General features: G+C 45.2%; 1 protein-coding gene across 1 annotated transcript; it reads right to left on the reverse strand.

Moving 5' to 3' along the window:
- Nucleotides 1-7,028: 7,028 nt before the first annotated feature.
- Nucleotides 7,029-38,107, reverse strand: Cdrt4 (CMT1A duplicated region transcript 4). Its single transcript, XM_048366170.1, has 3 exons — nt 37,983-38,107; nt 9,165-9,239; nt 7,029-7,629 (listed from the first exon to the last, which is right to left on the reverse strand). Exons 2-3 carry the CDS (start codon nt 9,202-9,204, stop codon nt 7,172-7,174), a joined length of 498 nt encoding a protein of 165 aa, XP_048222127.1. The 5' UTR covers nt 9,205-9,239; nt 37,983-38,107; the 3' UTR covers nt 7,029-7,171.
- Between the last annotated feature and the right edge of the window lie 33,982 nt (nt 38,108-72,089).

Raw genomic sequence — 72,089 nt, forward strand, 5'->3', positions numbered from 1 at the left:
CTGCCCAAATAGAAGCCAGACTGTGCTTCCCGGCCACAGCGGGCCCTGGCGAGCTGCCTGGCCCGGGCAAGCTCCGCCGCACATGTTAAATGCCTGTCAACGTGTTGCTAACAGGGAAATGGGGGAACGTGCTCAGGCTGTGAAATTGTCCCTTCTGATAAAAGAAACAAAACAAAAGGGACCTGGATTGTACCCAATGGGTATGGAGTGGCCATTTACAAGAACAGATGAACTCAAATGGAGTGTCAGGACACTGTGCTTCATGTTCCTTCCACTCCTCTAATATTCTAAGGCACAGGAAGGGTGCCTCTTAGAAATCTTATATTTTTGTGCCCATGGTAGAGTTCGAATTCAGTACCTTGCACTCTTGCTTGGATTTTTTTTTCCTCTCAAGTTGGGTACTCTGAGTCATACATCCTCAATTCCAGCTTTTTATTAACTGGAAATAAGAGAGTCACAGGTTTACCTGCTAGGGCTGGCTTTGAAACACAATCCTCAGCTCTCAGCCTCCTGAGCCTCACAGGTATGAGCCACGGCACCTGAAGATTTTATTGGAATTATACTGGAAGAGTCACAGCAAGGCAGTGTACACAATGCCTCAAATGTCCTAAATAACATTATTTTCCAGCTGCAGGAGGTAGGAAGCTTCTCCATGTGCTTTTCACTTGGAAGGTTTTATATCGACTCAATAAACACTTGTGCCCCAGCCCTACACTAGGCCATGCTCTGGGAACATGGGTTCACATGGGTAGCCTCGAGGGCCACAGCATGTGCAGCCTCTTCATCTCCCCCCAGTGGGTTCAGGGGCACACCATCAACTGGCCACGTCAAGTGGGCCCTTTCATGAAGCTACTTCACGGCAGACCTCATTGTGGCTTAGCACCAGGTGCCAACACATCTGCCCCCCACAGGATACCAGCAGGACTGTCATGAAGTGTAGAGGGAGGAGGATTCAGTACAGGATATGTAAATTGACAGACTGGAATCAATCTCAAACCTCTCCCACCTCAGTTACAATCAACTGGTTGGCCTGACCGTCCATCACTGCATGGCATGGCACATTGGATATGAACAAGTTCCCCTACATAAAAGGGTGAGCAGAGCACCAGGCACACTCACACCAACTTCTCTACCACTGTAACTTGCTCTGGTATTGACTTCATTCTCCACAAAATTCTCCCAACTATCAGATGTGTGCAAATGGCCCCAGAAGCCAAGTTGCTGTTGTGAGATGCCATGGCTTCTCCTAGCCCTCTAGCCACCAAAATTAGTGGAACGTTCTGGGTGACTGAACAGTTCAATCTAGAGAGGAAATAATACATACCAAGAGTCTCACTGGACCCCCAGAAATGCAAGCTTCTTAGGAACTAAGGAAAATAGAGGTGGGGTGGGGTTGGGAGAGATGGGGGAGAATGATGAAAGGACTGATCAAGATGCTGATCTTGATCAAGATGCATTATGCTTATAAATTGACATGTGGAATGATAACCCCTTTGTATAACTAAAGGTAATAATTTAACAAAAAAAAGGCCACAGATGGGGTAGGAACTTTTATTGCTCTTAGAATACAAACCTAGGAGGAGAGATAGGGTCTACTAACCAAGTCCAAGGCCCTTCCATATCACATATCACCCCACATAGAATGCTGAAGGGTTCCATCTTTTTTGGGGGGGTGGGGGTATCAATATTCAGGCTTGAACTCAGGGCCCAGGCACTGTCTTTGAGTTTTTTCACTCTAGGCTGGTGCTCTACCACTTTGAGCCACAGCACCACTTCTGGTTTTCTAGTGGTTAATTGGAGATGAACGTTTCACAGACTTTCCTGCAGGAGATGGCTTTAAATTGTGATCCTCAGATCTCAACCTCCTGAGTAGCTAGGATCATGGGTGTGAGCCACTGGGGCCCAGCTTCCATCTTAATGTTTTGCCCCGCACTATGGAGAACTCATTATGGTTGGAGCAAGACAGTAATACAGAGACGCAGAGGTACTCTGAATTCTCTGCCCTCTGTCCAGCAGGCCCCAAGAGTCCCCCAAGTGTGCCCAGGCCCAGCCTTGCCAAGCCCTACAGATTCAGAATGCTGTCCTGTGATTTCCAAATATCAAGGTGACTGCCTAAGATGAGGCCTGTGATAAGAGACATGGGTTAGGGAGGGATCGGAAACAGGGATTCTTTGCTGGTTACTTGACAGAAACCTAGCTCCAAGCTTCAGTCCAGATCCTGACAATGTCAGATCACAGTAAATCTCAGCTGTTTACTTTCCTTCCCCCACCACTCCACACCCTCACCTCCCTACACCCTAGTCCCCATCCCTGCCCTGAGATTCTATCTTCCCTTATCTAGCACTGGTAAATTAGAAGGCTTCAAAAAAATGTGCCCTTTGGCCCTGAAGTGTGTGAGGACTCCAAAGATCTAGAAATGGCTCATAAAAAGGTATGCAAGCCCAGTACTGGCGGCTTATGCTTGTCATCCTACCTACTCATGAGGCTGAGATTTGAAGATCACGGTTCAAAGCCAGCCCAGGGCAAGAAAGTCTGTGAGACGTTTATCTCCAATGAACCATCAGAAAGGTGGAAGAGGCACTGTGACTCAAAGTGGTAGAGCTTTGAGCAAGAAGAGCTGAGGAACAGTGTCTAGGCCCTGAGTTCAAGTCTCATTACTGTCAAAAAGAAAAGAAGTACACATAGGCACATTGGCTAGGACACCACTTACAAGAACCTTTTACTTTTTCACAACCACTTAGGGGCTGGGGGTGTCTCTGCTGGGCCAGGGCTGGGGGATGGGACGCCTATACCAAGTTCAGCTCCACGGATGCACAGTACAAGAGAGCAGGACTCTGTCCTGCACTGTGTCCCCAGCTTCACATGGCTTCTCGGATAGCTACCCGGGGACCCCCAGCAGCCTTCATTAATGTACTACCTCAGAGAACTGAGTTTGTTCTCCTTGTATTAAAAAGAAGGCAGGTGACACTGAGCAAGATGCATTATACTCATAAATTGTTGGGTTGAATTAAAACCCCTTTGTACAATATAAGGATAAAAATAAATTTTAAATTTTTTAAAAAAGAAGTCGGGATTCGGGTGCCAGTAGCACGCTTGTAATTCTGGCTACTCAGGAGACTAAGATCTGAAGATCGCCGTCCAAAGCCAGTCTAGGCAGGAAAGCTCATGAGACTCATCTCCAATTAACCCAAAAAAATTAAGAAAGAAAAAGCTATGTGAGCAAATGGTCCCAGAAGCCAAGTTTTTAACTGTCCTGAGATGCCATGGTTTCTCATAACCCTCCAGCCACCAAAGTTAGTAAAATGTTCTGGGTAGCTGAACAATTCAATCTAGAGAGGAAATAACACATACCAGAAGTCTTGCTGGTATTCTGAGAGCTGTGGCTCTGTGGTACAGTGCTAGCCTTTAGCAAAAGAGCTCGAGAATAGCACTCAGGCCTTGAGTTCAAGCCCAGAACCAGCACCAAAGGGAAAAAAATAGTCAGGGAAAACCTACACAATACTAGGTGGCATTGTTTCCCTTTGGGCTGACAAAAAAAGAACAAGATTGGCTGATGGCGCTGTGATGGTCTCATTCTAGCATGACTTCTCTTTAGGTTCCAGCCAGCTACCTCACCCCCATCCCTAGAGAAAGACATCTACTTGTCCACATCTGCACCAGTGTGTTTGTTCTGGAAGTTACCTTGAAGATTGCTGTCGCCTCTTGTTTCTCAAGGGACCTAATCTCCATGAAGACTTGTTCCAGAGCCACAGATGGAGAAGTCGCAGAATGTGGGACTATTAGAGGTTCTCACTGTCTCCATCAAAAGTGCAAATGACCAGCAGGCTCAGTCATGTTGCTGAGCTTGGACATCAACTGTTCAAACACCAGCCATGGAGATTGCAAATGTGTAAAAATATCATACTTTGCACAGGGAGCCAAAGAATCTGTTCAAAACAGCTGCTTGGTATGTGTGTCGGGACCGGCCCTTAGTTACAGAGCAACACAGGCAGACACAAAACACACACTCTGTTGCTTCACAGACCTGAAGCAGCAGGGAGGCCCAAGGAACCAGCTCTCCTGCCAAGCAGTGCGCTCCACATATACAGATAAATAAGAGTGGGGAGGGCTGGCATGGGGATGGGAGTGAAGTGTGTTTAGAGTAACCTGAGATATCCCAGGCCTCTGTAGCTTGGACAGGCAGATGAGATTGCATATTCCACATTCTTCTCCACACGTGCCCTGCCAGCTCTGGATGGATGTCAGGCCCCCAGGAAGGGTACCAGGTCTATTCCCAGGAATACCAGGGATGTTTCTGGGAGGTTTTCATTAGCAAAACTGGTCTTGACAAGGATCTGCTGAGTTTGTTTCCTATCCACACCCAGGGCAGTGGGACTTATGAGGTAGTAGGTCTCCCCCTGCCACTTAGCTGTGGTGCTCCAGAGCCTTCCAGGATCTTGGGGGGAAGAGCCCTCTGAGAGAATGGCGTAACAGTCCCACCCCCTAGCACTCAGGAAGCACCCTAAGTCACTCAGATTCTCCTCCCAGATGACCTGCTTCAGGATGAATCCAGATAGACTGCCTCCCCCCCACACACCCCATCTTCCCTAGGAGACAACTTCCACTGTCTTCAGGTGAACAGCGCCATGGCTGATGAACTGTCAGCCCCAGCGCCGGCCAGACCCATGCACCCCAGCCTGGGGCTTCAGGCAAGGTTTCCCCACTTCAAACGAGATTAGATTTTGTCCCCCTTTTCATTAGTGCCTCAGGAGAAATATCTAGACTGCAGTCACAGAAGGCAGGTGAAGTCCCTCAGAACAGAAAGGGTGAGAGGTACCCTCAGCCCAAGCCTGTGCTGTTCTACCTCATTGGTAATTCATTTAAATAATGCTAAACATAAACAATCATTTCAATTTACAGCATATTATTTTTCTAATCTATTAGCCGGGTATGTGTGTCTCATGCCTATCATCCTAGCTACTCAGGAGGCTGAGATCTGAGGATCACAGTTGAAAGCCAGCTTAGAGAGGAAAGTCTGTGAGCTGCATCTCCAGTTAACCACCAAAAGGCTGGAAGTGGAGCTGTAGCTCAAGTGATAAAAAAAAAAAAAAAAGCAAAACCCCAATTTCAAGTCCCAGGACTGGCACAAAAATTAATCTGTTAAATACCTAAAATATAAAGAAAAAGACCTGTAGCCTTTGCCAAATTACCATACCATAGTTCATCTAAACAGATTGGAGAAATAATCCCAAATCCCTACTACGTTAATCTAAACCCTCAGTGGGGCTTATAATTCATATGGTCCTATGTATACCCTGGCCATAAACACCCCAAAAGGGTAAAAGAGATAAAACTTTCTGAAGGAATCTATCACCTGCCTTCATGATCCAAACTGCAGCTATTGAAATCTACTGGGTAATATTTATGAGGTGTTGATTTGTTTGCTTTTTTTCCTAAATATTCTGGCCAAGGATTAAGAACTATGGATGCGGGGCTGGGGATATGGCCTAGTGGCAAGAGTGCTTGCCTCGTATACATGAAGCCCTGGGTTCGATTCCCCAGCACCACATATACAGAAAACGGCCAGATGTAGCGCTGTGGCTCAAGTGGCAGAGTGCTAGCCTTGAGCAAAAAACAGAAGCCAGGAACAGTGCTCAGGCCCTGATTCCAGTCCCCAGGACTGGCAAAAAAAAAAAAAGAAAAAAGTACTATGGATGGAATCAGAAGCTAACTAATGTGAGTTTCCCAACTCAAATGCAAGGAATCCAGATATGAGTTCTCAAAAGCTGCATCTATCTAATGACTCATGGATGGAAAGAAATGCATTGCGGGGAGAACTCGCCTGTCCAAATGGCATTTAGGTCTCTTAGTGCATCAAATCCTCCACTCCTCCCCAGATGGGACTTAATTGCCTTGCAAATACAAACACAGAACACCAGTAAGGTCAGCCATACTCGGCAGATAACCACTCGCCCATTCTCAAGACCAGCTGGACCAGCCCTGTCCTAATGGGATCCTGCTTGTGTTTAAGACAAGGCTTGTCTGCTTGGAGACAAGGTTTAGCACCACTCTCTTCAGGGCCAATTCAGAGCATGGGTGGGCCACTTCCAGCTGTCCTCAGACAGATAACAGCTGGGTCCAGCTCAGAATTTCTCCTCATCAGCCCTGCTTCACAAGGCAAGCCTGAAGGACTTAGAGCAACACACACACCAGCCTCCACTGAATCTGTAAGCCCAAGAAGACACTTCCATATCATACTCAGTTATCAAAAGGAGCATCAGAATTACACAATGCAGGCTACTAAGCTAATTTTCTTTTGGCTTCCAAATTCCATCCTTCTGTAGTATGTATGCTTGGATCTAAATGCTGGCCTTGGGGAATCTACAAACCATAATCCTGCTTTGCATTCTGTCAGACTCTGCCGGCAGGGGCTGCTTGGCTGGAGCGGGGAGAAAGAACTTACTGGTTGCTTTCTGATTACTTCCGGTTTACCCTCTTTACACTTCCTGTCAGCTGCCCCTAGGCAACCCTTTCATTCACCCAGGCAATGCTGCCAACTCAGCCCAGAAGCATTTGAATCCTGATCTGGGGTTTTCCAACTCTCCCAGAACCAGCCCCCTCTTCCTCCCCCCCACCCCCAGAGGTGAGGTGGGATACCATCCCTCTGGGGCTGCACCCCACCCCAGGGTTTCTGCAGCACCAGCACAAGCTGAGCAGCACATCATCCCCAAGGCCCTACTCAGAAAGTCTGGGCTTCGGCCCAGAAGCCTTTTTTTCAAGCATCCTATTTATTAAGTCCAAGACCTTCCCTTTGTGGCTCCAGCCTTAGGGGCTGTAACTACTTCCCTAGAGGCCATCTCCATTATTACCTGTGGGTTTGCTTTCTGCCCTTTTTACTTACCTACTACATAATTCTACTAAATTGTCTCGAGTTAAGTAACTTTACTGTCTGCTGCCTGAACTTGAACTCAGACTAACACTCATAGTCAAGCTCAAACACCTATGCAGAAACTAACACTTAAAACAGCCAGACCCTGGCAATCAGCAGCTCAAATTAGTATGGGATTTCTCTCAGATGACCTCCTGGAGATCAGGAGCAAGTTCAAGTTTAAAGACCATAGTTCAGTTTGTGGCAAATGGAACTGAATTCCTGTATGTTCTCGGGGGCTGGCTGTAGACGACTGACTGCTGCCTAAACCTTGTCGTGCTTCTCCTTGCTGGCCTGAAGTGAGTTGTATGGAAGCTTCCTTGTCAGAGGTTTCTGGGTGAAGATAATCTTGTTGTATTTGATGCTAGGGTTTTCTCTGGACTCTACTTGTAAGTTCACGGGTTCTGAGGCAATGGTGGAGCCCATGGCTGACAGAGGGAAGGCACCCCATATGGTCATCATGGTCTCTGACAGTGCGTCCCGCAGCGTCATCTCCACAGAAGGCTCGGACAACTTTTCCCTCTTCAGCGGCCCACTGCTAGAAGACTTGTTTGACTTTGCTAGCTGCCGGCTCTCCTCTAAAATCCGTGCGTATTCCATTTCTCTAATTTTGCTCTTCTCGATGAGTTTTTTAACAATCGGGGAAGTGTATGTGACATAAGCTGGCCAAGGATCATGTTTCTCAAGCAATTTCAGAGGGAGTCCAATATTTTCTGTGAGTCCTGTAAGCAAAGGAGATAAGGGCAACTTAGACACTCACCTATATGGTAATTCGCTTCTTCGAAGAATGAAAGGGGACTGAAACCCACATTTTGAAGTCTTTCCGATTATGTCCACCCCAATCTTGCATTTAGCTAGAATAAAATTCCGGCTCTGCACTGAGCTGCATCAGAACTCTACCCTACACTTGCTTATGAGCTGTAAATCATGAACAAATTAAACTGTTGTCTCATCTATAAAATTGTGTGTATGTGCGTGTGTGTGTGTTCATACTGGGGCTTGAACTCAGGGCCTCATGCCCTCGTTTGGCTTTTTTGCTCAAGATTGGCTCTCTACCAATTGAGCCACACCTCCACTTCTGTGTTTTTGCTGGTTAATACGAGTCCCATGGACTTTCCTTACTAGACTGGCTTTGAGCCATGGTCCTCAGATCTCAATTTCCTGAGTAGCTAGGATTATGGGCCCTAGAGTTTTCATGTGGAATCATTTGGTGATCCTCTATGTAAAGCCTTTCGAATACAGTGTATGGCTTGTAATAAACCATAAGCAGTCACTGTTAACCTTTCGGCTGCACTCTTATAAGGTAGTTAACAGCCTCCTTTAATGAGATGAGTTGGGGCAGACTTAGCTCACACAACTGATTAGTGATATGCTTGAACTCAGGCACTAGGTTGGGAGAGGGGGTGCACTTTGCTAGAAATTCTGCCTATCAGTCACCTGTTCTTTTGCAGATATCAAGTCATGGGTCATCTCATACTTCCTCTTATTCACTGGCAACCTTCTCTAGGTACTGGAGATGCCTGCAAAGCCAGTCCTGTAGCTCCAGGACAAGCTTATCTCCAGGCTGCCTCTAGGACCTTCAAGGCCTGGATCTTGTCTGGGGAGAGATCTGTCAGTAAAGAATGCACTGGTAAGAGCCTCCAACCTCCAGACACGAGTCATGTGTTCTGCTCAAGGAAGACACAATGTGTGGCATTGCCTGTTACTGAAAAAGGAGCATGGGAGCTCTCATGCACAGACTTACCTGTTCTTCCTGGTCTCCTCAATGCAAAGGCAGAATGCAAGGATCTTGTGGGTTAGGGCATTCACATGGCTGGCAGAGGCAAAACTAAAACTGGGCCAGGTGCTGAAGGCCCATGCCCATAATCCTAGATACTCAGGGGGCTGAGATCTGAGGGTTTCAGTTTGAAGTTAGTCCAGGCAAGAAAACATATGAGACTCTCCAATTATTAACCACCCTAAAACCAGAAGTGGAGGTGTAACTCACATGGTGGAGTGCCAGCCTTGAGCAAAACAGATAAAAGCATGAGGTCCTGAGTTCAAACCCCATTACACACACACACACACACACACACACACACACACACACACACACACACACACAGTCAGTAACCCTCTTGCATCTCCCAACCATGCTGTGTTCTCTACCAGGACAAGTGTGAGTTTCCACGGAGTCTTGCCTTCTCTCATCTCCCACCCTCCAATGTTGGCCAGCCCCAACCAACCAAGTTTCCAAAGTTAACACCCTCATGCTCACCTTCTTTCTTCAACTTTCTTGCATCTATTTTGTCACTCATTTTTATAGGTTTTCCCAGGTCCTAGATCCAAACGCCTATGGGAGAAAAATATATACACACAAACTTGTTAAACCAAGTCCTCTTCAAACTGATCTGTGAAGAAAGCTATGCACAGCCTCTTTGAGGATCTGGAGTCCTTGATCTCTGCAAGAGGTGAAGCTGATCCCACTCTCAGAGAAGGGGGCATGCTTTCCCGGGTGCTGGAAGAGGCTGTGGAGCCCTGAGGCCTGCAGACTGCGGCCTCGCTCAAGCCACTCAGGTTGCCATGACTACCTGGCAGGTTTCCTCAACTCCTAACTTGAACTCCTAACTGAATACCACCAGGCAGTGTGGAGGTTGGTCCACAGAGGAAGACTGAGGGGGGAGGGGGACTATCACCATTTTAAAGCCATGCCATTTTCTCTAAAGTGTCTGCATATAATCATGTTCCCACACTGGTACTGGGGACCAGATGGGCAGAGACAGCTACCAGGCATCAACTACAGGATCCACAGGTTCAAGCTCAAGTGGCAGAACCTCACTGCTCCCCATAGCAAGGCAGGTGGGAATGTGGTTGGAACTGTTGTCAGTGGTTTTCCAGCTTGCATGTGCACTACCCTGGAAAGCCTGCTGCTGCCTGGTTCCCCCAGGGGATAGAGACTTCACAGACGAAGCTAAACCAAAGGGGAAGCAAGGCAACTCCCGGAGGCCTTGGGGCAGCCTTCAACTCCCTGGACACAGGAAACAGGACCAGATGTTTTCAGTTCTTTTTCCATAGAACATTTATGCTGTCACATACCAAAATCCAATGCAAAAGGGCTATCGATTGGAACTGGAGGTGTGGGTCAAGTGGTAGAGCATTAGCCTTGAGTAATTAAAAAGTCAGATCTTGAGGCCCTAAATTCAAGCCCCTGTACTGGCACAAAAGTAAAAGGGGGCGGGGAGAGGGGGAAGGCACAGAGTGTCTCTAAGTTCCCAGACACCCATGCCTTAAATGTTAGCAAGTGCTAAATGTAAAAGCAGATGTGTGAGTTCTACCTGTAGGAACTCAGATTCAGTAGGTTTCTTTTTTCATACTGGTACTAAGGTTTAAACTCAAGGCTTGTGTCTTGAACTCAGGGTTTGGGTGCTGTCCCTTAGCTTTTTCAAGGCTTGGTGCTCTACCACTTGAGCCACAGCTCTACTTGCAGCTTTTTGCGGATGATTGGAGATAAGCATCTCATTGACTTTTCTTCCCAAGCTGGCTTCAAATCTCCATGCTCAGACCTCAGCCCCCTGAGTAACTAGGATTACAGGCTTGAGTCACTAGCACCAGTCTCTTCTAACCCAGAAACAGTTTCATAGGATACGTGTGTGTATGTGTGTGTGCGTGCATGTGCGTGTGCCACTCCTGGGTCCTGAACTCTTGTGCTCAAGGGACAGCACCCAGGCCCTGAGTTCACTCTATGACTTGAGCAACAGCTCCACTTGTGGCTGTTGGGTATTAATTAGAGATAAGAATCTCATGGACTTTCCTGCATGGGCTAGCTTTAAACCCTGATCCTCAGGTCGACTGAGTAACTAGGATTACACACGTGCGCCACCAGCTCTGGGCTCATGGGACACTTTCAAAATGGAATTTGAGATACCCTATTTCTCTTTTTAAGATCTACTTCTGCCTGGGCACTAGTGGCTCACACTAGTGGCTCCTGGCTACTCAGGAGCTGAAACGTGGGAGGATCATAACTCAAGGCCAGCCGAGTCAGTAAAGTTTCTATCTCTGATTAACTAGCAAAAATGTTAAACTAGAGATGTGACCATGAGCAATGAAGCTGAGCAAGAGCCTGAGACTCTGAGTTCCAGCCTCTATAGCAGAAAGGCCATTTAAGTGGTCACCCCACCCCCACGCCTGCCCGCCTCCAGTGAAAGACAACTCATCTTCCAGATTTGCAGAGCTCTTGGATATACGCTTCCCCCAGGTATAAAATAAGACTAAGTCAAGCATGCCAGGTGGGGGGAGATTTGGGATCACTTCTTTCATCCTTGCTTCTGTTTCTTGTTGTTGAACTGAAGAATCAGAGAACCCCAATTCTTAATAAATATGCTCCAACACCACTGTGTCTAAGGGCAGCCCATATCACACCTCACGGCACTCCGTGTGACTGGTGGGCCATGATATACAATGGGAGACTGATCATGCCTGCAGCAGCAGGGTCTATGAAACTAGACAAGTCTATAGCATGGACAGTTTGAGATTGACTCAAAATGCACGAGGTACCCTGGATTTTTTTGTAAATAGCAATAGACACCAGGCCCATTGGCTCACATCTGTAATCTTAGCAACTCAGGAGGCTGGGATCTAAGGATCACCATTCAAAACCAGCCCAGATAGAAAAAAAGTGACTCATTTTCTCCAATTAACCAGCAAAAATTGAGACAAGAGGCATGGCTCAAGTGACAGAGCACCAACAGTGAGAAAGCAAGGTGAGCAAGAGCTCAGAGCCCTGATTTTAAGTATACACACACACACACACACACACACACACACACACACGTGCTTTAAAGATTCCTAGGTGATTCTGATGTGCAGCAAAGCTTGTAACCTTATATTCTGAAAACTAAATTTTAGAAAATGGCTAAAATGTTATACTACTATTAGCCAGGTTCTGGCATGTCATATTTGTAATCTTACCTACTCAGGAGGCTAAAATCTAAGGATAGAGGTTCAAAAAAGCCAGCCAGGGAAGAAAAAAATCTGTGAGATTCTTATCTCCAATTAACCAGCAAGTACCCAGAAGTGGATGTGTGGCTCAAGATGTAGAGCCTCAGCCTTGAGAGCAAAAGCTAAGAGAGAGTACAGAGCTCTAAGTTCAAGCCATAGTAGCACCTCTCCAAAAAAGATGTTGTCTACTTAGAGATCAGTGACAAAAAGACCTTTTCAATCCTTTTGCCATTCTAAAACACTGGCCTTCATTCAAGAATTACTTATTCTGTATATCCATTCCTGAATCTCCATGGCCTTTAAACATCTAAAAGGGCCAAGTAGCTCTTCCTCAGTCACTACCTGCCAGCACAGAACCAACCAGACCAGAGGAGGCAGAGAACCAATGGCTTATAGCCTGAGGCTAAAGAAAGTGGCTGCCAATGAGATTCTCATGCAAAACTAATGATCTCACTCTGTCTGTGGCCACACTGCAGCCTTATCTCAGGAAACCATCTGACAGAGGGATTTTGTGGGTTCTAGTCAGGGCTGATGGATTAGGGTATTGGCACAAGTCAACCCCACTCAGACATTCTGCCCTAACCCTGTGGAAATAGTGCTGTTTCTTTGCATATTATGGTAAATACTATATTTTTATGGGGAGGTTTGAACTCTGGGCTTTGGGTTTACAAAGCCTACTTGCTCAACCTGTGCCCAGCCTTGTTTTTTTTGCTGGTTATTTTGGATATGAAGTCTAGTGAACTTTTTCCTCAAGTCAGTCTTGAATCTCCGTCCTTTAGATCTCAGCATGAGCCATGGTCACCTGGCTGGTAGATGTTACCTTAATTCAGGGTTTCCTATACTGTGTACCATATCATGTAAGATTTTCATATGTTGCTTAAAAGAAAACAGGTCAGAGATGATGCTACTCAGCTACTCAGAAGACAGAGACAGAAGAATCAAGATCCAAAGCAGGCTTGGGAAAATAATAATAATAATAATAATAAAATCATATGACATTATCTGAACAACAGCAACAACAAAACAACCTGAAAGGAAAAGAGCAGGGAGTGTGGGGAAGTGATAGTGCATTCACCTAGCAAACTTGAAGCCCTGAGTTCAAAGTCCCAATACCACAAATAAAAATAGAAATAAACGCCCACAACAAGAGCCTCCAAATATAACCAAATTGATTGTTTATCCCTACAGTCATCGTGCACAGGATCTAACTTGTGCAAGATTTCAAGCCTTCAGTCAAGTTTGAAGTCATCTTTGAAAAGATGTCAACAGGTGTTTGAAAAGACTGAATGACTGCAGTATCTTCTAATCTCCTTTACTCGTGGATCATTCATTCATTCATTTGTTGGGCAATGCATCTCATGAGACTAGAAACCAATTGATCACTGGATGGATTCTGAAATAATGTCCTCCAGCCCTTGTGGTGGAACTACAAGCTTCAGGAATATTCTATACTAATATGATAGAAGGATGAAGTTTCTAAATGCATAGCTATGATTCCTTTAACTCATTCCTCTGTGTTCAACTTGAGTCCCACAAAACCTTCCAGACCCATCAGTCAGACTCTTCCCTGTACTACGTCTAAGTGTCTTGTCTGTCCTAGAAGCAATCACTTTTCTTCCCAGGAGCCTGATGCAAAGGCTCATCTCATCTTCAGTATTTTCTCTTCTTCAGCCTTCTATTTCCTCCCCTGCCTTCTAGCCACTCCTTGTTTATTTTGGTCAGAAGAGGAAGCTGCCTTTAGGGCTAGAAGTGTCTCAGAAAGCTTGTCTCTGATATCCAGAGATACTAATCTAGGCCTCAATCAACTTAATGCAGTGTGTACTTTATGGGCCTTGAGATCCCAGAGATCCCAGCTAGAGATCCCAGAGAGCCTGCCACACCCCTGTGCCGAATAAGCTCCCTCCATTTCCGGTCTGGGATACACTAATCACACACTCACCCAGCTCCTCACCTTATCATCACTCTACTTCACTAGTCCCTGGGTCGGCAACACCCAATGGAAACTTTTGCTGCTGCTGGGTTCCAGACTGACCGCACCTGAGGTGATGGCTGGGCGTGTCTTTCAAGCCCCTGGTGCTGAGGAGTATTGGGAATTGTAGAACTATTAAGCAAAGGAAATGAGGGTTGGAGACACAAGACGGTCTTTCAGGAAAGAAGAGGAAATCCCTGCCTATATCTCACTTCTCTTCACTGTTGCCTCTCCCCACACCAACACATTCACAGGAAGAGAAGAGGCAGCCTAGCGAGCTGGGAGCTCATACCTGCTATGCTAGCTACTCAGAAGGTTGAGATGTGAGAATTGCAGCTTAAAACCAGTGCCAGGCAGGAAAGTCTGTGGACACTCGGCTCCAAAAATCTGAAAGTGGATGTGTGGCTCAAGTGATAGAGCACCAGCCTTGATCAAAAAGCCAAGTGTGAAGCCCTGAGTTCAAGCCCCAATACTGATGCACACACATGCACGCGTGCAAACACACACACATACACACACATCTGTGTGTATGTTTATTCAAGGAATATTCAATCATAAATATTTAATCCCTATGTTAAGGTCTAAATAAAACAAAGACTTCTATGGCACAGGTATAGCCATATTGCCTATAGACTTTCAAATCTAAAATTTTAATCTCTAGAGCAAGACAAGCATAGCTAAAGGAGAGCTCTTCAGCCATTTCTTCCCAAGTACCATTCAGAGCAGACTTGCATATCAATTGGGTAGCCAAATGGGAAAGCTAGAAAGAAGCAAGCTCATAATCAGGAGGCTGAGATCTGAGGATCACAGTTCCAAGCCAGCCAAGGCAGAAAGTTCCTGGTGAGACTCTTAGCTACAATTAACCACCAGAAAACCAGAAGTGGAGCTGTGGCTCAAAGTTGTACAGTGCTACCCTTGAGCAAAAGAGCTCAGGTTTAGTGCCAGGCAGTGAGTTCAAGCCCCCACAACCAATAAAAGAAAGAGGAGAGGGCTGGAAATATGGCCTAGTGGCAAGAGCGCTGGCCTCGTATACATGAAGCTGTGGGTTCGACTCCCCAGCACCACATATATAGAAAATGGCCAGAAGTGGCACTGTGGCTCAAGTGGCAGAGTGCTATCCTTGAGCAAAAAGAAGCCAGGGACAGTGCTCAGGCCCTGAGTCCAAGGCCCAGCTGGGACTGGCAAAAAAAAAAAAAAAAAGAGGGGGAGGGAGGGAGGGAAGGAAAGAGGGGAGGGAGGGAGGGAGGAAGGAAGAAAAGGAAGAAGGAAGGAAGGAAGGAAGGAAGGAAGGAAGGAAGGAAGGAAGGAAGGAAGGAAGGAAGGAAGGAAGGAAGGAGGAAGGAAGGAAGGAAGGAAGGAAGGAGGAAGGAAGGAAGGAAGGAAGGAAGGAAGGAAGGAAGGAAGGAAGGAAGGAAGGAAGGAAGGAAGGAGAAACAGCTCTACAACCTTATATTCAGGAAGCCAAAGATTGAAGCAATTTGTGCTTAGGGCTCTTCTCTCTGTCTGACAGCTGGGTCACAAGCAATGGGACTGTGGAAATGTGTGGCCACACTATGTCTAATCAATCAGAAAAAGGAAGTCCTGCTGACCTAGAAAACTGAGGACCTTGTAAACCCACAGGACACATAGGGGGAACAGCCAGTCATTTCTCAGGACTAGCCTCTGTCAATGGTCCAAGCCACCTTCTTCTCAAATGTTCAAAGCACTAGGAATCCAAGCCAATATTGGCTTTGAAGAGACTGACTTGCATTTGAGATTTTTTTGTAGAAGCAAAAAAATAAAATAGTCACCTTCTATAGGAATTAATTATTCCATCAGCCTAAGATACAATGTAACCCTGCTAACACATAGTTGTCCCAGTTCCTGACAATATATGAGAAAATACCTATGCCATACCTTGCACCTTGTACAACTACAATTAAATCAAGCTCTCAGTTGCCTGGGGTGATTTTTCCACAGTCCAACCATCATTAAAATGAATTACCAGGCTGGGAATATGGCCTAGTCATAGAGTGCTTGCCTTGTAAACATGAAGCCCTGGGTTTGATTCTTCAGTACCATATATATAGAAAAAGCCAGAAGTGGCACTGTGGCTCAAGTGGTAGAGTGCTAGCCTTGAGTAAAAAGAAGCCAGGCGCAGTGCTTAGGCCCTGAGTTCAAGCCCCAGGACTGGCAATAAATAAATAAATAAAATGAGTTACCTACCAAGCTAAAAAAAGAAGAAAATCAAAGAGTTTAATAACTGTGTTTGTTCCTGTGTTTGTTCATGCTTCCTTCATATCCAGCAATAAATGGCATACTAGGATCATTCACAAAATGGGAATGAAACAAAAGGAAGATGCAGAATTGGGGGTGAAGGAAAAAAAGGAGAGCTTGAAGATGGATACTAAGCACCATCAAAATTAAAAGATGGGCGTGATGGGGACTACCTATCCCACAAGCACAGGACCATCTGCTTCCCACACATGGTCAGCCCCATCCGACTATTAGAAATGGTGAGTCAACACACCACCATGCTGAGCAAAACAATTCAGGCCATGTGTCACATTAACAATAGCCAACATGGTAAACATAAACATGCTGCTTATGTCCTCGCCATCCAAATATGTATCAACATTTTGCTGTAGGCATCTGTATGTGTTCTCACAATGGCAATTACAGACCAGCTTCATAGAAACCCTAAAATACATATTTTTTAAAAAATCATATAATCCTAATAATTATCACACAACTATTAGTCTCACCATGTGTTTACACGATCCCTAAAGTGTATAGATCCTTTTGAATTGATCATTTTTGCTCTATCGTTGTATGTTTTCACGTCATTAATCACTTCAGAGACTACAGTTCTTCTTCCACTTGGAGATTGTAAGGTGTTTCCAAGGTCAGCCACTCTGAGCAGTGTGTGTCTTTCAACATGGAGAACACACTGATGAACTCCTGGTTTTATTATCCTCTTTCAAAGTGTTCAGAAAATGTTGGCTGCCAAAAGTTTCCAGTCTTCCACAGATCTCGGCACTGCCAAAGCCACTTTGTCTCAACACTATGAGGTGAGTTCCGTCTTCCTTCAGCCTTATCTTCATGAGCAAAAGAAGCACTATGGTCTCTACAGTTCTGGGCTACCAGCTCCAAAATGGCCTAATTATTCCAGTGCAACCCACTAATGATAAGGACAGAAATGACAACAGATTTATGGCTCAACACTAAAGCAAGGTAGAAGGACTTTGTAGCAAAAGTACTCTGGTTTCCATCCCATCATCAAAGGGTCAGGGAAGGAGTTAAAAAGCATCAGAATTACTGGGTACTGGTGGCTCGTACCTACAATCCCAGGTACTCAGGAGGCTGAGATGTGAGGACAGGAAAGTCCATGAGACTCTTCCTCATTAGATAAATGGAAGACACTGCCATTGCCTTAGGTATCCAAGGATACTGGGAATGCAGTCATCACAGAGCTACCCACTTACACAGGAAACTTGAAAATCTTGAACTCACTGACTTGACTAAAAGTTTAACTTTAAGACATGGGACATGATCCTAGAAATAGGGCAAACCTTAGGTGAGTTCAAACCTTAGGTGGCTTCTTACTGAGTTTTTACCTCCCCCACATTTTTTATTCACTTCAGTTAGGGGTTTCCCCATGTATGCATACACTGTACCTTGATCAGACTCATACTCCATCATTCCCCTTCCTTTTCACTCACCCTTTCCAAAAAAATTACAACAAGCTTTATTGTTCTATTATCCAACATGTACATAAAGGTTTTGACCTCCTCCATTCTCCTTCCTCTGGCTCTGTTTACCCTCTCCTCCTTCCACTAGTGTCCCCAAGGCAAGACCTGTTTTACATCCCTGTCATTGGTTTATGTATGCTATTTGTTCAAAGGGATTTCATCATAGTATTTCACACATGCATATATGGTATTTCAACCAGATTGATCTCCTGAGTGCTCTCACTTTCCACATCCCCTGTTATTCAACAGCTTTCAGTGAATTTAGTTTTTCAATCACTATTCACAGATGCAGTTTATTTCAATATTGCTTACCTTCAACTTTCTCTTTTACTCCACCACCATCACCCTTCTAATTCCCTTAAACAGCCTCAAAATTACAAGCAGATTATGAGCCTGCGCCTGCTTACATACATGGTAAATAACTTGCCTTTGCGCTCTGTCTCTCTCTCTCTCATTCTCAGATTTTTATTTTTCCCACATGTGTAAAACGTGACTGGAACACTTCCCTTATGGGGAACGCTTCTGAAAACACTCTGAGACACCACAGGGGAAGTGGAGGGCACACCACAGGAGACAGCACCAATTCAAAGACTTTCAGACACAACAGTCCAAGATTTGGGCTCTGCTGAGAGGTTAAATTGAAACCCTGTCTAACAGGCAAAAATCCATGTGAACTAAACATGCTAAATTGCAGCTGAAGCCTTCTCCACTTTTCCTCCACACTTTCATTTCCATTCTCCACTGGACCAGTATACAGCTCACTCCCCTCCTCCTGTGAACCATGGCCAAATCTTGGCAACATCAAAAAATAAGTCACTTGGGTGCCCTGTGTTGTCAGGAATTGTAGCCCTTTTCCCCATTCCTGTGTTTTCTTCTCTCATAATGATTGTAAATTTCTACATATGGCCTGAGCCCTCTGCTCTTTTTGAATCTCCTTCCAAGACCATGGCCTCAGGTTGGCCCTGAACAGGACTGACCATGGTCAAAACCTATGGCCACACTTGCTTACCTTGTTCTGTTTGCTTCCTCATCCCTCCCAGCAGAAAGGTCTTGCAAATCCCTGGTGCTGCTTATTTTACCAGAGGTCCAGGAAGCAGGATGTAAAGTGGAATAAATAAAAATGGGATGTAACAAAGGTGGTTAGTTCTAGAGAGAATACAGAGTGGAATATATAAACCCTGACCCTACAATCAAAGGCAAGAATTTAACAGTTCCAAGCCAGCCCAGGCAACAAGTTAGTGAGACTCCTATCTCAACTAATACATGAGGTATGATGGTGTATGTCTAACATCCCAGCTGTGTCATAGATGTAATAAAATCACTGCAATTCAGGTGGGACCTCAGCAAAACTATGAGACCTAATTAAAAAACAAAAAACAAAACTAAAGTCAAAAAACTGGAAGCTTGACTCAAGTTCTGTCAAAGCTTTGAGTTTCAAAAAAATTGCCCCCAAAATAAACAAATAAATACAGTGCAAACAGCAAGGCTCCACTCCTTGGAGGTCACAAAATAGGTCACTCAAAATTAAGACGATATCTGTTATTATTAGATTCAAGTGAATCATTCTAGGCACAAATATACACAAAGAGTATACAATGGAACATAACTGCTAGCCACAGAGAAAGTATGTGTGGTAATGTGCCAGGAAATTATGAAGTTCTAACAAAAGGAGTTTTTGTTGAGTCAGAAATCCAACTCACTCAACAACAAAGGTTCTAATGTGTCTCTCCTCAACATGGTAGAGGGAGGCATTGAATATTTTTAGCATAGGGGAACAGGCCCTTCACGGGGAATGACATGTAGAAGGCCTCTCACCAGCAGAGGCCAGTCAGAGGGCCACAGGGGAAATGAGCCTCCTCTTACTCTCCCAGGGAGCAACTGAGAGGAGAGTTCCCCAAGGTCCTCAATGCAATAAGACTGCTTTGAATGAAATACAAGTCAGAGTTTTAAGCATAAGTTCAGGATAGTCTAGGAACTTAGTTGTGGAAATCTTACAAGTCTAAAAGTTCTCCCCTATAAAACAAGAGACAATGACAGGCACTCATGCTCCTTTGAGTGTCATCAAGATTTAATGAGATGATTTATAACACGCATCGAACCCAGGGTAGAGCCAATGGTAAGAGCCTTTTACCAGGGGCTGCTATTACTGCTATATGCATAATGGCCACATCCCCCACAGAGCCAAAACAATATGGTCAACAGTTCAAGCCTGGAAAAATTAATGACAAAATTCATCTTGCCCAAAATGAACCACTAAGCAGAAAATTGAGGAAGGGATATGGAGCAGGAGATCAAAAGACACAGTTGTTCCCCATACCATCCATCTCACCCCACCCACACCATATTTCAGGTCCCTAGAGTCCTGTTTTTGCCATCTGCTCACCAATAGAATCCTCTGCAGAGCTGCTCCTGAGCCAGGCAGCTTTGGGGCATCTGTGGCCCCTTGGTGTCACATATTGCACAGATGCACATGGACATGCACAGCCATTAGCAGGATGTTCACATAGTCCTTGGCATGAAAAGTCTATGAATATGTGCACATGCGTGCACATGATACAATTTACACACTTGCACCTGTGCAACTGTTCAAAGTCACCAACTGTGCCTGCTGTGTACCTGATCTCCTCCCCACACCTACTCCAGTTTTGATATCCCTAATCTCAGCCACATTCTTTCTCTCCTCTCAGGTCCTTTCAGCTCTGGTCTATAATGGTTTAACAAAATAAAACAGGGCCAAGAACTCTCCCAGGATTCCTAGTGGAATAAACTGGGACTTAAGATATGCAAACAATGTTACAAGGGACTCGGGGTGGAGCAGAGAATTTGGAGTTAGGAAAGATAGTTTGAACATTCTGCTTTACTTCTCTGTGTCCTATCTTGGAGCAATTCTCACATGATCTTGATTGTCGACTCACGTCCAAGTCGGGCAACGTCTGCCTCATGAGCGGTGAAGGCTGACCCAATTAATGTGGGAGAAAATATTTTGTGACCCATAAGGAGCCTCAAAATGGTTGCCTTTCGTGGTAAAGACAAGAACCCTGAACTATCAGAATAAATTTTGCTCTGTTGTTGATGACCCCATCTTGTTTTGGTTACAAGAAAGTTAAATAACATCACTGCCAAGGGTGAGGATGAGATGACCACCGGAGACTATAGAAATGTTATATTATTCAGAGAGTGGCCCAGACCAAAGACTGGGGGTAGCTGGTATAAGCACGGGGATCAAGTTTGTACCTTGGTGAAGGTGGGATGGGACAGAGTGTAAATAGTCTAGAAAGTATTTACCCCTTGGGAAAGCTATGCTAAGGAGGGATTCTACCTCCCAGGAAGAGTAGTGGAAAGCCTGGAATTCATTTCCCACTGCCTCTCAGGTCTCAGGGCTTATTAGAAGCATGGGTAGCAAGGCCCACAGGCCAAACATACATTCAGCAGCAGTTGGGGGCTAAGGCCTGTGACAGGTAGTCTGCAACCAGCTCCCACTGATCTCACCTCCTGCTCATCACATCCTTGTGAAATTCCCTTCCCTGCATCTAGGAATTTCACTTCTAAGAAACAGAATGCAGTCAACATGAAAGGAAGTGGCTTTGGAGATACTAGGTTATAAAACTTCAACTTTCTCTTACTTAGGCACAGCAGCATAAGTAAGCCGAGCTATTTGGGGGGGTGGATTTGAGACTTCATCTCAACCAGTGTTTTCAGTGCTATGGCAGGCAGCTGCTATCCCATCTCACAATGGGATACACAATGGCCAGGCACAGTGGTATGTACTGCCATCCCCAGCAACATGGGGCAGCTAGAGTAGGAAGACTGCAGCATAGCCCTGTCCAACCATAAAGCAAAACTCTACCTCAAAAATAACCAATGAGAAAAGAGGCTTGGACATATGGCTCAGGGTAAGCACTTCCCTAGCAAGTGCAAAGACCTGACTGAGTTCAATCCCCACCACTCAAAAAAGACTTTGTCTCCCATCTTGGGTGCTATCTGATGTATGTTCTTTGTAGTTCATTCTGAGGGACAAGAGCTGCTATTATGAACATCATGTGACAAGGAAATGAGGGGAGTTCTCAATCAACAGTCAGCAAGAAACTGAGGCCATGGATTCAGGAGCCTATAAAGACCTGAAGTGACCAAGTGAAGGAACTCGGGAATTAAGTCTCCTCCCATTGAACCTTCAGATGAGGCCACAGCCCCAGCCCAAACTGGCTGGAACCTCCAGGAGAGTTTCTGAGACAGATACAGCTGGTGAGGCACACCTAGATCTCTGAACCATAAAACTTATGAAATAAAAGCATTTGTTTAAGCAACTAAATTTTGTACTCATTCATTACAAAGCAAGAGAAGACCAGTGCAGCACCCTTACATCAGATGGTCCAAGGAACCTGAAGCTGAGGCAGAGCTTCCACCTTTGGCAGCATTAGGAGAAAGCTCACTGGGTAACTTATCTTTTCTCCAGTCCACTTCCATTTCCAGAGGAGATTACGCTTGTTCTGCTAGAAGTAAAAGTGGGTAAGTAAGGGACTTAGGCCTCTTACCTACTATGGAAATGAAGGTGCCCTTCTAGCAAAGCCATTTGGACAAGGCTCTGTAGACACGGTGGACATTCCAATGTGGCCGGCGGGGTTATAGATGTGAGAAAGGGGTTGCAGTGTGAGGAACAGGCTCGGGAATGGCCTTCGAGTGCTTGCCTCACACTTTGCTTGATAGGTATAGAATGCTATGAGTTTGTGATTTTTCTTCTGAAGAACAATAAAATGTTCTTGTATGGAAGTGACTGTCAAAGTACTGAGATCAAATACCCATGTAAACTGGTGGCTCATACCTCTAATCTAGCTTCTCAGAAGGCTGAGATGTGAGAATTGCCATTCAATGCCAGCCTAAGCAGACAAACCTAAGAGACTCTGATCCTCAATTAGACAGCAAAAAGCCAGAAGTGGAGGTGTGGCTCAAGTGGCAGAGCACCAGACTTGACTGAACAAGCTAAATAAGAGCCCAAGTTTATGAGTTCCAGTCCCAGTACTAGCTATAAAAAAGAAAAGCTTAAAAAAAGGCTATCATAGGACTATTTATCCAACATCACTGCATGAACCTTGAAGTCTGCCTAGACCTTCAAGTCAGAAAGGTTGCTAACAATCACCCTTTTCCCTTTCCACATGCATGTACACACACACACACACACACACACACACACACACACACAACATGACTATTAAAGAGGCTCAAGGGTTTAAGAACACTAGCGCACAGTGAGCTTACGGTCTCCACCTGCCTCTGGGCCCTGCTCGACTGTGGGAGGTCAGCCTGGAGCCTGGGGTCTCATCGGAGTTCTCACAGGGTCCCTGAGAATTTTCCCTGACTCACTCATCACTCTAGAACTCAAGCATGAAGAAGATATTTGTTGGGTATGGTGGACCTAGAACATCATCTTTTATCTTTGAAGTAATCTTTTCAATTGTCTGAAGTGTACTGTGTCTTTAACATGACTGATTGATCAACATTTTATTAATTTACTAATTGATTAGCTAATTATCTAGCTAATCAATTCATTAATTGGCTAATTATTGACTGATTAATCTATATTTATTTATTTGGGTGGTACTGAGGTTTTAACTCAGACTCTTGAGCTTGCTGGGTAGGCATCCTACCTCCTAATCCATGCCCCCAGCTCTTGGTCAGTACTTAATTTTAAAAAGTCCCCTCTGTCCCCAGTAGTGCTAAGGTGACCCCCAGCCATCTCCTTCAGAGGTGGCAGTAATTACAGGTCACCTCTGCCTGGTTCCTAACTTCGAGGAAAGCGATTTCAGGAGCCAGGCTAGTCCCCTTGTTACCTTGGCCCTCCACACCTGTTTCCTGGGTGTGCAGGGCAGGGTCTCCCAGTACTGGCGGTCTGCGTGTCCCAAAGCCCTCTGGGCCTACCCGGCCCCAGGAACTGGAATGTACTAAGATTTCCCAACATCCCACCAAATGAATTCCTTATGAGCCCAACTCCCGAGTTTATACAACATCAACAAAATACTGCCAGCCCTGACCTTCAAATACTCAGCTTCCCCTCATTCCTGCAAGCCTTCCAAAAGGAGCAAAGCTAACTTTTGCCCTCTAGGGTGGGAAATGTGAAAACCCAAACCTTGGTGAGTCTAGACCACAACCAACCCCTCCCGGGCTGGAAGCCCCTGCCTAGCAGCCCTGACCCAGATTGCCAGCCACACATCGAAAGCTGCAGGAAGGGAGGGCCCAGGCCAACGCTCTGGGCTCCCTTGGCGGCCGCCCTAAACTTATTTCTACCCATTGAAGCTGAAGCCTCAGAGCCAGAAATCTGGAAGAATTTAACACCCAGTCAATGCAGACACAGGAAAACAGTGTTCACAGTAAATACTGGAATCCCTCCTCCTCCCCCCAAGCAGGAATGTGCAGCCAGCAGGGGCTGAGCTCCACAGCGTCTCAGAAAAGCCCCTGCTAAGCCCCACTCTGCTTTGGGGCTGCAGACAGGGAGGAGAGGGCGTGCCCCAGGCTCTTGGCTCACACAGGGACCAGACTAAGGGCTCAGCTCAAGGGGCTCACCCTGCACCCCACCCCCATCCTCTGGAAACTGTCTGCAGCCTCTGAAGCACTGCTGCTTCCCCAGGATCTGACCTTCAGACAGGCAGGCAAAGGAAGCAGAGGGCCCTCCTGCCTGGAGAGGGGCTCAGGATGCGCTGGGACTTTCCATTTCCTTTGCCTCCCCGAGGCTATGAAAGAGTCGCTTTTCCTTGGGAAGAAAGAAGGCTCTGTGTTGTGGGAGGCGAGGCGAGGCAGAGGCAGGCGCAGTGAGGGAGCTGGGTCCCCAGCCAGAAGATGTGTGCGCTCTGCTCCACAAGATGTGGCCACCGACATTCATTTCCCTCTGACCGAACATGAACGAATTCCATCTCCCCAAAGCCATGTGCCAAGGGCCCACCCCACTTCCTCTAACTCTGGAAAGAGGAGAAAAGGACTGGCCTTATCCAGGGAAAATAGATCCCAGCAAGTCGTGTCACACGAAATCATCTGTGTCTCTATGGGTCTCTCTACCAAAAGCAATGCCCACATTCTCACAAAGTTGCCAGTCTGATGCTCACACCTGAGATCCAGAGGATTGTGGTTCAAAAAGCCAAACTAGGCAGAGAAGTCTGAGATATTCCATCTGCAATTAACCAGCATAAAACCAAACTTAGAGGCATTAAGGAAGAAGCTGAGCAATAGCTTGAGGTCCTGAGTTCAAAAGAAAATTTAAAAAGGAGGGGAGGGAGGGAGGGAGGGAGGAAGGAAGGAAGGAAGGAAGGAAGGAAGGAAGGAAGGAAGGAAGGAAGGAAGGAAGGAAGGAAGGAAGGAAATAAGATGGACACCTGAACCAAATGGTTTGAAGGACTCTCACATAGTCCCAGTGCAGAAGAAAACCCCTGTAAAGTTAGGACTGGTTCAAGAAGAAAGCAAAATGTCCATAGATGGCTCCTGACCTGCTATGGTTTAAATGTCCTCATCAAAACTTGTGAAGTCAGGCACCAATGGATCACACCTGTGATCCTAGCTACTCAGGAGTCTGAGATCCAAGGATCGCCAGTTTCCAGGAAGGAAAGTCCATGAGAGTCTTATCAACAATTAACCACTACAAAGCCTGAAGTACAGCTGTGGCTCAAGTGGTAGAGCACTAGCCTTGAGCAAAATAAAGTTCAGGGACAACACCCAGGCGCTGAGTTCAAGCTCTAGAACAGCTACCAAAAAAAAAAAAAATCTCATATTAAAATTTGATCCCCACAGTTAGGTCATGTGGTTAGCTCGGTTCTCATAAATAGATTCATGTATCTGTGAATTAATAGGGTGATGAGCTATCTTGCAAGTGAGTCTGTTACAAACACCAGCTTGGTGGGGAACCCTCTCTGGATACCAGTGCTATGGTCTTGAACTCCACTTCTAGTCTTTATAAATGAATGGCCTCAGCCATTTTGTTATAGCAGCTGAAAACAAACGAACACGGCCACTTTGCCTTCAAAAGCTCTGTGTAGAGTCCAGCTCGGTGGAAGAGCTGCCTAGAACTTCAGAGGCCGCAAAATAGCAAATCAGAGGTCTCTGAGGTAATGAAAGGGACCAAGAGCACAGCTCGAGTAGTAGAATGCTTGTTTAGCATGTGCAAGGCCCTGAGTTCAAACTTCAGAACTAAAAGAAAGTTTTAAAATTACTAAATAAATAAGCTAGGTATGGTGGCACATCCCAGCAGGTAGCAATGGGGTCAGGTAGAGGATGGAGAATTTGAAGTCTGCAAGGTTACAAGAAGAGATGAGTGTCTCAAAATTTATTTTTTTAAGTGACCAAGGAAGCAAATAACCATATAATCAGCATGGCTGTCCATCTCTTACTGACCCTCAGTTACTGCACTCACCCCATTCCTGAGTCCTGAGGGAGCAAGCCATCAAAGGGATATTTAGTCCCTGTCGCTTATACATGTATTATAAATGGCATTATAAATGGTATGAGTGCCTCTTCCCCAGTCAGAGGACACGGGGAAACCCCATCCCTGCTCTGGTGAGTGAACCATCTAGAATGGAGGTTGTTGAGGGGGGGTCCTGGGGTCCCCTGTAGAAGTGGGAAGGGGAGGTTTGTTGGAAATGCAATCATAATTTATGGTCCCAACCTGGCCACTAAAGCAGAAATTCCAGGGTTGGAGCCCAGCACAGGTACTTCACAGGCTGCCTGGGGATTGCATTGCCCACCAAAGCTTGAGACAGGGACTGGGTCTGCCACGGCCTTGCGCTTGGTAACAGAGGAAAACCACATGCAATGGTGTGCTCTGAGGAGGTCACAGAAATGCCATTCCTGTTCCAGCACTCCCAGACGTGGCACAGCCATGCCAAACTATAGGGTCATTGGAAAAATTTTATCCTCCATTTCAGACATACTTTTTTCCACATTGGTTTGGTCACCTTATAATGATGATTGCTAAAACTCAGTGCTAGAGGAAAGGCAGAAAGTGTCTGTGTGTTCCTGGGCACAAGGACCAAGCAGCCTGGCGAGCACTTTGCTATTCTGTAATATGCAGTGTGAGAAGGCTGTCTTCACTGTGGTCCGTGGAGATCTCCTCGTCTAATTCCTGGTGGGCATTAAGGAGAGCATACAGGTCATCTTTTCTAGTTGGTACTTAAGGAAAGGATTATTCTAGCCATCCACTGAAGTAACATTCTATCCACCCCTTCTGGGATTGACCTTTACCCTGCTGAGGTCAATCATCTACTTCATATTTACATCTTGCTTGTCTGAACCATGGCCTACATTGGAACTCACTGGCCACCTTCTCCTAGGTCCCACCACCTCCCATATGCTGCTCTTCCCAGGTGTGCTTCTGCTCGTCCTTAGAGAGAGGGGGGCCCACATTCTTCCTCAAGCACTCTCCCCTTCCCCATCTGCACACTCTGAGATTCATGTCCCAAGTCCCAACACAAGTGCCTCTGGCCTTGAGATCTTCTTTGAACCCCAAACTCATAATTTAATCGTGTATAACATCTCTTCTTGGACATTTTCTAGGCTTCTCTCACCTACCCTATTCAGCTAGACTTTTAACACCCTCTCCCCCATCCCAAACCTGCTCCTCCTCTGTTTTTCCATTTTATCAAAGAACACTAGTAATGAACTAGAAGTCTTTCCTGATTTCCCTCTCCCTCAAGTTCCAATACCTGCAGAGGTATTCTAAATGCATTATATCCTCTAGTCAAAGACAATACTACCGATGCAACAACAACAAGGCCTCACACTGTGGGAACCTGTGTCTTACCTACATTCACTTATTGAGAGTTCTTAGCAAACCTATGAGGTTCATGTAACAGTGCCCCCTCTTACAGATGTGGCATTGGGGCTTGGAAAGGTGTGGTGACTTGCTCAAAGCCACATGTCTATTACGATGGACAGAACTTTGGATATGAGCAGCTGACTCCAAGATCCCTAGGACCAAACACCATGCTCCCAGTGCTGTCTCCATGTCCACTGGGTATTCCCCTAACCTCCAAGCTGGCTTTCCCTGCCTCCACTCTGCTCCCCCCCCAACTTATTTATAAAGAAAACTTCACAAGCTGGGTGCCAGTGGCTCATGCCTATAATCCAAACTACTCAGAAGGCTGAGATCTGAGGATCAGAGTTCAAAGTTAGCCCGGGCCAGAAAGTCCATGATACTCTTACCTCCAATTAACCACCAAAAAGCTGGAAGTAGAGCTGTGGTTCAGGTGGGAAAGCACCAGCCTTCAACGAAAAAGCTAAGGGACAGAGCCCAGATCCTGAGTTCACACCCTCGGTACAAGCATAAAAAATAAATAAACAATAAATGAATGCATGGCAGCCAGGGTGATCTCTTAAAAATATGTAAGACATTCCCCAACCTAAATATCCTTCTCCGGTGGTGCTCCCTAAATCTATGGAATGAAATTCAAACTCCTACCATAGATATGTCCTCTCTGAAATTTTACATGTATAAAATATCATTATTTATGGGGGAGGGAGATGGGGAGAAGGGAAGTGGGGAGAAAAATGAGGGAGGAGGTAACCAGTTTGAAAAGAAATGTACTCACTGACTTACGTATGAAACTGTAACCCCTTTGTACATCACTCTGACAACAAATACAGACACACATACACACACACACACACACACACACATATATGTATATAATTATTTGTCTACAGTCTTTCCTGACTATCTCTCAGAACTGAATTCCAGGGAAGGAAGAAACTTGTCATTCTTTTTCTTGTCATTCTTTTTCAGTGTGGCCTGAAGCCACACTGGCTGAGCCCCTGCTCTGCAGCTGGAAGAAGCACAGGAAACGTGAAGCCCATGGTATCCTCATCCTGAAGGATGATGCCACTGCCTGTAGTTCCACTGCAGCATGGGGTGGGAGGGGTCCAGTCACAAGGTATAAAGCAGACATAATAGAGTGGCTTCTCATGCAACCTAGGATATCAAGATGGCTTCCAGGGTAGAGGACTCGAGTTCATTTCATGTAATACACAGAGATTGTGGGTCAGACCTGGCCAGTTACAGAGACAGCTGAGACCAGTGGTCCACTTCCTTAGTGCTTGCTGTACCACCACTCCCCCAGGGAGCCTACAAGGACAGAAATTGTTGGGTCCCTCCTGCAGTCTCTGATTCTACACTGGGAATCTGCATTTCTAACAAGATACCAAGTGAAATCAGTGTTGTTAGTCTCAGTCTATGAGGACACCTGGCATGGACCATGTCCTTGCCCCAGAACACTGATATAGCCGAGTGTAGGGACTGCATAGGCCTCTGGACTGAGGACGATATGCAGGGGAGTCACCCAAATCCCCTTAGGAGAGGATTTCCTGGAGGAATGGGCACCTGAGTTTAGTTTGAGTAATGAGCAGACATGATTGAGACAACAAATCAAAAATGTTTTTAGCTAGGCACCAGTAGCTCCTGCCTATATGCCTAGCTATTCAGGAGACTAAGATCTGAAGACTGTGGTTCAAAGTCAGCCATGGTAGGAAAAGTCTGAGACTCTTTTCTCCAATTTGCCAGCCAAAAGCCAGAAGTGGAGCTTTGGCTCAAGTGGTAGAGCACTAGTCTTGAGTGAAAAAAGCTCAGGGATAGCACCCAGGCACTGAATTCAAGCCCTAGGATTTCCCCCTCCCCTAAAAAATACAGCTTCTAAAATCCTTGAGGGAGAAAAACAACAAAGTAATATATGATATTTCAAATTAAAATGCATTTCAACATCATTGAAGCATATAGCTACAGTTAAGGCTGAAGCTAGTACTCACTCCCTCTAAAAGCTAGTAGCCGAAAGTCAGCCTGAACAAATTCAAAGCAAACGTGATGTCCTTAGGAAACTTCAAACTGGTGGCCAACTATAGTTGCCACCTGGGTTTGGGTAAAAGGGTTGGAGTAAGATTTGGAGATTATAAACAGAAGTAGAGGTACCTGATGGTATCTGCTTCCTCTGCCTATAATATTCATGCTCACAGTCTGTCCTGATCTTACAAGCATCACAGTGACTACTGAATGGTTTTTGAGTAGGGAATAGCAGCAACATCTTAGCTTTAGAATGATCTCCATGTCAGAGATTTAGGGCTCTCCCCTTTGTTCCCTTACTGCCGTACTGCCAAGAGCTCTATTTCCCAGCACTCTTGCTTCCCCTTGCTTTTTCTAGCTAGATAGAGCTCTATGTCTGTGTTCTTGCAACCTACAATGTGGCTCATAAAAAACAACCCCAAATTTTGCTGGGTTTCTCCATTTAGAAGTTAGACGTCAAGGTCCCCAGAGATTGCAGAGCCACACGATGGAAAGGACCTAGATCTCAGAGTCACTGCACAGTAACCAATCCTAAATTTAGGAGTGAGAAATAAACTTCTCTTATATTCAATTACTGAGATGTGGGAAGTTGTCACAGCATCTAGTAACATAAGAGATTTCTGGAATCTAATTAAGATGAATATAATCTAGGGCTATGAGTATGGCTCATATGGCAGAGCAACCCTACCTAGCAAGCCTGATGCCCTGAGTTCAAAACCAAGTGCCATCAAAAAGAAGAAGAAAAAGATTAGTCTTCAGCATGATAATAAACTGGAGAGCCAACAAGGTAGGAGGCAGAGATCATTGAAGAAGCTTTCCCAAATAAGGGGAAAATATAAAAGTCTAGGTCAAAGAAATGTCAAGAAGAATGGGGTGGAAAGGGCCAGTGTGGTCAGAGTGACCTGGTCAGAGGAAGAAGGGCAAGAATCTGGGCTAACCCCAGGTCTCTGACTTTGATGATGGGATAGCAGAGAAGGAAGAGTAAGTTCCAACATAGGATTCTATGTCGCATTTTGAACATTGTAGAAAATCCAGTAGCAATCTCAGGGAGAAATTTGTCATATGAACCTGAAGTCCCAAGATGGTGGTCTTAAATGATGACAGTTTAGTAGAAGGTGCTAAGACTGACATACCCCTCACTTGCATAGAATGAACTGTAAAGAGATTATGTGTTTAGGCACACCAGGTGAAGAGAAACCTAGGGAAATTAAGAACTACCAGAGAGATGGAGGCCAAAGAGGACAGGGTCACCTTGGAAAGCTAGATGCTGGCCAAGTGCTATGAATACATGAGCAAACATGGCCAGGGTAGGGGAGTATAGCTCAAGAGGTAGAATACCTGCCTGGAAAGTGCAAAGCTCTAATTTCAGTCCCTAGTATAGCCAAAAATTAAAACTCAAGGACCAAATGTATTGATTGAAGTTGACATCAGAAGGTCATGGTCAGGAAATGAGAAAGAACAAGCCAGAATTCTCAAGGCATCAGAGGTCATGGGGAAAGAGGGAAAGAAGGCTGGAGTTGAAGAACAAACCACGGATGATGGCTTTATACCTCCAGATGTTACCTTCCTCATGAACCTGTCACTACAGAATTTTGAGATAATACCACACAAGAGTGGAGGACTTCTAGCTGAAAACCATTGGGGACATGGCTGGGAGGTGGCTGATATCTGAGGAGATCTGAAGCCAGCATGGCAGGAAAGCCTGTGAGAGACTCGTATCTTCAACAACAAAACAAAACCAAAAAAACGCCCAAAGGAAAGCTGTGGCTCAAGTGGTTGAGCAATAGCCTTGAGCAAAAAAGCTTAGACAGTGCTCAGGCCCTAAGTTCAAGCCCACACACACCCTCATTTGATACATGATGGAACAGAAATGAGTTTCTTGTAATCTGCCAACAGCCCATCTATGCGTATTGATAATTTTATGGCCCTCAAATAATGATATAAATATAGAAATGACCCTTATTAGAAAAAAGTACTCCATTCCTGAGAGAGACAAAATGGGCTTCAGAAAAAGTACATCATTTTTCAAAAGTCACATATTTAGTAAGGTTAGAAGAAGACTGGAATTTAAAACCAACAGACAAAGGATGCATATTTTCTCCCATATACAGAAGTTAGATGTAATTTATAAATATAGATATGTCAACATACACAGGCTCATATGTGTATATATGCATATACACATAAATGTATTAACTAAAGTATACACAGGGTAGACTTTGTATGGTGTATAACCTCTTTAAAGTAACTTACCCTCTAACAAAATGAATACCAGGAAGCTGGTTCTTGAAGGGTCAGGCAGGTGATACCAAGGAAAAGGAGGCAGAAAAATGAAGAGAGAGAGGGGAGGAGAATGCAATCATAATATTCAATGCACATATGTGAAAAATGGAACTAGGAACACTGATAGGATGGATGGGGTTGGGAGAGATGGGAGAAAAATGACATTGATCAAGATGCATTGTATTCAGAATTGAATCAAAACCCCTTTGTACAGCTACTTAAAGATAACTTTTTTTGGATAATTCTCTTCTAAATTTTTTATTTACAAGTTTTCACATGCTTACAAGTGAGATAGCTAATCAATATCAGTAATTTTATTTTTATTTTGTACTACCTTTAATCAGTTTTGACTTTAAGGCTAAACCATTTTCATGAAGTAAACATAGGGAGCATTCTTAAAGATAACTTTTAAATTAAAAATTAGCTGGCTGCTGGTGGCTCACACTTGTAACCCTACTCAAGAAGCTGAACTCTTGTGGTTCAAAATCAGCCCAAAGCAGGAAAATCCATGAGACTCTGATCTCCAATTAACAGTCCGAAAAAGCCAAAAGTGGAACTATGGCTCAAATGGAAGAGCACTAGCCTTGGGCAAAAAAAAAAGAAAAGAAAAGAAAAGAAAAATCTCAGGGACAGCACCGACCCCCTGAGTTCAAGCCCTAGAACTGACACCAAAAAAAAATTAAAACCAAGTCAAGCTGATTCAAAAAACTGTTAACTAGTACTTGATAACTGTACATGTAGAAATCCAAAGTAGTCTACAAATGAAGTAGTAGAATTAGTGGGTTTAGCAAGTTTACTATATAAAAAGGCACCATTAAAAAAGTTTTGAGTTGGGCTGGGGATATGGCCTAGTGGCAAGAGTGCTTGCCTTGTATACATGAGGCCCTGGGTTCGATTCCCCAGCACCACATATACAGAAAATGGCCAGAAGTGGTGCTGTGGCTCAAGCGGCAGAGTGCTAGCCTTGAGCAAGAAGAAGCCAGGGATAGTGCTCAGGCCCTGAGTCCAAGCCCCAGGACTGGCAAAAAATAAAATAAAATAAAATAAAAGTTTTGAATTGGGCACCGGTGGCTCCCACCTGTAATCCTAGATATGCAAGAGATTGAGATCTAAGGATCATGGTTCAAAGCCAGCCCCGGCAGAAAAGTCCATGAGACGCTCATCTCCAATAAACTACTCAGAAAAGCCGGAGTGGCTCTGTGACTCAAGTGGTAGAGCATTAGCCTTGAGCAGAAGAAGCTCAGGGGACTGTGCCCTGGCCCTGAATTCAAGCCCAGGAGGTTTAAACTCAGGGCTTTGAGATAGTACTCTACCACTTGAGACAAGCCTCCAGCCTGGTTTCTTGCTTGTTAATCTGAGATGGAACCTCAAGGACTTCTTCTGCCAAACCTCAATCCTCCAGATCTCAACCTGGCAGGGAGCGTAGGGGAGGGGATCAGGTATGGCAGAAACAAAGAGAAAACAGAATAGGTGAGGACTCTGAATGCGACTGCAAAGGCTGCCCATGTCTTTCCAACAGCTTGCACCTATCAAAAGAAAACAGACTTGGCTATTAGCCACTGCCTTTTAGGCTGTAATTTAGGAAGTTGGCCAGTGTCCCCCTAAGGCCAAAAGTGTTTAAAACCAGGACAAAATCATCCACCCCCATGTTCCTAAAACTCTTAAGAATTACAAAGGTAAAATAAATATTTGTTTGAGAAATAAACAATGAACACTGAAATTCAAAATAGGCTAAATATTTCCCAGACAACAGGCCTGACCTGCAGCACATTCCTGGTGTCTGGTTTCAACCAGGCACTTACTGAAATTCTGCCAGGGTTTTTCTCCTTTCTCCATGCCTTCCTGGCACATTCCACACAGAAATGCCCTTCCTTCACCATGGGGGTTGCTGTCCAGCTGCCATCTCTGCCATCTCCCTGGCAGCTGTTTACTAGGAACTATCAGACACTGGCCATTCTAACACCCTCTCCTGGGTTTTCCACCTCTCTCTCTCTCTCTCTCTCTCCTCTCTCCCTCTCTCTTCCACTCTCTCCCTCTCTCTCCCTCTCTCTCCCTCCCCCCCTCCAACTATGGTTTTGTCAGGGACAGAAATGAGTACCCTGAGGACAGTGAGGACTGAGGTCCCAGAAGGCCCAGGGTGCAGGCTAGGGGTGGAGCGGTCCAGACAGTGATGGGCGACTGGCGGAAAAGTCCATATTGAAATGGTGACCTCTGATCAGCTGAGGTCCACCTGGGCTGAAGCAGACAGGGCCTCATCAAGCAGAGGCGGGCCAGGGCATAGGGACCAAGAGCCATCATCACATAGGATATGCATAGGAGCTCGGAGCTCTCTGCTGTAGTCAGTGCTGGGGTTGAGTCCTGATCTGGCCTTTACCAGCTGTGTGAACTTGGACAAGGTACCAGCCTTTCTTGTCCTCATTCACTGGTGAGCATGAGAATGGGGATGAGGATGTGACAGGGAGGAGAAAGCCTCTGGGCTGGGCCAGCCAGCAGATTTAGGAGACTGAGACATCTATGATATCCTGAGACATCTGGACATCATAAATAGAGCCTGAGCCTGTCTAAGGTGAACACTAGCATCTGGCCTGGGTGTGGCCCTTGGCAGGAGGACATGAATATGTATGAGTGGGACAAGGACCTCCCTGAAGCATTGGCTGCCTGCTCTAGGCTTGCTTCTCTGTCCCTAACTGGGCTCTTGTGGCCAACTTCTGAGTGACAGCACTGAAACCTCAACCCTAGCAAGCTACCCAGGAGCCCGCCCTGGGCAGATGGCAGCCCCTGGCCCTCATTCCCCAGGTCCTTTCCCTCGGCTCCAGTCTCCAGCAACTCACCCTCCCTCTGGCAGGCCTCCCTCACCAGTGGTTCCCAAATCTCTCTCTCTCTCCATTGCACCCCTCCTTCCTACTTGCAAACATTCCCAAGTCTCCCTCCCCTAAAACATTCTTCTCTTGACCCCAAGCTTCCCTTCCATTTTTCTCCTCTTCTCTTCCCAAATCTCCAGAGGATGACTGTTCCAGCAGTGCTTTCCCCGAATCCCTCAATCCCCTTGACCTAGGGTCCTTCTGGTGGATGGGCTTGGGCGGAAGAATCTGGAAGGCTGACATGTAAGCAGAAAGGACAGCCATGGGGATGGGAGGGGCAAGTGCAGCAGGCTACACACATACACACAGACACACATAGAAATCCTGTCACACACAATCACAGACACACAGCAACCCAGAGAGAAACACAAGACAGTCCAACCCAGATACACACAGACATACACGAGTATGTAGCGATTCTTACACACAAACACACAGCAGCCCACTTCAATGTGGCTGCCCAAACCCCACACTTCACAGAGAAAGGAGGGAGAGCCCAGAGCCATCCACTGTGTGCTGACACAGTGCTCAGCACAAGGACTCCAGACCCCTAATGGTGCAGCCCAGGCAGAGGAGAAGGGTCCTAGAATTGCTGGGGCAGGGTGGGGGCCCGGTGCCCTGAGGGTCTGCAGCTGGGAGGGAAGGTCTCTGTGCCCTGCCTGAGTCCCAGAACTGAGTGAGAAGAAGCACAGCAGGGAGGGTGGCAGTGTGGGTCAGTGTCCCTGGAGGAAGATTGTGACCTTGAGACTTGAGTTCTCGGCAGCCTGCTCTCTCACCAGGCTCACCAGTCAAGACAAGTGGCAATGTTTAAACTTGAGCCCAGGCCCTCTGGCTTCCCATTTCCTTAACCAACTTCTATTTCTCTCTCACACACACCAACTCAACATCACTCAAGCCAATCTGGAGAGAGCCATTATGAGATCTCCAGGGATCCTGGACCCCAGAAACCCTAACCTCGAGTGGGCACCTGGGTGCTGGCCATCTTTGCAATCCCAGGTAAGAAGGGTGATTTATAAATCCACAGAGGCGAAGTCTCCAGCTGCCTCTTCCCCAGCCCCAGCTGTATGCCCACATGCCTTTATAAAGTTGTTCATAAGGTTGGATTATAAAGCTTCTCAATAACTTTGTATTTACTAGTATCTTCTTGGTGTGTGTGCGTGCACGTGTGTATGTGTGTGTGTGTGTGTGTGTGTGTGTGTGTGTGTGTGTGTGTTGTCCTTAAACTTTTTTGCCCTCTACCATTTGACCCACAGCTCCACTTCTGGTGGTGTTGTTGTTGTTGTTGTTGTTTTGGTAGTAATTTTAAGTAAGAGTCTCATAGAACTTTCCTGTCCAGACTGGCTTTGAACCTTGATCCTCAGATCTCAGCCTCCTAAGTAAGTAGGATTTCAGGCATGAGCCACTGACACCCAGCTACTCTGAATTATTTTTATTTTTTTGTTGGTCATGGGACTTGAGCTCAGGGCCTGGGCACTATTTGTGAGCTTTTTTGCTCAAGGTTAGAGCTCTCTACCACTTTGAGCCAAAGCTCTGCTCCCAGTTTTCGGGTGGTTAATTGGAGATAGTCTCCAATCTAAAAAGTCTCCAGACTTTCCTGCCCAGGCTGGCTTTGAACTGTGATCCTCAGATCTCAGCCTTATGAGTAGCTAAGATTACAGTTATCAACCACTGAAACTCAGATGGGTTATTTTTTTTTTCAGATGGGTTATTTTTTTTTCTTTTCTTTTTTTTTTTTTTTTTTTTTTTGCCAGTCCTGGGGCTTGGACTCTGGGCCTGAGCACTGTCCCTGGCTTCTTTTTGCTCAAGGCTAGCACTCTGCCACTTGAGCCACAGCGCCACTTCTGGCTATTTTCTGTATATGTGGTGCTGGGGAATCGAACCCAGGGCCTCATGTATATAAGGCAGGCACTCTTGCCACTAGGCCATATCCCCAGCCCTCAGATGGGTTATTTTTAAATAAGCAACTTGAGCCGGGCACCCATGGCTCACGCCTCTAATCCTAGCTACTCATAAGGCTGAGATCTGAGGATCACAGTTCAAAGCCAGCCCAGGCAGCAAAGTTCACAAGACTCTTGTCTCTAATTTGCTACCCAAAAGTTGGAAATGGAGCTATGGCTCAAAGTCAGAGAGGAAAAGGAGGGGGAGGAGGAGGAGAAGGAGGAGGGGGAAAAGGAGGAGGAGGAGGAGGAGGAGGAGGAGGAGGAGGAGGAGGAGGAGGAGGAGGAGGAGGAGGAGGAGGAGGAGGAGGAGGAAGAGGAGGAGGAGCTCGAGCTCAGGGGCAATGACCAGGCCATAAGTTCAAGCCTCAAGACCAACACACTCACAAAATAAATAAGTAAATAAATAAATAAAAGCAAGCCAGAAGTGGAGCTATGCCTCCAGTAGTAGAGTGGCAGCCTTGAGCACAAAAAGCTCAGGAACAGCACCTAGGCCCTGAGTTCAAATCCCAGGACCGGCACCAAATTTAAATTAATTAATTAATTAGGGCTTGTCATGTGGCTTAATGGTAGAGTGCTTGCCTAGCATGCTTTTAAAGCCCTGGGTCCAATTCCTCAGTACCACAAATCGAAAAGTTCAGAAGTGGCATAGCCTTGAGCAAAAGCCGCTCAGGGACAATGATCAGGCCCTGAATTCAAGCTGCAGGACTGCCAAAAAAATTAATTAATCAAGTGAATGGATAAATAAAATAAAAACATGCTACTTGAATAATGTTGCTTTGTTGTGCGGCTTTTAATTATCTTCCTTCCTACAGGTTGTTTGATCCATACTAGGGCTTAAGTTCAGAGCCTGGTGCTTGTTTGGCTGGTGCTCTACCATAGGAGTCACACCTCTAACCCTTTTTTGCTAGTTACCTGCATTTTGAAGATAAGAGTCTCATAGACTCTTCTGCCCAGGCTGGCTTTAAATCTTAATCCTCTAGATCTCAGTCTCCTAAGTAGCTAAAATTACAGGAGTGACCCACTGGTGACTGGCTCACACAGTATCCCTTAGCAAGAAAGACCTTGACCAGTTCTTGCTGAATACTTTGGTCCTGTGCTCTGCTGAGCTATAGCCATACATTTGCAAAGGACCTAGTAATAGAAAACTCTCAGTTCCACCTCTCCTGGTAATAGAGTCATCAGCCCTGGCTGTTCAGTCCAATCACCTGACCACTTTTATAAACGTACCCAAGCCTGAGGGATTTGCAGGGCAAGTAAATCAGAATTTGGGGGATGAGGGCAGAGCTTGGTTTATAATATTTAAGAGTTTCCAGGGTGATGTAGGGCCCAAGATTGTGACCTGGAGAAAGGTAAGGAATGTGGAGACTGGAAAAGCTTTTATGAGCAGATGGACTGTTCTTCAGTGGCGGGTGTGACCTTCTCGAAGTTGAGACATGTTTATCATGTCTCCTTAGAGTCAGCAGAGAGCAGATGTTCCAGCGGGGAAAGTAAGACCCTGCCCAGACTGTTACCTGAGAGGTATCTGTGATTCCTCATTCTTCCTGGCCGCTCTCTTCTTGAGGCTTACTTCTTGTCTCCAGCTGTCCCTGGCACTCTGGCTCCCATGTCTCCCTTCTCCTTGCTGCAATCATCCTCTTGCTGCTGCCCAGAAGTGGTTGAGCTGCCAAGTGACACTGTGACATCACCAATTACCATGCTGATGTCACAACTGCCTGAACCTGCTGCCCTTGGTCACCACCCCCCCCCAGGAGCCCAGCTGGCTCAGAAGAGGCAGTGATCAATGGTGGATTTTGGAGTGACCATCTCTCCCCTCGGGATGGAAAGACTAGGTCATGTGGGACAAAAAAAATAATAATAATAAGGTACTTCCTGTGCCTGATTTCGGAAACTCTGAGCTCAGAGGAGTGAAACTGATTTCATTTCAACACTCTGGGCCTGAGACAGAGGTGTCCAGTGGTTCACTTTCTCAGAGCCCAAGCGGCTGGGTTCCACCCTCTGATCCCATTCATCTGGGGTGGATCCCCAAAACTTGTCTTGCCAACAAGCTCACAACATTCTTCAGAAACACGGCATTTGGAAGAGAACCTGGAAAAAGAATTGTTATCTGCAGAAGGCGAATCAGAATCTGCCCCCTTCCTTTCCAAGCCCTTGACTTGTCTAGGTTTGGCCATAGTGTCATTGGCCTTCCCTAACCTCTCCTGTGACGCTAGCTCTGAAAAACACTTCAAGTTCAAGGGAGATGAGGTGCAAAGCAAACTATGAGGTCTAGCAGCTTAATTGTGGTTGACTGTCCATTGGAGGCAGCAGCCAGGACCCAGCTAGAACTTTCTTTATGGTAGTCCTCCAGCCTGTTGATAATTCCTCTGAAATGTGTCTCGTTGGGGGAGAGGCAGCATGGGATTGAGCTCAAGGCCTCACTTCCTAGGCTAAGGTTCCCCTGTGTAAGCCACATTCCCATCCCTTTTTACCTTAAATTGTTTTTGAGATAGTGTCTCACACTTTTTCTCAGAGTGACCTCAGACCATGATCCTTTTGCCTCTGCCTCCCCTGAAGCTGGGATTATAGTGTGTTTTACCACACTTGGTTTGTTTCTTGAGCTAAGGTCTTGCTCACTTTTCCTGGGCAAGCCAGCAACTGTGATCCTCCTATCTCCACCTCTTGAGTAGCTTTGCTATCCTTCCTTTTGATGGCTCCTCACTTCTCTGATTTCTGCCTTCAGCTTGCCTGAATCTGACTGATCTGAAGTTCTCTCGCTCCTGGGCAAGCAAAACATTAAGTTAATATGCAATCCAGGCAAGCACTTTCCTCAAGTCACCAGCAGTTTCCCTCTTCTTCAGGGTTCCCCACAACCTTGAGAAGTGCATTCTGCATATAGCCCAGGAATGGAAGGAATAAGATCTATGTTTTAGCTGCAATGTTATCATTTGCTAGTAGGACACTGCATCGTTTCTATCACGATTAGGCACTGTGGTGCAACTCTGTAACCCTACCCAAAAGCCAGAGATTGGAGCAGCATGGTTTGAGGCCAACCTAGGCAAGCCTCCATCTCAACTAATGCTTGGTCATGGTTGTGTGCACCTGCTGTCCTAACTGCGGGGGAAGCGCGGTGGCCGCGCACAATGTTGTGTACCTGTCATCCCCAGGGACATGGGGAAGCACAAGTAGAATTGAAACTGGGATGGCCCAAGTATAAAGGAAGACCCCACCTGGAAAATAACTGATAGCAAAAGGTACTGTCAGCCAGCTGGCTCACGTCTATAATCCTACCTACTCAGGAGACTATGATTTACAGATCACAGGTTCGAACCCAGCCAGGGCAGAATTCTATGAGACTCTTATCTCCAATTAACCATAAATAGCCAGAAGTTGAGCTGTGGCTCAAGTGGTAGAGCACTAGCTTAAAGCAAAAGAGCTCAAGGACAGCACCCAGACCCTGAGTGCAAGCCTCAGTATTGGCCATGTACACACACACACACACACACACACACACACACACACACACGTGCTGGCTCAAGTGGTAGAGCTCTTGACTAGCAAGTGTAAAATCCTAAGTTCAAATCCTAGTAATGAAAAAAAACTTCCCAGTAAGAATTCCCCTCTCCTAGTGCCCAAGTCACTATCTAAAACCCCAGGTGGATCCATCCTGCTTTCTGCTCACCTTCCCAAAAGCTCTCCCTAAACTCTAGTTCCTTTCCTAGTTTAGCCCCTCAACTAGTTTCAGTCCCTCTTCACTCTGCAACTCCCCAGTCAGCTGGACTATGCCTCCATGAATCCCCTATTTATGGCTCACTGTACCCCTATACCCCAAGAGTCACCACTGGGTCTTTTCAATAAGCTTGTTTTCACATCAAGAAAGGACATGCTAGCACAAGGACAATGAAGCCCAAAGCCAAAGAGGGGTAGAGAGGCCTAGATGTTTGGGGATGCTGTGAGGGAGAGCTGGTCCAGCAGGAGTGGGGGTGGGGGATAGTAGGCCAGTCTGAGATAGTGCTGTATTTTCTTCTAGCAAAGTGGAGGAAGATGGCGGACATCTTTGTGGGCAAAGGCCAGGAGAAGGACATATTTGGAGAGTGATCCCACAAGAACCCCCAAAGACTTAGCCCACAAGTCTGCTGAACCTTGACATGATTCTAAGCAACTTCTAGAACTAGCACTGTGTGAGAAATGGGCCTAGACAAGGGACAAACTTGGACAAAGACACATTGAGAGTAGCATCAGCCTGGCCACCTGCAAGTGCCACAGACACCAGAATGCAAATTGCTTCTGCCTCTGTGTTGATCATGGCAGAACTCCAAACCTAGAAGAGAAAATCTATAGCCTGGGCTATTTTCTTCCCACAGGGCCTGCCTGGCCTTTGAGTGCTTGCTTAGGGAAAGTGAATTTTTCCCTCCAGTGTGGGTAGAAAATTCCCCACAAGTCAGCCTGGTGTGTGGCTGGGCTGACTGGACTGCCACTGGCTGTGAGAAGGTGCAAGCCAAACAAGCACAAACCAGACTCCTCGCTGGCATGCCTTGTCACCTCCCACAGTCAGTGCTAAGCTTGGTTCTGTCCCTGCAGCCTGGACAGAGTGGTAGCTCATATACCCATAATCCCAGCTACTCAGGAGACTAAGATCTGAAAAATCACAGTTTGAAGCCAGCCCTGGTAGGACAGTCCATGAGACTCTTACCTCCAATTAATCACCAAAAAGCCTGCAACAAAGCTGTGATTCAAGAGGTAGAGCACTAGCGTTAGCAAAAAGTTCAGGAATAGTATCCAGGCCCTGAGTTCAATCCTAGGCTGGCACATACAAGCATGTGCACACACACACACACACACACACACACACACACGTGCACACATACACACAGACCTTACAAGAATCTACAACTCCCCATTTTATAGAATGATGAAACTGAAGCCCACAGAAATTAGGTTGTCTATTGTCTTAGTCTGTTTTCCTGTTGTGTTTGCAGTTGTGGTTTTGAGACAGTCTACCTCTGTGGCCCAGGTGGCCTCACACCCAAAGTTCCCATCACCATGCAGTGATGAAGTATTATGCCCCACCATTGGTCTCTTTTCTGTTGCTGTAACAAAGTGCATAAGACTGTATAAATAAATTTATAGAAATAAATTATGTAAAGCACATAATAAATTTATATAAAGCTAGGAGCTTATTTAGGTCATGTATAGGCTGCCAAGCCCAGGTTCTGGCATCATCTCGGCTTCTGGTGAGGGCCTCATACACACCAAGACATCACCCATGTGTAACACAATGAGACACAGAGAGAACATCACAGAGAGAAAAGAGAGCTCATTTCCACAGCAAAGCCCCTTCCACCATAACCCTTTAAATGATTAGCCCACAAATGAAGTAAGCCACTCATGAGGGCAAAGCCCCATGACCCAACCACCTGCCAAAGACCACCTCCTCCAACTACCATTGTCAGAGTTTCCAACACATGAACTGGGGGGTGAGGGGGTGGGGGGGATGGACAATTATTAAATCATAACAACCATGTTCACCAACATTCAGTTTGTAAGTAGAGGCATCAAAGCACATAGCTGGGCACTGGTGAGGGACTCCTGTAACTTGGCTACTCAGGAAGCTGAGATCTGAGGACCTAGAGGGCTGCTGTTTGAGGCTAGCTCAGGCAGAAAAGTCCATGAGACTTCATCTATAAAACAAAGTCAGGCTTTTGGAGGCATGGCTCATGTGTAGAGCAACAGCCAGGTTACAAAACAAGCCAAGCAAGCCTGAAGCTTGCTCTAATATCTATAATAATAAGCCCTAATACCAAAATAAGAAAGAGAAGGAAGAAAAGGAGGAAGGAAGGGGGGATGGAAGGAGGGATGGAAGGAGGGAGGCAAGCAGGCAGGCAGGCAGGTGTGACATTAATCATCTGTGTGTACAAACAGCAAATAAGAAATCCCCATCACACTGACTCTGCTCCTGTCCCTCCCTGTCTGGTTTATTTGGAACCAGCTTTTAAGTTCCAGGCCAAAGGTCATCTTCCACAATGGGTACAGTATTCACTGATCTCCAGGAGTCCACTAGTAACATCTATGTCCCAAACAAACCAACTTGATCCAAAATAAGAGAGCAGCTCCAAAACTCAGTTGTAAATCAGGTATAGATAGATCTAGGCTCTGTAAAAACATGTATCCTGGCTCTGCCCTGCAAGCCACCCCAAACTTTGACCCTTTGCTCATACACTGAAAGCCACTTATGTGCCTTTTGGACTTACAGCTCTTTGAATAATTAAAGGCCATCTGCCAGCTTTTATTGCAGGCTGATCAGAGGCCAGGCAGCATGCCAAGGGCTTCACATCTTCTATCTATTATCTCATTTGGCCCTCACAAGCACCCTGGAAGGAAGGTACTAAGGTACCACCAATACTAATTGGAGTACAATTGGCAGTACTAAGCACTGAACCCAGGGCTTTGCACTTGCTAGAAAACTCTAGGGTTTGGGATTCCCCGCCCCCCCGCAGCCCCCAGTTAACATCTTGAGCTCTTGCCCAAGTTGGCTTCTACCCAGACTGAGACCTACCTATCTCCAACTCCCAAGTGGCTGGGATTATAGTCGAGGACCACCACACCCAGTCTAAGTTGTCATTTTTTATCCTTGTTTTTTCAGTAAAGAAACTGATTTCAAGAGAAATTAATGTGCTTGAGATGCTACAGCTTGCAGAACTGTGGGTGTGCCAAGCTAGGATGAGTACCAAGAAAGCTTAGCTCTGGAATCTACCTGCTTAACCAACACTTGATTTTGGAAGACAGGGTTTGTGTCCTAATACCTTCTTGGAGATTCAATATTGAGCACTTTAGTTTAAATACAGCAAAATTAATTCAACAACACCTTACTGGGCAACTACAAAATGCACATTTTCCCTTATTCTTTGTGTGTGATTATCCAGGGGCTTGAACTCGGTGATTGGGTGCTGTCCCTGAGACTTTTTTTCCTCAAGGCTAGTGTTCTACCATTGAGCCACAGCTCTGCTTCCAGTTCTTATGGTAGTTAATTGGAGATGAGTCTCTTGGACTTCCTTGCTCAGGCTTGCTGCAAATCAGAATCCTCAGATATCAGCCTTGTAAGTAGCCTTCATTATAGGCATAAGCCACCTGCACCTGGCTCCTTAAGCTTTTTTGCTCAAGGCAGCACTCTACTACTAGAACCACAGCTCCCCTTCTGGCTTTCTGGTAGTTAATTGGAGATGAGAGTCACATGGACTTTCCCTGGCTAGACTGGTTTTAAACCATGATTCTCAGATCTCAGCCTTTTAGGTAGCTAGGATTACAGGCATGAGCCACCCGGCTGGGTTTTCCCTACTTTAATAATACACTAAAGGGAGTTAATTCCATGCCATTCCTGGCCCATTTCACAGGACTTTCATTCATTTGAAATGTTGAGAATGGACAAGCCTAGAGAGACAGGAAGTATAGTTACTTTGGGCTGAAGGAGGACAGGAAAGTTGGATGGTAACAGTGAGGGCCACGGGGATTCTGATTGGGGTGAGGAAAATATTCTAACTGTTCCCTGATTACAGGGATGTTTGGACATTGTCTGAAGATATTTAACACTGGAATGTGAGTTAAGTTGATGAGTTATTTGGAATGAGCGCTGTATTACAATTGAGCTTTTTGGTTAGTGTACATTAATTATGCAAAGGGATTTCACTGTAGTATTTCCATAGGTGCATACAATATACTTTGATCATATTCACCCCCACACTATAATTTCCTTATCCCCCTCCCACCTTTTAGAAACAATTTTAATGTGATTTTGTGTGTGTGTGTGTGTGTGCGTGTGTGTGTGTGTGTGCTGGTATTGGGGCTTGAGCTCAGAGCACCATACTTTTAGCTCAGCTTTTGCTTACAGCTGGCGCTATACCACTTGAATCACACCTCTAGACTGACTTTTTCTGGTTTGTTGGAGATAAGAGTTTGGAGGATTTTTATGCCTGGACTGGCTTTGAACTGCAATTCTCCAGATATCAGCCTCCTGAATAATTAAGATTACGAGCATAAGCTTCTGGCATCCAGCATCATTATTCTATTTGTATACATGCATATAAAGTATTTCAATCCCATTCAACCCAGTTCACCCTTTCTTTTTACCCTCCCACTGGGACCCCACCCCTCTATGCCTCTAAACAATCCCTGATTTACACTCAAGTCACTCATTTTGTTTGAGATCTACATTCCACATATGAGAGAAAACAGGCAGTTTTTGTCTTTCTAATTTTCCTGGCTGTTTTGACTTAACTTGATGATCTCCAGTGCCTTCCATTTTCCTATAGGTAGAATTTCATTCTTTTTATGGCCAAGTACTCCATTGTGCACATGTACCACATTTTCCTTATCCATTCATCTGTTGGTGGGCACCTAGGCTGATTCCATAGCCATTGTGAGCTGTGCTGCAATAAACATGGGTAAATAATGTCTCTATTGTATGCTGACCTGTATTCCTTTAAATATATACCCAAGAGTAGTATATCAGAATCACATGAAGGTTACAATTTTAATTTTATGAGGAACTTCCATATTGATTTCATGGTGACTACACTAGTATACAATTCTATCAACAGTGTACAAGGGTTTCCTTTTCCCCCCACAACCTCACCAGCATATGTTGCTGTTTGTTTCAATAAAATTGTGTGTGTGTGTGTGTGTGTGTGTGTGTGTGTGTGTGTGTGTGTGTGTGTACTGGTACTTGAAGTAAAGTCCTGAACTTTTTCCACTCAAGTCTAGCACTCTACCACTTGGGCCACAGCTCCACTTCAGGATTTTTGTTGGACATTGACAAAAAGAGTCTCCTGGACTTTACTGCCCAGGGCTGGCTTTGAACCTTAATCCTCAGATATCAGCCTCCTGAGTATCTAGGATTATAGGTGTAAGCCACATGTGCCCAACTCAATAAAACTTAAAAAAAAATACTTATTTTCTAAATATCAAAGTTTCGATGAAGACAATAGATATAAGACATAATTAATAAGTAGCATTTAATGATATATAATATAGATAATACATGAATAGATAATAGAAGATAGATGATTAGATAGACAGTTAATACATAGATGATAGAAGACAGATTAGAAAGAGAGCCCAACAGGCAGATAGGGAGGGATGTTACATTTATGTTTGTTTTTCTTTTCTTTATTTTTCTCTTCCTCCCTGAGAGCACAGAGATCTATCAACAAACAGTAAAGAAAACTAAGTTCCTAAGATGACAAACAACCAAGACAGAGTATTGAGCCTGAATCAGACCATCCGTGCACCAGCGCTCCCTCCACCAGACTGGTCAGCCCTTTCTCACCACTTCTGGCCACCCTAATCTTTCTGATTTTCTATTACTTCTCTTAGGTGTGCATCAATTCCCCCCACTTCCAGCTGTGTTTCTGGTGAGACCCAGACAGATGCCATCCAGTCAACCCTATGCTTGTAGCTCAGGCAAGAATCCCACTCTATAGTGATCCAGAATCGCACACAACCCCAGGGGAGGTTCTTTCCTCTCTGAACTCATTACGTAATTTATTTTGCAAAAGTCTCCTAGTAAATTAATTCCATTTTTCATTGGCAACTGTGCATATGAGATCGCACTCCCAGAAACATCCCTGAGATATACAGGGCCCCAAGACTGGAAGAGTCAGCCAGTGGTGAAATGCTATCCATTGTTTGTCTGCATACAGTGGATAACATACATGAACTTGTATGTACAGATTCACAATCACATGCATAGCACACAGATTTCTGGGAAGACCAACACTGAAGTGTGCACTTTTCCAAGGGGAGACCCTACACATCCTAGCCTCTCATCCACTGTTTATCAATCTCCGCACTACCATTATTATAACCTTATGTTCCCAAACATCACCCCATGGAATGTACTTCCAGATGACGGGAGCTACTTATGGACACAGCTTTCCCTAATCTTCTCTCAAGAACACAGTGCTAAGCAGGTCTACAGAACAATCTAGGAAGCTTTAGATTTTGTTAAGTGGTGCTTTTGGTGTGTTTTTTTTAACTGTTAATAATAGTGTCTGTTTATAGGCTAGAATGTAATGTTTTCATATAAGGTACATTATAGAAAAATTCAATTAAGCTAATTACCCATTATCTATCACCTCTTCTAGTTATCTTATTTTTTTTTTGGTTGGTCTTGGGGCTTGAACTCTGGGCGTGGGCATTGTCCCTGAGCTCTTCAGCTCAAGGCTAGTGCTCTACCACTTGAGCCACAGGGCCACTTCTGGTTTTCTAGTGGTTAATTGGAAATAAGAATTTCATGGACTTTTCTGCTGGGCTGGCTTTGAACCATGATCCTCAGATCTCAGCCTCCTGAGTAGCTAGGATTACAGGTGTGAACCACCAGCACCCAGCTCTATCTTTTTTATGTAGCAATCATGTTTAAAAACAAGCCAAAGACCTGAACAGATATTTCTCAAAAAAAGAAATACAATGGCCAAAAGATATATGAAAAATGCTTCAATTCTCCCATTCACTGAGAAAACAAAACACACATTAAAATCATGATGAGGTAACACCAGGTAGGAGCGAAAAAATCAAGGCCCTAAGTTCAAACCCCAGGATCACCATGATAAAAACAACTGAAAATACTACTATAATATGACCCAGCAATCTCACTTCTGGGTACATATCCAAAAGAATTGAAATCAACCTGTGAGAGACCTGGCTTCCCACATTCATCTAGCACTGTTTACAACAGCCCAACTGTGGGACCAGATAGGTGCCCACCAGTGGAAAAATGTCATCTATGTATTCATTTATACTCACATATGGCCTTTAAAAAGAAGGACTAGGGAAAGGAAAGAAAAATGAGGGAGGGTGTAACAAATAAGACAAGAAATGTACTCACTACTTTATTATGTAACTGTACCCCCTCTGTACATCACCTTGTCAATAAAATTTAATTTAAAAAATAAATAAAAAGAAGGAACTTCTGTTACTCATGATGACAGAGATGGACCTGGAGGACATTATGGTAAATCAAGCACAGAATGACAAATTCTGCACAATTTCAAACATAAAATCTCAAATGTCAGTCTTGTGGAAACAGAGCAGAAAGGTGGTGCCAGTGGCTAAGAAGGAAGGGAGAACGATGGGGGGAGGAAAGAATATTGACCACAGGAGGGCTCACTGGAGAAACAAATTTTAGTGATCTTTCCAATACAAAGTGACCACAGTTAATATTGACATACACTGTTGGGAGCCAGGTAACATTTCAATCAATATTGAGCCACATTCATGACAATGGTCCCATGAAATTACTCTTCCTGGTGATACTGTGCCTGTCTCCATCAGTGTATGTGGTCTCTATGCTGTGTATCATGACAGAATCCCCTGGAGATGCATTTCCTGGAATGTATCCTGGGGTTATATGACTGTACTGCAAAACTGCTAAAAGAATAAGCTATGTTTTGTTTTGTTTTATTGAAAAAAAAGTCTCACTCTGTGGCAGTGGTTGGCCTCACATTTATAATCCTCCTGCCACAGACTCCCAAGTGCTGTGATTGCAGGTGTGTACCACCATGTGCAGCTCAGAATCCATGTTTGTCTTTCCACATTTGACTGCTGACAAATTTTAAGTGTCACCCATTCCTCCTCCTGTTATAACCACAGCGGGGGCAAAGAGACATAAAAGTCTGGATGCTCTTTGCTGGTACCACCAGCAAGAGACTCAAAACACAACTCCTCCCTGTTTGCTGGAAGCCAGGTGCTGATAGTATCCTGTAAAACTCCAAACCTGTCTCCTTCCCCACTCTTTCAAGTCATGTTGAGCCAGCTTGGAGGCCTGCTCTGCTCTTCCCATAGTCTCACCACCTGTCTTTTGCAGCCCCTCAGCCATAATATACAAACTAAATTAGGAGTGGGCTCCACCCTGCTCCTATGGGGTGGCCACAGCATCTGGGCTCTAAGCATGGTGAAACATTCTCCACAGTTTAATGACCACAGCTACCATTTGTTTTGTGTTGTTATGGCACTAGGGTTTGAAGTCAGGATCTTGTTTTTGCTAGGCGGACGCTCTGCCACTTGTGCCTCACCTCCAGACACGGAGTTAGTTGTCTTTGCTCTGGTTCTCTGAGCAAGTTCACAAGTTTCCTGTCTCCCAGTAGGCCCACAAGCCCTCTGAGTCTCAGCCTCGTCCTCTTCCTCCAGGGCTCTTCTTACAGGTCTCTAACGACATCCAGGCCACAGGGGTAGTGCTGATTTTTGAAGTATTAGTTCATATATTTCCTAACATATTCCCACTGGCGTCTTCTTTCACACAGAAAGGCTCCAAGAAACCACAAAGAAGTCAAATCACATCCATGGTTTAAGAAGATAAATGTGCAAACCAGCCAACAGTGTGTTTTCTTGTCCACTAAGATTAGATGATCCTGGGGCCTGAGGAAGGGAGGTCTGGGGGAATGGGTGTGAACAGAGGCAGAAAGAGGAGGAAGAGCAGGGCTTCACAATCCAGGATCTCGGCCCTTCCTCTGATGCTTTCTGAGTTCTTCTCTGGCCTTCTAGACTAGGAGAAGCTGACCACTCCTTCATTTTTCCCTCTTGGGGCTCCTTTAACACTCTTTATTCTTAACTCGCTATATGGTGGGTTGCTCCCTGTTAGTAGTTCCCCTTGTCAGTAGGCTCCAGAATTGATAGCTTACATTAGTGCTATACCCAAGGCAGAAAGGAATGGCTTACCTCCTGCTGTGTACTATTAGAGGATATAAAAGAGTTCAACTTTAAAACATTGCTTGTTGGAGATACTGAACAGCATTATTCTTGCAACATAAACATAGAATGTCACCAAGCCTTTGGAGCCGTCTTTTCTCACTTCTACTTTCTGTAATTCCAGGAACCCTGAAGCGGCCAGGGCTTCTTGACTTTGTACAAACTGCAAAGCCCTACACAGAAAAGTGTTCAGAAAACAAAGACTGTCCAGTTGCTATCCCACTATGACATTCCTGGAAGATGGACTGATGCCAGGAGTTGGTGGGTGTTTACAGTAAGTACCAATGGCATAACTCCTGTGAAAAACTAACTTATAGTTTGACAAACATGAATATCAGGAAGCTGAAATCTGTTAAGGTTGGGAGTAAATGGCAGAGGGGAAGGGAACGGAGAAGCCACAAGCAGAGAGGAGAAGGTGGGCAAATATAGTCAAAATATTCAACGTACATATGTGAAAATAAAACCAGGTAACTTGAAGGGATGGGTGGGGCTGGAAGAGATGGGGGAGAAAGATGGAAGGAGTGACATTGATCAAGATGCATTGTACTCACAAACTGCCATATTGATCTGAAACCCCTTTGTACAAACTACTTAAAGATAATTCTTAAAAATAAAAATTTTTGAAGAGGAAATAAAATTTGGTACTTATCTCTTTTCTTCCTGGCCCCAAATGAAAGGATGTTATCTGCCCATATTTCTCCCATAGAGAGATGTCTGCCTACAAGTGCCTAACAAACAGTGATCTAGGTTATTCCTGCCATGTCTACAAACATGTAGGAGCCCCAAGCATGGGGAACACCTGTTCCATGCACCTGGAAGCCCAAGCAGAAGAGCTCAGCATCAGCCCCTTAATATCTCTGGCTTTAGGAAGGTCCCTTTCCTCTGCTAAGAGCCTGATTTCTTCATTATAAAGGACACCATAATAACATCTGCCCTATTCACTTTGTGAAAGTGCTTTGAGTATAAGACTAAAAAACAAGTCCAGAGCTGTCAGTAAGGGCCAGGCAGATGCAAGAGTTTTGCCATTAGCTTCTGCTTTGTAAGTAGGTGAGTGAGAGGGCAGATCAGAGAGAAGAGAGTTGTTCTATTTGTGTGGCAAAAATATGTGAGGTAGCCCGTGTTCAATACAGGAAGCAAGAATTAATAATACACAAGTAACCAGCAAACTTAATTTTATGGTATAGTAGGGTGGACTTCTATACCTTTTTTGTTTTCTTTTAACCTAATTCTTCTTTTGAAAAAAATTAACTCATCCTTCCTTTCATTTTATTTGAAATTTCTAATAAGCAAAAATAATCATTAAATATCATGGCTCTGATGCAAGCTCCTACACACCTTCCCCAGCTGGAAGCCACTCTTGGGATTATGAGCTATTTCCTTTCCAAATGAAAGATTTATAATGAAAGCAAACAAGAACCTGGGACACAAAAAAGGGAGGAAGAAATTTGCTTGAACACAAGAGAGTGGCCATGCGAGCCTTTGAAGCCACAAACTTTGACAGGTATAATCAACTCCTTAATATTACTTTGATCAGTTCCAACTTGATTCTTATTCAGCCACAAGTGAACATTTTGAAGCATCTTCAGTTAAATTGCTACAACATAAGCAACACCCTGGTCCCAGGGAGAAATGGCAACTCTCTCCAAAGCCACTGTTGAAACTCACTCACAACACACAGGCTATGCTGTGGTTTGAATGTGTTCACCTAAAATTTGTGTTTGGGTAACAACCTTCAACCTTTTCTTAATATCTGGTGAGACCTGGGGGAAGTAATGAGGTTGTGGCGAGGAGGTAGAAAATGGGGCCCTTCTGATGGTGTTAGTAGCTTTGTAAGAAGAGAGACTAGAACCATCACACTCTGTCACTCCATGGGATGCCCTGTACGCTCCTGTGATGCTTGCAAAAGCGGGTACAGGCCCCCATGCTCCTGCACTTCCCAGGGTCCAGTGAACTAAACAAGCCTCTATTCCTGATAAATTTCCCTGTCTGTGGTACTCAGTTATAGCAACAAAGAACAGACTCAACAGGCTCTCACATAGCCCCTCTCATGTCTCATCTAACAACATCAGCACAGGTTCTTCTAAAAACAAAAATTTTAACAGCCTTATTGAGATATGTTAATATCATAAACTTCACCCACTGAAAGGCTGAAGGCAATTCAATGGTTTTGAGAAATATTTTACATAATTATCAAAACATTATCATATTTTTATTAGCATAAATTAGGCAAGGGAGGAGTCATTAGGACATTTGCACACATGTAGACATTATATATCCCCTATAATGTATAATATATACATTCTATCCCCTATAATGTATAGTATATACATCCTGTCCCTTATAATGTATAGTATATACATTATAGCTTTATTGACTCCTCTCCCTTAGAGTTTCATTTTGTCCCAGTAGTAGGTCTTGGAATTCAGGGCCTCTGAGTTCTTACTTAACTTTTTCACTCAAGGGTGGCACTCTACCACTTGAGTCACACTTCTACCTCCAATTTTTGATGATTAGTTGGATATAAGAGTCTCACAGACATTTCTGCCCAGGCTAGCTTAAATCACAATCCTCAGATCTCAGCCTTCTGAGTAGCTAGGACTATAAGCATGAGTCACCAGCACTCTGCAGGGAAACTTCTTAAATCCATGTCTCCACATCAGACAACTGTGTCAAGTGAACACCAGCCCTGCAAAGCAGCAAAACTGAGCTCAGACCCAAGCCTTCCCCCAGAGCCAAGACTGTTGTCACGTGAGCATGCCCAGACAGAGCCTCTGAAAACCGGAGCCCTCCCCTGTGGCTGTGAACGACCTGGCTGGATCTGATGAGAAGCTGCAGTGAGCTCTTCTTCAAGGACAGAATGGAGATCGCTTCTATTTCCTTGAGATTCCATTCCCTTCTGAGGAATCAACCTCTGTCTAGCCTGAAGCTGAGAGACTTTTCTAGAACACTTCATCAACACCTCAGTTAGAGGTACTGACAGCATTCCAAATCTGTCTGTACTGCAGTTAATGATTGAAAGTTTTTTTTAAAACTTGAGACTAAAAGCTGCTTAACCCAGAGGAGTTGGGAGGCTCCTGGTCTATGCTGATTCCACACACTCTGGAGGAAGGCTAAATCATCAGCAGTTATGGGAACCGTGGCAACAGAAGATGAAACTGAAAGTAATGTTAATGACGGAGACTTGGGGTACTTTGAGGACAATGTCTCGGTGGAATAGAGAGGGAGCACCAGAGCAGGGACCTACCCCTGCTCACAGAGAGCTGGCCTGAGGACACAGAAAGAAAATCTGAATGTGCTGTCTTGGCATGGAAGGGATACAATCCGCACGTTCAGCCAGGCCTGAAACACCTCTTCATGTGCAGATGCACAGGCTCCAGACTTCCCAAGGGAGAAAATCACCCATTACCAAGACCAGGCTAGGATCTTGGGCCTGTCAGCCCAAGAACAGTGGGAAAGAGAGCATGGCTTTCTCCACCTTGCCCTCTTCCTGCAAAACACAGAGCTATGACTCCACAAACCGGGATGGGCTTACTCCTAATAGAACAAGAAGAATGTGAGCTCCCTAACAAGCCAGTCTGTGTTTTGCTTTTTCAGTGCGGCTAGCTCAGCCCCTAGAAGAGTAAGGGACATGAGGAGATGCTCAGTGTTCCTTGGTCACCTCAAGAAGCCCACAGAGCAGAGAAGTGCAGGTGTCAATTCATCCATGGCACTGGGCACAGAAAAGACACCAATCAATGACAGCAACTTCTCATACTGGGACAGCCCCAGCCCCAGGGCAAGCACCAGCCTCTACCCTACTCTGCCCTGTCAGTGACAACACTGTGGAGTCAAACAGGTTCTCATAATGGAGGACCTATTACTGGTTTTTAAAAACGTGGACATGTAAGAACCCTGGGACAATTGCCCTTTTATGGAGGTAAAACTGGATGTCTCAGAAATGCTGTTTTTCTGTTCTTTTTGGAACCTCCTTGCCAAGCTGGTCTAGTGTGAAAAAGAACTGTGCTTATTCTAAGAAGAAAAGAACTGAGCATGAAGTCATCATATTTTGCAATCAGGATCCTTCTACAGCCAAATGTGTTCAAATCCAAAACGCTCCCTCCCTGGATGAGGTCAGGGATAGAGTGAGTACTTGCAGCTGAGCTGGTGAGCTTTCAGAAGAAGGGGAGTTCTGTAAGAGCAGCCCACACACACACGCAGCTGCCTGTGAAATTGAGTTACTGTTATAGGCCAGGGCAGAGCTGGTGGCACTGGCTCTAGAACATGCTCGCCACCTTCCAGACCTCAGTGACTTAGTACTCTGACCCACCCGCTCCTTAATAGATCTTTTTTTTGATCCCTGCTCCCAAGCTTGAGAGACAATAAATGAAAACCATCTATCCCTCCCTGTACCCTGTATCCCTCCCTGACCTGTTTATACAACCTGTAGAAGGGTAGTAATCAATCACAAGTAAATGTAATATTACAAATTGCATAGAAGCCTAAATATGGCCCAATCAAGGAGCTCATAGACCATGTCTCTGGAGAAGTGGTAGGCCACCAAAGTTCAAGAGATTGAGTAGGAGTCAGTTGAAGTAGAAAGGAAAGAACTGCTTATAGGGGATGAAACAGAATGCACGAAGGTGAGGACCAAAAGAAAGCAAGACTTTGGCAAGTCTGAGATACACTAAGGAAATGGGAGGGGTGGTGAGAAATGAGCTGGAGAAAATGGCAGAGACAGACGATAAAGAGGAATCACATGAAGAAGCTCCGCCTTCATCCTGAGAGCAATGGGAAGTGACACAACATTCCAGATAATGAAGAACACCCTCAGACCTGTGTTTTAAAGCCAGGGTGGCAACATGAAAGCTGTTCAAGGGTGGAAACAGGTTGAAGAGGTTATTGTAGTGGTTCATAGGATGGTGATGGAGCAGATGAAGAGAAGGGGATAGATTCCATTATTGTTTTGGAGGTCAAGTAGACAGATATGGCAGAGTCGAATGCAAGGAAAGCATCAAGGTCAGCAAATGGATGCCATGACTATATACTTGGTCTGACTGAGGTCAGACACCCTGGAAGAAGAGAAAATAGGATATGTTGGTGTTCTGAACTTATTGATGAATTTTCGTGTGTGTGTGTGTGTGTGTGTGTGTGTGTGCGTGTGTGTGTGTTGGTACAGAGTCTTGAACTCAGAGTTGAGGCATTTGTCTTTTAGCTTTTTTACTCAAGGCTGGTACTCTACCACTTGAGCCACTGCTCCACTTCCAGCACGTTGCTGGCTAATTGGAGATAAGAGTCTCATGGATTTTCCTGCCATGATTCTCAGATCTCAGTCTCCTGAGTAGCTAGGGATACAGGCATGAGCCACTGGTGTCAGTTGATTTTTTTAAATAAACTATGTGGTTTTTGGGGGGTGGGGGAAGGTGTCACAATTTAAAATCAAGGCCTAGAGCTCATTTGGCTTGCTTGTTCATCCAGGCTGGCATTCTACTCACCTGAGCCATACCTCCAGGCCAGCTTTTTTTAAGTTATTTTGGAGATTAAATCTAGTGGACTTTTCTACCTAGGCTTTGAGTCTGCATCCTCCAGATCTCGGCCTCCTGAGTAGCTAAGATTAAAGGTGTGACCCATCAGCTTAATAACTACTTTATAGCAGTTTTAGTTTTCCAGAAAAACCAAGAAGTACAGAGAGCTCATATGTATTTCATACCCCTAGTTCCATTAGCATCTTCCTTGAATGCCATACACTTGTTACAATCTATGAGTCAACAATGATATTATTTTAATTGACTAAGGTCCATAATTCACATTGAGGTACATAGCCGTGAAATACAAGTCTATAAGTTTGTACAAATGCATGTCATGCATTCACATGGTAGTATCATAGAAATTACCTCTTTACCTTTCCGCTCCTTTCTTTACCTTCTCACCCACAGTTTTGCCTTTCCATAATGTCCTAAAGTTGGGGTCCTATTTATGCTGCCTTTTTAGACTGGCTTCTTTCACCTTGCAATTTAAGTGTCCTCTGTATTTCTTTGTGGCTTAACAGCTCATTTCTTTCTATCACTAAGTAATATTCCACTGTATAAATATACAAATGTTTGCTAACCCATTCACCTGCTGAAGCATGTGTTGACTGATTCCACTTTAAAAATCTAAGACAAAGCCTCACTAAATAGTCTATGCTAACACAATTCCCCTGTCTCAGCCTCCTGAGTACTGGGCATTACTACACTCAACTGATTGCTCCTATTTTTTTTGCAATTATGAATAATGCATCTGTCATTTTTGCATGTATGATTTTATAAAGACTTGATTTAATTCACTGGGATAAATACCAAACAATAACAGTAATGATAAAGAAATATTGCTGGATTGTGGGGAGAGGCTACAACCATCTATGTATGGAATGGAAAAAGTGGTCTTGTGATGTGGCTGTGCCATTTCTACTTTCCCATAGCACTGAGCAAATGTTCCCCATGACCTTCCTCATCCTCAGTCATGCTGAGTGCTATCAGTGCTTGGGCTTAACCACATTCTACTTGGCATGTGGTAGTAGTGTTTGGTTCCATTTGCAGTCCCCTGACAACTGGTGCAGAACCTCTTTCCATATGGCTATTTTCCATCAGTATTATTCACCTTTGATGAGGGATCCTTTACTGACATTTTAATTAACCTAATTTGTTTTCTTAGTGATTTATGAATTCTTTGTATAGATAATCTAGTGTTCATTAATGATGGGAATGCATTGTGAAGAATGTTTCCTTAGGATATATTGCCACTAAGTGATCGTCACGGGGTACATTGACACAAATATGACTACATTGTTGCTGGACATATTGCACATCTGTAATCTCAGCTTCAGGGGAGGTGGAGACAGGAGAGTTGAGGTCTAAGACCAGTGTGGGCAAAAACATAAGACCCTATCTAAAAATGAACTACAAGGTACAGTGACTGCCTAGCCCTGAGTTCAATCCTCAGTACTGCAAATAAATAAATAATAGACGGATTAGATAGATAGGCAGGCAAGCAGACAGACAGACAGACAGATAGATAGAGATCGCAATGACTACACTGTCATAAGGTGATTTAACTTTGCAGTCCACTGTCCTATCTGTGGTCCCTATTGGCTATGGGGCATCCCAACACGCCATTCCTCACCAGTCCCATTGCCATCACCAAGAAGCCAAATCCTATCTCCTAGCCAGCCTCCCTGCTTCCATGCTGCCTGACCACCTTCAATCCATTCCCCCTACAATGACCATAATCCGCCCCCCCACCAAAGTCAGGTCCCACGACTCCTCTGCTCAAAGACTACCATGGAAAGCAACCAGCCATTAATAAAACAGCTATACAGTTTGAAACTTGAAAATATTACCTCACATGAAAAAAGCCAGTCACCAATGTCCCCATTCAATGTTTATATAATATTCTCATTATGTATATGAAGTGATCAGGCCAAGTAAATCTGTAGACTGGTGTCTTTCCAGGACTAAGGAAGGGGAGGGAGGAATGGGGAGTGACTACTAAGAGGGATGGAGTTTGAAAATTGCACACTAGTGGTGGCTGCAGACTCTGGAATATCCTAAAAACCACTGAATGATGAAATTTGCATAGATAAGTTGTTCCCTACATGAATTAAATCTTCATTTAGCTGGGCACACGCCTGTAATCCTAGCTACAAAAAGAGGCTGAGATCTGAGCATCACAATTCAAAGCCAGCTGGGGCCAAAAAGCCCATATAAGACTTATCTCCAATTAACCACCAAAAAGCCAGAAGTGGAGTGGTGGCTCAAAGAATGTCATTTTTAAGCAAAAAAGGACAACACCCAAGCCCAAAAAAAGGCTCCACTAAGTCATCCTACATCACAGACAAAAGCCTAGCCCTGTGAGGCCCCCATCCTGTGTACACTCTCTCTAGTCTTTGATTTTGCTCCTCCCTGTCCACTGCTCTCCTGCTCACTTTACTCCCTCCCTCGTGTCTTTTTTTTTTTTTTTTGCCAGTCCTAGGGCTTGGAACTCAGGGCCTGAGCACTGTCCCTGGCTTCTCTTTGCTCAAGGCTAGCACTCTACCACTTGAGCCACAGCGCCACTTCTGGCCATTTTCTATATATTTGGTGCTGGGGAATCGAACCCAGGGCTTCATGTATACTAGACGAGCACTCTTGCCACTAGGCCATATTCCCAGCCCCCTCCCTCACAGCTTCATCCATCCACAAGTCACCCTGTCAATCTGGCAAAGGTGGCCTTACTGGCCTGGGATGTGGCCCCACTGTCCCCACAATTTTCTCACTCCAATCCTCTGTTATCCTTCTCAGCTGCTATATACTTACTCATTCTGTCCATTGCCCCCATCTATAGTTAAATCTCCACAGGATTGCAGGAGAATAGAAATTTCCACTGGCTGCATTCATTGATAAGCTGACATCACCTGGGACAGAATGCACCCAGTAAATACAAGTCCTCTGTGTGCTGCCTACCAGCTAATCTCACAGCTTTTCTCTAAGGCTGCTTCATCTCTCTGAACGTTTTCTGCTATAAATATGCATTTTTCTATCATCAGGAAAAAAAACAACTTATATTGAGTAGAAGGGCAGATCCTACTACTACTCTCACTGCCTAATGGACTGAATTCCAAACTGCAACACTGGAGTGTCAACTCAGTGCTTTGCACTTGCTAGGCTGGACCTCTAACATTTGAACCACACCTCCTGCCCTTTTTTGGTTTATTTTTGAGAATGATTTTTGTCTGGGCCAGCATGGAGCATGACACTCCTACTTACATTTCCTGTCATAGGAGGGATAACGATAGCATGCCACTGTACCCAACCTTTTCTGCTGAGATGAGGCCTAATAAATTTCTTTTCCCAAATTAGCCCAAACCACAACCTCCCCCATCCTGCCTCTGAAGTAGCTGACAGGCCCATGCCAACACACTTAGCTATTGGTTAAATGGGGTCTTTTGAACTTTTGCCTAGGCTGGCCTCAAACCACAAGCCTCCCAATCTCTGCCCCCCAAGTAGCTAGGACTAGAAGTGTGAGTCCACAGGCACCCAGCTGAGATTCCAAACTCTTTAGCAGATCCTGGCTTTTCCAAAATCAAAGCTCACCATCTCCTCACTGCTCTCTGCCCTAGGCCAAAACGAATTCTATGGCACTTTGGTTCCCAACACAAAAGCAGATGCTTTCTGAAATAAAAGAAGGGGGTGCCATGTTGAAAAGTGGCTAAACACATTCCATCTCAGTTTTTTTTTTTGTTTTGCCAAGATACTTCAATATGTTTTATGCATTGTAAAATTCTAAGAAACCCACCGAGGAGGTAGCAAACACTCCCTGAAGGGCTTGACCCAAGATTCTCTTTTCAGGGTGGCTCATCTCCAAGGACTAGAGTTCCATGGAATAAGTCTTAGGAACACCGCCCTAGTCAAACAAGACTCCTGGCAATTGGGACAATGTCTCATGCTCTCAAACTCAGGCTTCTGGAATCTTCTCCCTCTCTCTGCCTACGGAAACCCTACTCTTGCTTTGTGCAGTCTAACATACATACATACATACATACATATATATATATATATATATATATATATATATATATACCCTTTCTGTGATTCCCTTATCCTGAGTTCATCTCTTATTCCCACGTTTCTTTCAGTTACACAGTCAAGGATTGGGCTTCAGTCATTAAGATGTTTGTTTCCAACCCCAGACTGAGGTTGTCTCTGCCTGGGCTTCCCAAGGGCTGTCCTCTGGCAGGGTGAAGATTCCTCTGTCTGGAGAGGACCACCATGCTCTCCTTCCTTCAGCCCCCTAGACATTTGTGTCTGGTAAGACATTGGCTACTTAGAGGGGAAGTGTCCTCCAAGTCTTTTTCTTGGCTGTTCCCTTTCTTCATCTTTAGAAATCCTGTTTTATACCTTTAGCAGGCTGGTTTTAAACCAGAGGATCAAGGTTTATAATTATCCTGGCCTGGCTATGATGGTGTCATATTGTGTCTGACATCTACTATCTCTAGCCTTGAGCAAAAAAGCCAAGCACTAGTGGCTCATGCCTGTAATTCTAGCTACTTAGGAGGTTGAGATCTAAGGATTGTTGTTCAAAAGCAGCCTGGGCAGGAAAGTCCATGAGACTCTTATCTCTAATTAACCAGCAAAATGTGGGAAGTAGAGCTGTGCCTCAAGTGGTAGAGAGCTAGCCTTCAGAAAAAGGGCTAAAAGACAAAGCCCTAAGTTCAAGACCCAATACCACACACACACACACACACACACACACACACACACACACACACACACACACACCACAACACACAGGAAATGAGACCTCATCTCAAACAAACATGTATTTTATGCTTCATGTTTATAATTCCAACTACATGGAAGTCATAGGTAGGAAGATCATGGTCCTAGGCTAGACCTGGGGGAAAAGGCAGGATCCTATCCAAAAAAATAAGTAAAAATCAATAAAGGCTTGGGGCATATCTCAAATGGTAGAGTACATGCCTAGCAAGTGTGAATCCTTGAGTTCAAATCCCAGTAACATGAGAGATGAGGAAGAGGAAGAACAATGTCACTAACATCCTACATCCTAAATGCAATATTTTAAATAATGGATCCCCCAAAGGCCCATGTGTTAAAGGCTTAGTTGCCAGCCTTTAGCACCATTAGGAGGTAGTGGATGGGGTGGGGGTGCCTAGTAGGAGGAAGTTACATCATTGGGAGGCATGGCCTTGAAGAAGATGTTGGAACCCAACCCCTTCCTCTCTCACTGTTTCCTGGCTGTCAAGAGGTGAGCAGCACGGGCTGGGGATATGGCCTAGTGGCAAGAGTGCTCGCCTCGTATACATGAAGCCCTGGGTTCAATTCCCCAGCACCACATATACAGGAAACAGCCAGAAGGGGCGCTGTGGCTCAAGTGGCAGAGTGCTAGCCTTGAGCAAAAAGAAGCCAGGGACAGTGCTCAGGCCCTGAGACCAAGCCCCAGGACTAGCCAAAAAAAAACCAAAAAAACAAAGAGGTGAGCAGCTCTGCTCCACATGCTGCCTGCTATGATGTTCTGCTCACCAACAGAATCAACAAACCATAGATATGCAATCCCTGAAACTATGAATTTTTCTTCTGTGTAATTTCTTTATCTCAGGTATTATAGTGACAGACACTGATCAGTATGACAAGGATTTGGGTCTATTATTTATGTCTTCCAACACTATTTCCTCACTTCTCAAATGGAAAGAGTTTAGAGGACCTTAACAGCTCAAAGACTAGAGATCAACCCAAAAGGGTATCTATCTATAGTTGCTGAGAACTGTCTTTGAGACCATCCTAACAACCACACTTATTATTCATTTGGTGTTGTCGCATGCAGAAAGTTTGAGGTCTCCACCTCCACCCACAAAGCAGACTTAGGTGGGTCTGTTTTCCACCCCACCCCCTAGCTAGCCTCTGTCACAGTGGTCTTCAGGAGGTCTGTATGTGTAGTAAGATTCTATCTGGGGGAAACAATGGTGGCTCAGCTTAGGAACAACTTGAATGCAATTTGTACCCACTGTACACTACCTCCCTATGGACAACTGTATTCCCAGAGGTCATTCATAAAGTCAGTTTAGAATACTTGGTCTTTGAATCACACTAGCACCCTCTCTCTTCTAAGCCTCTCATTATTTAGCTTGCAAAATGCATTTGGTAGAGTGGTAGGCTCATTCTTCCTGCAGGCAAGAAGCTCCTAGGGATGGTTAGTCAGTTCTTCCTGGGCTGTCAGGAGCTTTGTGAGCAGAGGGTGGAGCCCAGGGAAGAGGAAACAAACAGAAATCCTAGAGGGACAGTCATCAAGCCTTGTCATGGACTGTATGAGAACCTCTCTCCCCCCATCCCCCAGAGCAGCAAAAGGCCTTGGCCAAGAAGAGAGTGTCCCTGAATGGGTGACTCCTTGGGCAAGGGAAGGCACAGATGTCTGTGCTGGCTGAGATAAGACACTTCTCAGGAAGTCTGAATCACCATGGGCCAACTCTCTCGAAGCATTAGGCACAGTCCTGCACAGCCGTGAAGAGCAGAGCTCGGGTTTCTGCCGAATGCAGGGAGACTGGAAGGCAGCATTTCCTGTTGGTATCCCTTGAACTGGGCAGTCACCACCGCTGGGCATTTTCCAACCACCCTGGTCCATGCACTTTGAGCCTGGTATTCATAGTCCATTGCCTCTTTGCTCATCTTTAGTTTCCTCTGGAATGTTCCGAGCCCCTTGTATCACCCTGTGCCAGGAATCTGAACATTCCAGGGTGGGAGAGGACTTGTGTTACTCATCCCTGTGTGGCTTCCGCGTAGAAGATACAGAGACCAGAATTCTGGTCCTGATTTGCAAATTAGTGACAACTGTAGTTAAGGCTCCTCTCATGGCCTTAATTTTACCATATATCTAATTGGCAAGAGGGTTTGAGAAAACCAACTTTTAATACTGGAATGATGCTGAGACCCTTGATGCCTTGTGCACATTGTTTGCTAGCTGCTACCTGCTGCCTGGTGCCTGCTACTCCTTCTCTAGATGGTGGCGGAGGAGGGGCTGGGGCTACTTAGGAGGCAGAGATTAAGAGGATGGTGGTTTGAGGTCAGCTCAGACATACACTAGAGACTCCTTCTCAAAGCTGGGCATGATGGTACATACCTATCATCCTAGCTTTGTGGGAGGCTAAGATAGGGAGAATCGAGGTTTCAGGCCAGCTGGAGCAGAACTCTGAGATTCCATCTCAGTGGAAGAAATTAGGCATGCCTTTGCTTGTCATCCAAGATATAGTAGAAAGCAAAAACATAGGAGAATCATGATGCATGCACAAACCTGAGCAGGAAACAAGACTTATCTCAACAATAACCAGCACAAAAAAGTGCCTAGAAACAGGGCTCAGCAATAGGGCATCTTCCTACAAGCATGAAGTTCTGAGTTCAAACCCCAGTGCCATCAAAAGTCAAAAGAAATTAAAACAAAAGTTGTGAATGGTGGCTCATACCTATAATCCCAGCTACTTGGAAAGCAGATATTGGGAGGGTCACAATTCAAGGCAAACCCAGGAAGAAAGTAATATGCTCATCACAACAAAGAAGCCAGGTGTGGTGGTGCATGCCTGCAATCTCAGCTATGAGGAAACATGGTTAGGAGGATCACAGTATCAGGACAGCCAGAAAAATAATGGGAGACCCTATCTGAAAAAAAAAAAACAAAACTAAAATTAAAGGTCTGGGGACATGGTGCAGGTGGTGGAGCACTAACAAGTGCAAGGCCCTAAATTCTAACCCTAGTACTGCCAGGAAAAGAAAAGAAATACAGCTACTGTTGCTCCTTTAGTCTTTAGACTATGTGAATGATGTAAGTAGCTTTATGCTAGAAGCAGAAATTGTGGCAAATTGTGCAAAGGCCCTGCTAATCTTCTGAAGCTGAAATGAGCCCAGCGCTAGTGAGCACTGGAGGAAGAAAGAATGACAGGGGGAAGATTTTTATTTATTTATTTTTGCCAGTCCTGGGCTTGAACTCAGGGCCTGAGCACTGTCCCTGGCTTCCTTTTGCTCATGGCTAGCACTCTACCTCTTGAGCCACAGCACCACTTCTGGCTTCTTCTGTTTATGTGGTGCTGAGGAATTGAACCCCAGGGCTTCATGCATGCTAGGCAAGCACTCTACCACTAAACCAAATTCCCAGCCCCAGGTGTAAGATTTTGCAATATATTTTATTTTAGGTAATTACCTAAATAGAGAAATTTCTAGAGATTATAATTAAAAGGAATATTTTATTAGAGAAAAATAATGTCATCATAAGAGAAGAACTGACCCATCCTTGATTTTCCAAGCAGGGTGACTATGACCCTGGAAGGGGTAGTACATAGTGTCTCAGCTCCAGACCTCATGACCTTGAGCCCTCAGGCTCATGACCTTCAGCCTCTCAGGTCTCAGTGTCCCCAACTGTCAAATGGTGATGGCTGGACCCTGAGGTAAATGAGAGAACACATGCTGTATCTGATGATGTTAGCTTATAATGTTAGCAGAATGACAATCATAGCAATAATATGAATGCTGTTGCTGTGACACCAGCTTCTGCACTGCTACCTGTGTTTCCCATCAAATCCTCCCCAGACCTACATTGAAACCATCCTGATTAACACTACACACTGCCAAGACTTTTCCAAAACACAGATCGTAAAAAAAGTTCTCTTTTTCTTTCTTGGCAGTACTAGGATTTGAACTCAGGACCTCATCCTTCTTTACCTGATGCTCCATCACTTGAGCTATGCCTCCAGCTCCACTTTCCACTAGTTATTTTGGAGCTAGACTCTCACGAACTTTTCTACCTGGGATGACTTTGAACCATAATCCTCTGACTCTCAGCCTCCTACATAACTAGAATTACAAGCATGAACCACCAGCATGAAGTAAGAAGACAGTTCTTAATAAGTCTAATTTTCCACATCCTCATTTTCCCAGACCAACCAATAGTAAACATGGAAAACCATCAGCTTCACCTGAGAGTCATAAGGGGTGGCTCTAAAGCAGTAGCAATATCTAAAGCCCCCACAAATGACTCCCAAACCCCCCAAGAGAAATGGAAGAGTGTGTGTGTGTGTGTGTGTGTGTGTGTGTGTGTGTGTGTGTGTGTTTGGAGCCACAATCTGAGAAGACAGCAGAAGGGCTGAAGGAAATGGAGATAGGTGTGTGCTTAGAGAATTCTCAGAAGAGAGAAGACACAACCTTCTGTACCACCAAACTGCATCTGGGTTACAAGTTAATCAGCTGGGAGAGGGACAGCTGCTGACTGCAGAGGACAATCTTGAGTCCACTGGGTAGCTACAGGCTGGCCATGAGGTCCAGAGCCTGTCCCTGGCAGCTGTCAGAGCCATTGCTGGGGACCACTGCTGAACTGCGCTGCTGCCTGAAAGCCTAGCTTTTGTCAAAAGAGGGGATCTAGGTAGTTAAAGTCCACAGGACTTGGCCATTGTGGACTTGTCTGTCTGCATTTCACCTTTCATTGACAGTGAATCTCTGGTTACTCAGGGAAGAGGGCTGACCCAGCAACATTCATTTATGTCAAGAGCTCTGTCTGACTTGGGCCAGATCCCTGTGCTGGGGGCAGTGAGAGAATAATGGGAATCAAACCCTACCCTTTCCCTCAGGGAGCTTGTTGTCTAGCCTGCAGAAGGAACTAGAAGGAATTTGAAGAACTGTCTTTCTTGGGATCTGTCATCTAACTTTATGGTGAGGACACAAACTTGCTGTTCTTAAGATGGGTCGGGGAAACCACTACTGTTTGAAGGGGAGCCTCTGGTAGGTAGGCAGCTCATAGGCTGAAGCTTGAAGAATGGTGCAAGGTCCTCACAAGGGTGGACAAGACCAGACCCCATCTCTTCTCTGTCTGTCTCTGTTCTCTGTGTCTGAGCTCTGTCCATCCCCAGAGTGAAGGGGGCACTTCATACATGTTCTGTGTCAAGTACTGGGGTGCAGACACAGGACTGAGAGCCTACAGACCTAAGATCCGAGAGCCAGATACTAAAGCAGAAACAGTGAGATGAGGAATAGTGATGTGAGATGAGATGAAGATCAGGACACATCAATGGCACCAGTGCCAACTTATAATAGCCCTTCAGCTGGTGCCTCTCAGTACCACCCACCTACCCCACCCCCCTCAGCCACGCAAGCATAGTGTTCTGAGTTCGAACCTTAGTACCAGCAAATAAATAAAAATAAACCCAAACCTGAGGATGGCTGTTCTTGCCCTGCTTTCATCCTAATCACCATACAAACACAAGCTCAATGACTGCCAGGCGTGCACTGGCCTCAAAAATATTTGGAGACCAATTGAGAACAAACATCTGTAATTTAGAACACGTGGAACTGATGGCTTGGGGTCTTTCGAAACACTAGAAGTTCCTTTACAGAAAACAGAATAAAGGCCAAGCACTGGATAGAGGAGATGGTTACAAAAAGTTGGAGTTCAAAGGAGCTCATGTGTTTCTCTCAATAGAAGAAAATAAGCAATTTCAAACAAGCCCTATCTTGGCATTTCTATGTGGATGCAAATTGCCAGAGAGCAGCAACTGAGTCCATCAAGTGAGAGCTGTATCCAAAGCAAATCCTTCTCTCTTGGCAAGTGGAGAAAGAAGGTATACAATCATTCACCAAGCCATTCTTTAAAACCTACTACAAAATGAAGAACACACTCCCAGACTACAGGGCTCATCAAAGCTCAGGGCTGAGAAGGGCTTCCAGAGTTCTGCAGTCTAGAGACCCCATTCTGCAGATAAGGACTCAGACATCCAGAGATAACATACTCCACCCTGCCCTATCATTACCAATGTAGTTAAAAGTCAGGTCTTCAAATTCCTAGAACAGTTTGCTTTTGTCCATTGCTAATAATTGCTTTTCAATTTTTTTTCCACCAGCACTGACACTTGAACTCAGGGCCTGGGAACTGTCTCTTAGCTTTTTCACTCAAGACTAGCACTCTACAATTTGAGCCACACTTCTACTTCTAGCATTTTGCTGGTTAATTGGAGATAAGTCTCACAGACTTTCTTGCCCAGGCTGGCTTTGAACCACGATCTTCAGATCTAAGTTTCCCGAGTAGCTAAGATTACAGGCATCAGCCCCTGGCACTTGATTTATTCAAACAGCACAGGGAGAAAGAGACAACCTTGAGGAATGCACAGTACATGGAGGCTTCTGAGCTAGACCTGGAAGGGTCAGCAGTAAGGTATCATAGCTTCCCTGAGTCTATTGGTCCAAATGTAGTCATGTGGTTCCACCTAACATCAAAGGAAACTGGGAAATGTAGTCTACCTTGTGCCTGAAAGGGCAGTAGGCATTTTGTGTACACAGTAAACTAGAACACACAAGATCAAGTCCCTGTTAGCATTTCCCTAGCCTCAGGTCCTCAGCTCCTCGCATTAGCCCCCAGATGCACCCATACTTAATGAGCCACTCCTACTCACTATTAAGACTTACCTACTCTCGATTTTGATATTCCCTTTCACTTCCCTAGTTCTAATACCAGTATATACAGTATCCAGTGTATTCAGATGAGATACAGGAAGGGATACAAGAAGCTCATCAACAAAAGCGCTACGATTTCATGTGGCGTGTTGAAAGTAATTACAACAGTGATATAACACTCGTTTCCATAACATAGAGTTCATTTCACTTAGCATCATCTTATGCATTCATAGGAGCATAGCTATTAGGCTCTTGTGGAATATCAAAATTGAGAGACAAAGGATAAAAGACAAACAACTCCAAAAGCAATACTTGTGAAACCATTTGGTGTAAACCAACTGAACAAATCATGGGGGGAGAGGGAAAGGGGGAGGGGGAGGGGGGAATGAGGGGGGAGGTAACAAACAGTACAAGAAATGTACCCAAGGCCTAACGTATGAAACTGTAACCTCTCTGTACATCAATTTGACAATAAAAAAATAAAAAATAATAAAGACCTACCTACTTCCCCTTTACCCCCAGAGAGAAGCTGCCACCTGGATAAGGTGCAGATGCCACGTAGCTTCCTCTCCCGTGGGAGCTGTGGCCCCACTAATAAACCTCCTTACAAACCTTCTTCTTCTGTCTGTGATTATCTCCGCATGGTCCCCTGGGATGGCCGGGACATATCCTTTCAGTCCCTCCACTCCTTCATATATCTCCCCAAGGTAGTTGAGCTCTACACAGTGTACATGCTTCCTATTTAGCAACCATTGGTCAGAAGGACTAAGCACAGACTGAGTCTGCCATCTCCATTTCCTCCCCCACAGAACAAGATTTTCTGAGGAGATCCAGATTTGAGGAATTATGGGGAGGTATTAACACCAGCTAACATTATGGAACGTCTACCGTGTGTCCTGCACTAACTAAGCAACTTAAATGCATTACCTCAGTGCAACAAACAACCTAATGAAGTAAACACTATTATTATCCCCACTTTTCATGGAAGAAGACTGAAGCTCACAGAGATTGTGTAACCCAGAAGAGGATTTGATCTCATTCACTGGCTCCAGAGTCTGTGCTGTCAGCACCTCCAGTATGCTGACCCCAGAGAGAACATGAAAGGATGAACTTCCTGTTCTTTGCAAGCTTTCTACATGAGACAGAGAGAGAGCAGGAGGGGCAGAGCTGGGGCAAGGGAGTATGATACATGAAGGCAGCTGATGCAGTAAGAATAGAGGCAGACAGAAATGGGAGAGAGGGTGGCAGGGCGAAGAAGATGCAGTGGGCTTCTAAGTCCAGCTACTGGAGCTTAGCTGTATCATTGTATGGAGGATTTCAAGGGCCCACACAGTGGGCTTGTTCATGCTGAAACCACTCCTTGATTAAACTGAGCATAATAATTCAGAATAAGACAGCACCAAAGGTGTGGTTGTATTAGACCATTTTCTGTGACTATAACAGAGAGGTTGTGTACTTTATAAACCAAAGAGACGACTTTGGCCTGGTGCTGGTAGCACTAACCTGTAATTCTAGCTACTCACGAGGCTGAGATCTGAGGATCAAGGTTCAAAGACATCCTGATAAGAAAAGTCTGTAAGGGCTGGGGATATGGCCTAGTGGCAAGAGTGCTTGCCTTGTATACATGAAGCCCTGGGTTCGATTCCCCAGCACCACATATATAGAAAATGGCCGGAAGTGGCGCTGTGGCTCAAGTGGCAGAGTGCTAGCCTTGAGCAAAAAGAAGCCAGGGACAGTGCTCAAGCCCTGAGTTCAAGGCCCCGGACTGACCAAAAAAAAAAAAAAAGAAAAGTCTGTAAGACTCTTATCTCCAACAAATTACCAAAAGTCCAGAACTGGAACTATGGCTCAAGTGGCAAAGCACTATCCTTGAGCAAAAGAAGTTCAAAGACAGCACTAAGCCCTGAGTTCAAGCCCCAGGACTGGCAAAAAAAAAAAAAAAAAAGGAAAGAGAGGTCTTTAGCCAGCCCTAAAAATTCAAGGCCTTTGCTCTGATATGAACTTCATGGTGTGCCATCATAATGACCAGAGCACATGCAAAAAGGAAGGATCACAGGTGAGACAGAATTCATTCTCATAGGAAATCCCTGAATGAGACAAGCATTAATTCCTTCCAAAGGACACACCCCCAATGTGCCAATAACCTCCACTAGGCCCCGCCTCTTAAAGGCTCCACACTACCTTTCAAGAGCACCACACTGAGGACCAAGTTTCTAGCACACAAACCATTGGAGGACAAAGCATAACCATGCCAACAGTCAGTTTAGATTGGCCTGGTAACTCTGCCTCATTGCACAGAGCCCTCTTCCATACCTTTCCATCAAAATAGCACCATTCAGGAGCAATAGATGATGATGTCATTTTCCATGGGAGAGCAGGCAGCATTATTGGAATTGAGATGGAAATGACATGATTGAGGTGGGAGAGTATGACATGATCAGATTCAGAGAGATGATTCCAGCTTGAGGAAAGTTGTAGGTTCCTGGTGGGCAGAGTTATACACAATATTCAGCTATATAGTCTGGCTATTCCCCCCAATTTAGCCAAAAAGGCAGCCTCTGGCCTGAGCAGTGGGGGAAAGAACCATACCCCAATCTCTAAACCTCAGAACAGTCATCATGAGGCTCAGCGGCCTTATCTCCCCATTACATGCCCTGGAAAACTCCCTCGCCACCAAGAATGGTACCTGGACATCCTTTGCTCCTGTAAGACAGCTGAGCTCTAAATCATGGAGATGGCTATCATGAAAAATATTTTTGATCAAAAAGAACCAGAAAAAAAAGTGGGGGGGGGGGGGGGGGAGAGAGGACTGGTGCCTATGACACCTGTGATTCTAGCTCAGGAGGCTGATATCAAAGCCAGACCAAGCAGGAAAGTACATGAGACTCTTATCTCCAATTAAGCACCAAAAAATAATTTAAAAAGCCAGAAGTGGAACTGTGGCTCAAGTAGTAGAGCACTAGCCTAGAGTAAAAAGAAGCTCAGAGATAGTACTTAGGCCTTGAGTCCAAGCTCCAGGACTGGCACTAAAACAAAGGGAAGGAAGGAAGGGAGGGAGGGAGGGAGGGAGGGAGGGAGGGAGGAAGGGAACGAACACACACGTGTGTGTATATATACTTACACACACACACACACACACACACACACATACACATATATATCAAATTGGATGTTGCAGAGGTGGGAGGTGATAAATACTTTCTGAAATTTGACCTTTTCGGCCTCGCCCATGAATCACACATGCAGAATTAGGGGTATGTCATGCTGTAAGCTGACACAGTTGCCTGTCAGCACAGTAGGAAGGTAGAAGTCCTCCACCTCTTCCCTCTCAGTCCCTCCTAGGAGGAGCCTCAAAGCCATAAAAGAGGGGATCCCATCCTGGCATCTTTTGTTTAGAGCATTCTGGCTCATTGCCTCCTTCCTCCTCCAGGCCCCTTGGCCCTGTCCGCCCAGAGCAGAAATGACCAACAGAGAGGACACACCCTTCCCAGCAATGACCCTTGGCTCTCCTCAACTCCTCACTGACCTTTTCCTCTGTTCTAGTATTAAAGGCTCTCTCTCTCTCTCCCCCCCTTCCTCTTTTCCCTTTCTCTCCTGCTCTCTCTCTTATTTTCTCTCTCCTTCAGACTCTTCAGATGAAAATGAGATTCAGATTTGTGAGCTGTTTTTAATGCATTCCAGATGCCTGAGAACTCTTGGCCCCAGGCTCAGGCGTTCTTCTGACATTGGGCCTCTCCTCCTCCACACCCCCCCCCCCCCCCCCACCTCCAGCCCCAAAGACCACAGAGACAAACAAGATAGACGAGCGCCACCTGCTGGCTCCAACCTGAAGCGTTAGAAAGAAGAGCATTTTAAGGTGGGGCTGGACAAGCAGATCAATTCTGGAGTCTTTTGGAGAATTCTACCTGATGGGAATCCTTAAGGCAAAAAATTCCATACATCAGACAGCTTCTGTCCTTTGACTTAAACCATGGAGGGGTTAAGGATTTGTGGAACAGCTCCACGACCCTCGAATTGTGGAACCACTTGACGACCCTCCTGGCTTCATTTTGCCTCATTATGTCATGTTTCAATTTTTTTTTATTACAATCTGGCACCAAGCTGGGTTGTTTTTAACAACAAATCTTTTGAAGGGTGGAGATTTTCATAATTGAACTTGTGTTGATCAAAAGAAGCTAAAACCCCACACAAACTCACTTTGAAATGTAGGGTTTGGTGAAATCTGGGAGATTTAAAAGAAACAAAGTAAGTAAAAAGGAACAAAACAAGTGGAGATAAAAAGGTTCTGTGTGGTTAGGAAAGGGCAATGGCAAGGAAAGATCATGGAAGTCCTAACTTTAGCAGACAAGGTTCTTTTAAGATGGTGAGTTATGCCAGGCTCTAGAAGTGGATTCCAGGCTGCTGGGAGGAGACAGGAAGGCTGGGGAGGGCAGGAATGGCCCTGGAATGAAGTCCTAAGGCAGGGAACTAGGCACAACCTGGGAGACAAGAAAGCTTCACAAAAGCCAACAGATGGCTTCTCAGGGAAATTCAGAATAAAGAACCCAGTTTCCAGAGCCGGTGTGCAACCCTTGCTGAGTATAAGCTTCAGCTGAGCACTGGCCATGTCCATCCAGTCAGGCCTAGTTGAACATCCTGAAGCCCCCAGGCCCTGAACATGAATAACAGCCAGCCCAGAACCCAGGGACTCAGGTTTGGACTGGGTGACAATTTCAGAACAGGGTTAAATATGAAGAGAAACAGACCTAAAGCTGCAATCATGAGGGCTTTAAAGTAAACATATTCATGAGCTGTATGAAGGTATATAAACACATATCTTCTTTTAAAAATTTTTAAATCTAAGCCAGGCACGTGGCTTATGCCTATAATCCCAGCTACTCAGGAGGCTGAGATCTGAGAATCACCATCCTGGCAGACCAATACTCAAGACTCTCATCTCCAATTAATCATTCAAAAGTCAGAAGGAGAGGCATGGTTCAAAGTGGCAGAACGCCTGTTGTAAGCGAAAAAGTTCAGTAAGAAAGCCTTGAGTTCAAGCCTGAGTTCAGTACCTGCACATGCACACATACTTGCACATGCACAATCAAGGTGTCCAAATAAGCAAAGGGAAAATAGCCCCTTATCAACTGTATGTTGTTCCAAGATGCACAAGAATCTTTGGTCCAAGGCATGTGACTGTTGGGCATCTGTGGGTAGGTAGGAGTTCATTAGTGGGTCTGTGCAGTTGAGGGAGGGTGTTGGTATTCCCATCAAGCTTAGAGGCTAAAAAAGCACGGGTTCTGAACCACAATTCTTCAGGTAGAATCTCAGCACTGCTGCTTCCTACCATGTGACTGAGGCACATGACTTGGCCTCTGAGTTCCTCCATCCTTTTCCCATAACAAAAGAATGAAATCCTACCACTCCCTGAGAGTTGAAGTAAGAATTCAGTGAATCCTTATATGTGAAGTTGTTAGCACAGAACTTCTGTGTTGTCAGTGTGTATCAGATGTTAGCCACCAGTTGGGTAAGAAGAGCCAGCTCTGGCACAGATGGAATCATGGCCTTAAGTGTCTGTTCTCTGACTTCAGCCAGGCCAATCTGCACTCATTCTATGGGTGGACCATCTCTCCCTAGGAGGGCTCCTCTAGGGGACCAAGGCACCTGTGGATTGGAGACTGACAGGTCCTCCACAAATTCTTCTCCCCTTGGATTCTCTTGTTCACTTGCCCCTCCTTGAAGAGGAAGAACTAAGAATGTTGGCAGCTAAGGCCTTAGTCCCACTTCCAAAGCCTTCTGAAAGGAATGGTGACACATCACAGACCACAGATTTCTCTTCAGGTCCCATGTCCATGTCACTTCCTCTGCCACAACAGGCTAAAGAGGGCAGTGTCCCATGCAAGTCCTGCATCACACCCGTACCCTGCTCCTGCACTCCCCACCTTGCTGCTCCCGAGGAGGTTGGGAGCCCAGCTTCCGGCTACTCTTTCCTAG

This window comes from Perognathus longimembris, chromosome 17, assembly GCF_023159225.1.
Source record: "Perognathus longimembris pacificus isolate PPM17 chromosome 17, ASM2315922v1, whole genome shotgun sequence".
Lineage (NCBI taxonomy): Eukaryota > Metazoa > Chordata > Mammalia > Rodentia > Heteromyidae > Perognathus > Perognathus longimembris.

What these genes read in the sequence shown, in the direction of transcription:
- Cdrt4 (XM_048366170.1), bottom strand. Translation starts at nt 9,204, where the DNA reads ATGAGTGACAAAATAGATGCAAGAAAGTTGAAGAAAGAAG. An exon ending in AAGAAAGTTGAAGAAAGAAG is followed by an intron (nt 7,630 to 9,164) that starts GTGAGCATGAGG and finishes CTTTGCTTACAG; the next exon opens with GACTCACAGAAAATATTGGA.